Source organism: Eleutherodactylus coqui, chromosome 1, assembly GCF_035609145.1.
Source record: "Eleutherodactylus coqui strain aEleCoq1 chromosome 1, aEleCoq1.hap1, whole genome shotgun sequence".
NCBI classification, from domain to species: domain Eukaryota; kingdom Metazoa; phylum Chordata; class Amphibia; order Anura; family Eleutherodactylidae; genus Eleutherodactylus; species Eleutherodactylus coqui.
This window is the reverse complement of record NC_089837.1, coordinates 268,166,185-268,227,132: the sequence shown is the minus strand read 5'-3', so window position 1 is coordinate 268,227,132 and position 60,948 is coordinate 268,166,185. Positions and strand designations below refer to the sequence as shown.

The window sequence follows — 60,948 nt, the reverse complement described above, 5'->3', positions numbered from 1 at the left end:
GTGCTCTCTCTCTTTATCTCTCCAAATTATAGTGCTCCTCTCTGTGTTTCCCGCCCCCAAAATTCCAGCCAGCTACGGAAGCGTCTTTCAACTCAGTTCTGTTGCACAGCTCCATGATCTGTACAGTAAAGTGCTAGACAGCAGGAGCTACTAGGAATGGGCCATACACTGTAATTGGACTGCACGGAGCCAAGTTGTGGGACTTTGAGTTGAAAAACACTTTTGTTGCTGGACGGACTTTGGAAAGGGGGAAAACAAGTCAGAAACTAACCTTTAGCTTAAATCAAGTCTATGTTAATCATTTTTTTTTAAGAATTTTGAGTGTTTTGTTTTTTTTTAATTTCCACGTCATTATCTAAGTTAAAAAAAGAATTCTTGAAATCTTACAGTTTTCACCCTAGTCAGTGAGGCTTGTAATAGGCTAATAACTAGGCTGACAATAGATTCATTTGCAGTAGTTTTCTCATTATCACCTCAACTTATCAATAGCTCACCGCCTCCTCTCTCTACAATATGACCACTGTTTACAGCATTTCGCATTCAGCAGCACACTTCTCATGGTACAATGCTCCCATTGTTTTCAATGGGACCGCTCATACAGGCGCAGACAGCTGCTCGATTTTCGAGCGGTGCGTGTTCTATTTGTGGGCGTTCCAGCATTTTTAAACGCTGTGCATCACCCATTCAAATGAGTAGACAGAGTTTTCAGCACTGCTGTTTTTGACAGCGCAAAATGCTCTAGCTAAACTATGTGGAAAAAAAAAAGCAATACTCACGTAGCAGGCACAGTCCGAGTCCCTCCCGCTGCTCTCTGGTATTCCGACAGAGCATCTCTTGCTGGTACCGAGGTTGAAAACCCTGCCTGTCTGTGCTGTCAACTGCGTGGAAGCCTGCAGGGACACCAGAGAGCAGCAGGAGGTACTCAGGCAGTGCCTACTAAGTGAATATTGTTTTTTTTTTTTTAAAAAATGTATGCCAACGCTGCAGAAACCGCAGTAAGCACAGCGTTGAAAAATGCTGCGTTTTTGCAAGCGCCTGTGTGAGGGAGGCCTAAAAATGAACAAAGTACACGTGTGACTGGAGTCTAAGAAAAGCTATTACAATTGTATTCACAAGGCCCTGTTCTCATCTGTGTTAGAAGCTTCATTTGGATGGAGATTCATTACAAAATCCCAGACAAAATAATTGAGCAGTCTAATGTTTATTTCGTTTAATAAATTTTACATCATTGTACAAACTTAATGCAAACACAAATGGCAACATCACACTGAAACATTAATTATATAAATTATTGCATAATTATTATATTCCCTGTAGACATAAAAATGTGACGATTTTAGCAGAGATTTTGATCAAAGTGCGTGTGCCAGTCTGCCAATGACAAGGAAGCCTCTTATAGATGGGACCCTACACTAGACAAACTCACCTCTGTGTTTTACACAGGAGTGACAGTGAATGGAGGTGAAGTAGCCTAATTGAATGGAGGCAGATGGGTGAAACAAAGTAAACAGGAGTTGCTCAAAGATTGAGTGACTTCTGTTTATACGGCTCAACGGTCACTTAGTTTGTAGTTCTGCTAAAAACAAGTCACTCCGTCAGGTGAGTGATTTCTCACCCAGTGCCCTGTCGGTGGCTGCATGTACATGGGACAACTATTGCCCAGATTCACTGTTTTCATTAAAACTTCTGGCAATATCGTAAACTTTTAGAGCTTGAAGGTGTAGAGCCTAATAAATTCTTGTATGTGTTTCTTCTGAACTGTACCAAGCAACCTTTCACCAATCTTCCTTGTTTGTTCTGAGACTTATGACATTACATTGATTTCTTACTGTGAATACACTATAAAACATAATATATGAAATATCAAAAGTAAAAATGGTTTTCAACAACCTACTGAAGCTAATAGATCAGCTTAAGTAACTGGCACCGTAATAATGATGCTACAATATTATCCTTAAAAACAAGGCTGGTTTCTGACGAATATATGCACAGTGGACGCTTATCCACAAGGTTTTTGACATTCTGCTCCTAACTTCCGAAGGAGCCTTTTTCTTCCAGGCGCCAACCACTAGAGTTTTTTCCAAATTTATATACTAATCTGCGACCATCTACACGTTCAAGAATTTCTCGTTTGTAGTAATATCTGTGAAGAGAATAAAATATGTGCAAAGAATTTCTTTACTGAACTACTAGACTTCATAGTAATAGTATTTACAAGTTTAGCACCCTAAATGCTTTTAATAATTACAAAAGTAAAAACACAAAAGGAGTATATACCCATGCAACATCAACAATTACAATCAGGGATGTAATGAGAGCAGCAGTTGGTGTATGACTCCTGTCAAATATAAATCAAATTGACATATTATAGCAAAAAAGCCAACTGATGCACTATATACTAATATAAAGAAAAATAACAGCTCAGGGCTTAAACACATGGGAGGGACTTTGTCCCATTATGCGGCTGTGCCGATCACGGCTGCATAACGGGAGAAAACCATTGATTTCAATTGTTTTGTTTTCACGAGCAGTATTCTTGCAATTAATAGTACGGGCGAGAAAAAATAGGAATTGCCCTATCTTTTCCACACGTTGTTTATAATAGATCCATAGATAAATGATGACATTGATAAAGAAAAAAATCAATATCAATAATCGAAATGGCTTTGCAGTGACCAATTGCTTAGATGTAATCAACTTGAATACATATTCTTGAATTTATATATTGACTTTCTATTTCTTAATGTTTATGCCATGGCTGAAACTGGAATATTGTCGGTTAGAAGGTTTCCTGATAAGATGTGGGATGGTGCAGATAGCTAACACACTTAATATTTTCTTAGGAATCATTGTATGTTTATTGCCTGTTGAATTGTAGTCCTTGTGGCAAACTACTCCTTTGTGTGGGCACTGGTGCTTCTAGACCAGAAAATTCTCTTGAATATCCTGTATGGTGAGGCCTCAATTAGATCCTTGCTTTCTGTCTTCAGGGATCTACATGCTGGCCTGTACTTTCTATCTCTGATGTGCTTACCTTTAGGCCTCTTTCACACGAGCGTATATCGGCCGTCATTTTACATCCGGATGATATACGCTAAAATCTGATGCATAAATCGCCATGCCCATATGGAATGCACCCAATGGTACTAAGGGAACTAAGGGATGTGATAGCTAGGCCGCTATATCTAATATTTGTGGATACTATCAAGACTGGGGTTGTACCATTGGATTGGCGCATTGCCAACGTGGTTCCAATTTACAAAAAGGGGACCAAAAGTAAACCTGGTAACTACAGGCTGGTAAGTCTCTCTTCAGTAACGGGAAAAATATTTGAGGGGTTTCTGAGAGACGCCATTGAATAGTATCTCAAGGAGAACAACGGAATAACTCCTCACCAGCATGCGTTCATGAAGGGTCGATCATGTCAGACCAATCTGATCAGCTTCTATGATGAAGTAAGCTCTAGGCTGGACCTAGGAGAGTCTATTGATCTCATATATCTGGACTTCTCTAAAGCATTTGACACCTTGCCGCAAAATAGGCTGATATATAAAATGAGACAGCTCAGATTCGGTGAAAACGTGTGTATCTGGGTAAAGAATTGGCTCAGAGATAGAAAGCAGAGGGTGGTAATAAATGGTTCATACTCTGATTGGGCCACCGTCGCTAGCGGCATGCCACAGGGCTCAGTATTAGGCCCCTATTCGGTTCAATATATTTATCAATGACCTGATAGAGGGGCTGCACAGCAAAATATCAATATTTGCAGATGACACAAAATTATACAATATAACCAATGCAACGGAGGACAAGGTACGGACCTAGATAAGCTCGGGGCTTGGGCAGAAAAATAGCAAATGAAGTTCAATGTTGAAAAATGTAATGTTATACACATGGGCAGGAGAAACGGATGTCACCAATATACACTAAATGAGGAACTGCTAGGGAAAAGTGATATGGAAAAAGACCTGGGGGTACTAGTGGATTGTAGACTAAACTGGAGTAACCAATGCCAGTCAGCTGCTGCAAAAGCCAATAAAGTCTTGGGGTGCATTAAAAGAGGTATAGGGGCGAGGGACGAGAACATTATCCTCCCACTATATAAGGCACTTGTCAGGCCTCACATGGAATACTGTGCACAGTTCTGGTCACTGGTGCTCAGGAAAGATGTTACAGTGCTTGAGAGGGTTCAAAGAAGGGCAACTAAACTAATACATGGAATGAAGGGACTGGAATACCCAGAGAGGCTATCCAAACTGGGATTATATACTCTAGAAAAAAGACGGTTAAGGGGCGACCAAATAACTATGTATAAATACTAGAGATGAGCGAACGTACTCGTCCGAGCTTGATGCTCGTTCGAGTATTAGCGTGTTCGAGATGCTCATTACTCGAGACGAGTACCACGCGATGTTCGAGTTACTTTCACTTTCATCTGAGATATTAGCGTGCTTTTCTGTCCAATAGAAAGACAGGGAAGGCATTACAACTTCCTCCTGTGACGTTCCAGCCCTATACCACCCCCCTGCAGTGAGTGGCTGGGGAGATCAGGTGTCACCCGAGTATTTAAATCTGCCCCATCCGCGGCTCGCCACAGATGCATTCTGACAGAGATCAGGGACAGTGCTGCTGATGCTGCTGCTGCTATAGGGAGAGCGTTAGGAGGTTTTTTAGGCTTGAATAACCCCAACGGTCCTTCTTAGGGCCACATCTGACCGTGTGCAGTACTGTTAAGGCTGTTGTGAGCAGTGTTGCACTTTTTTTTTTTTTTTTTTATATCGGGCGTGCAGAGCATTGCGTCCTCAGTCTGCAGTCCTTGTACATAGTATAGAGCAAGTACTGGTGAGGCAGGGAAAGAGATATACTGTCTATATAGGCAGTGGGCTTTTTCAAACAAATTTGGGAAAAATACTATCTTTGGGCTGCCTGTGATCGTCTTGAGTGTACCGCGTCTCTGCTGGGGGTAGTAGTCCTAATTATTACGCAGCTAAGTGTTACAGCAGGCTTGCACAAAATTCTTTCCTGGCTCTGCATTGCCCGTTACATCACCGCCGTCATCCCGTCCAGAGGGAAACAGTATACATATATACGCTGCCTATAGTATCTGCCTGCTGTCTCAGCTCAGCCTTTAAAAAAATAGAAGCAAAATACTTAAGGCCTACTAGTGGCCTTTGGACATTTGACTGCTTCTGCGCTGTGAATTCCACTAGCTCAGTCATACGCACCTACGTCTCACTACAGGCTTGCGCAAAATTCTTTCCTGGCTCTGCTGTGTGTTCCGTAAGCGAAGTCAGCCTCCAACCACAGGCCAATAAGCGGCACATTTAATTACAGCATTCTGTTTCTGCACTACTGGTAATACACCATGCTGAGGGGTAGGGGTAGGCCTAGAGGACGTGGACGCGGGCGAGGACGCAGAGGCCCAAGTCAGGGTGTGGGCGCAGGCCGAGCTCCTGGTCCAGGTGTATCACAGCCGACTGCTGCGGGTTTAGGAGAGGGGCACGTTTCTGGCGTCCCCAGATTAATCTCACAATTAAAGGGTCCACGAGGTAGACCTTTATTAGAAAATGAGCAGTGTGAGCAGGTCCTGTCGTGGATGGCAGAAAGTGCATCCAGCAATCTATCGACCACCCAGAGTTCTACGCCGTCCACTGCTGCAACTCTGAATCCTCTGGCTGCTGCTCCTCCTTCCTCCCAGCCTCCTCACTCCATTACAATGACACATTCTGAGGAGCAGACAGACTCCCAGGAACTGTTCTCGGGCCCCTGCCCAGAATGGGCAGCAATGGTTCCTCTCCCACCGGAGGAGTTTGTCGTGACCGATGCCCAACCTTTGGAAAGTTCCCGGGGTCCGGGGGATGACGCTGGGGACTTACAGCAACTGTCTCAAGAGCTTTCAGTGGGTGAGGAGGACGACGACGATGAGACACAGTTGTCTATCACTCAGGTAGTAGTAATTGCAGTAAGTCTGAGGGAGGAGCGCACAGAGGATTCGGAGGAAGAGCAGCTGGACGATGAGGTGACTGACCCCCACCTGCTTTGCTAAGCCTACTGAGGACAGGTCTTCAGAGGGGGAGGCAAGTGCAGCAGCAGGGCAGGTTGGAAGAAGCAGTGCGGTGGCCAGGGGTAGAGGCAGGGCCAGACCGAATAATCCACCAACTGTTTCCCAAAGCGCCCCCTCGCGCCATGCCACCCTGCAGAGGCCGAGGTGCTCAAAGGTCTGGCAGTTTTTCACTGAGAGTGCAGACGACCGATGAACTGTGGTGTGCAAGGTTTGTCGCGCCAAGATCAACCGTGGAGCCACCACCACCAGGATGCGCAGGCATATGATGGCTAAGCACCCCACAAGGTGGGACGAAGGCCGTTCACCGCCTCCAGTTTGCACCACTGCCTCTCCCCCTGTGCCCCAACCTGCCACTGAGATCCAACCCCCCTCTCAGGACACAGGTACGACCGTCTCCCGGCCTGCACCCACACCCTCACCTCCGCTGTCCTCGGCCCCATCCACCAATGTCTCTCAGCGCACCGTCCAGCCGTCGCTAGCGCAACTGTTTGAGCGCAAGCGCAAGTATGCAGCCACGCGCCCGCACGCTCAAGCGTTAAACGTGCACATTGCCAAATTGATCAGCCTGGAGATGCTGCCATATAGGCTTGTGGAAATGCAGGCTTTCAAAAACATGATGGCGGCGGCGGCGGCCCCATGCTACTCGGTTCCCAGTCGCCACTACTTTTCCCGATGTGCCGTCCCAGCCCTGCACGACCACGTCTCCCGCAACATTGTACGCGCCCTCACCAACGCGGTTACTGTCAAGGTTCACTTAACAGCGGACACGTAGACAAGCACAGGCGGGCAGGGCCACTATATCTCCCTGACGGCACATTGGGTGAATTTAGTGGAGCCTGGGACCGCTCACGTCCTACCCACCCCCAGAATTGCGGGCCCCAGCTCGGTGGTGGTATCTGCGGCGGTGTATGCTTCCTCCACTAAACCACCCTCCTCCTCCTACGCAACCTCTGTCTCGCAATCAAGATGTGTCAGCAGCAGCACGTCGCCAGCAGTCGGTGTCGCGCGGCGTGGCAGCACAGCGGTGGCCAAGCGTCAGCACGCCGTGCTGAAACTACTCAGCTTAGGAGAGAAGAGGCACACGGCCCACAAACTGCTGCAGGGTCTGACAGAGCAGACCGACCGCTGGCTTGCGCCGCTGAGCCTCCAACCGAGCATGGTCGTGTGTGACAACGGTCGTAACCTGGTGGCGGCTCTGCAGCTCGGCAGCCTCACGCACATGCCATGCCTGGCCCACGTCTTTAATTTGGTGGTTCAGCGCTTTCTGAAAAGCAACCCACGCTTGTCAGACCTGCTCGGAAAGGTGCGCCGGCTCTGCGCACATTTCCGCAAGTCCAAGACGGACGCTGCCACCCTGCAACATCGGTTTAATCTGCCAGTGCACTGACTGCTGTGTGACTTGCCCACACGGTGGAACTCTACGCTCTACATGTTGGCCAGGCTCTATGAGCAGCGTAGAGCTGTAGTGGAATACCAACTCCAACATGGGCGGCGCAGTGGGAGTCAGCCTCCTCAATTCTTTACAGAAGAGTGGGCCTGGTTGGCAGCCATCTGCCAGGTCCTTGGAAACTTTGAGGAGTCTACCCAGATGGTGAGCGGCGATGCTGCAATCATTAGCGTCACCATTCCTCTGCTATGCCTCTTGAGAAGTTCCCTGCAAAGCATAAAGGCAGACGCTTTGCGCTCGGAAACAGAGCCGGGAGAAGACAGTATGTCGCTCGATAGTCAGAGCACTCTCATGTCTATATCTCAGCGCGTTGAGGAGGAGGAGGAGGAGGGGGAGGAGCATGAGGAGGAGGGGGAAGAGACAGCTTGGCCCACTGCTGAGGGTACCCATGCTGCTTGCCTGTCATCCTTTCAGCGTGTATGGCCTGAGGAGGAGGAGGAGGATCCTGAAAGTGATCTTCCGAGTGAGGACAGCCATGTGTTGCGTACAGGTACCCTGGCACACATGGCTGACTTCATGTTAGGATGCCTTTCTCGTGACCCTCGCGTTACACGCATTCTGGCCACTACGGATTACTGGGTGTACACACTGCTCGACCCATGGTATAAGGAGAACCTTTCCACTCTCATACCCGAAGAGGAAAGGGGTTCGAGAGTGATGCTATACCACAGGACCCTGAAGCACAAACTGATGGTAAAATTCCCATCCGACAGCGCTAGTGGCAGAAGGCGCAGTTCCGAGGGCCAGGTACCAGGGGAGGCGCGGAGATCAGGCAGAATGTACAGCACAGGCAGGGGAACACTGTCCAAGGCCTTTGACAGCTTTATGGCTCCCCAGCAAGACTGTGTCACCGCTCCCCAGTCAAGGCTAAGTCGGCGGGAGCACTGTAAACGGATGGTGAGGGAGCACGTAGCCGATCACACGACCGTCCTCCGTGACGCCTCTGCCCCCTATAACTACTGGGTGTCGAAGCTGGACACGTGGCCTGAATTCGCGCTGTATGCCCTGGAGGTGCTTGCTTGTCCTGCGGCTAGCATCTTGTCAGAGAGGGTGTTTAGTGCGGCTGGGGGAATCATCATGGATAAGCGTACCCGCCTGTCAACCGACAGTGCCGACAGGCTTACAATCATAAAGATGAACAAAGCCTGGATTTCCCCAGAGTTCTCTTCTCCACCAGCGGACAGCAGCGATACATAGGCTGCACCCTAAACAATACATAGGCTGCACCCGCGGATGGAAGCATCGTTCTCTATCACCATCAAAAACGGGGACCTTTTAGCTTCATCAATGTGTGTATTATATTCATCCTCCTGCTCCTGCTCCTCCTCCTGAAACCTCACGTAATCACGCCGAACTGGCAATTTTTCTTAGGCCCACAAGGCTCAGTCATATAACTTTTGTCAACAATGTTTATACATTTCAATTCTCAATTCAATAAAGCGTTGAAACTTGCACCTGAACCAATTTTTATTTTAACTGGGCTGCCTACAGGCCTAGTTACAAATTAAGCCACATTAACCAAAGCGATTAATGGGATTCACCCGCCCTCTTGGTTTGGCATGGGCAATTTTTCTGAAGTACATTTGTACTGTTGGTACACCAATTTTTTGGGCCCTCGCCTACAGTGTAATCCTACTAATTTTTAGCCCACCTGCATTAAAGCTGACGTTACCTCAGCTGTGCTGGGCACTGCAATGGGATATATTTATGTACCACCGGTGGGTTCCAGGGAGCCACCCATGCTGTGGGTCCACAGGGACTTCACATTAGGGATTTGTACCTGCCAGTGTCTATGTATTAAAAACCCCGGTCAAACTGGGGCATGCAGTGTGGGCCGAAGCCCACCTGCATTAAACCTGACGTTACCTCAGCTGTGATGGGCACTGCAATGGGATATATTTATGTACCGCCGGTGGCTTCCTGGGACCCACCTATGCTGTCGGTCCACACGGAGTTGTAACTCCATGTGTCCACTTCTAAAGAACCCCAGTCTGACTGGGGCATGCAGTGTGGGCCGAAGCCCACCTGCATTAAACCTGATGTTACCTCAGCTGTGATGGGCAATGCAATGGGATTTATTTATGTACCGCCGGGGGGTTCCAGGGAGCCACCCATGCTGTGTGTCCACAGGGACTTCACATTAGGGATTTGCACCTGCCAGTGTCTATGTATTAAAAACCCCGGTCAGACTGGGGCATGCAGTGTGGGCCGAAGACCACCTGCATTTAATCAGACGTTAGCTCTGCTGTCCAGGGCACTGCAATGGGATACATTTATGTACAGCCGGTGGGTTCCAGGGAGCCACCCATGCTGTGGGTGCACACGGAATTCCCATTGCGGAGTTGTACCTGCCTGTGACTATTTATAAAAAACCCCGGTCTGACTGGGGCATGCAGACACCTTGACAGAATGAATAGTGTGTGGCACATGGGTTCCCCATTGCTATGCCCACGTGTGCAGCTCCTGATGGAGGTGGCACAGGATTGGATTTCTCATTGCTTCTGTACAGCATTATGGGCTATCGCCCCGCCCCTTTTAAAGAGGGTCGCTGCCTGGCCATGCCAACCCTCTGCAGTGTGTGCCTGCAGTTCCTTCTCATGGCAGACACACTTATAACTAGACATGAGGGTGGTGTGGCTATGAGGCCAGCGTGTGGCATGAGGGCAGCTGAAGGCTGCGCAGGGACACTTTGGTGTGCGCTGTGGACACTGGGTCGTGCGGGGGGGTTGAGCAGCATGTAACCCAGGAGAAGTGGCAGCGGAGTGTCATGCAGGCAGTGATTGTGCTTTGTTGGAGGTAGTGTGGTGTTTAGCTAAGGTATGCCTTGCTAATGAGGGTTTTTCAGAAGTAAAAATTGTTGGGAGGGGGGGGGGGCAATCTTGCCGCTATTGTGGCTTAATAGTGGGACCTGGGAACTTGAGATGCAGCCCAACATGTAGCCCCTCGCCTGCCCTATCCGTTGCTGTGTCGTTCCCATCACTTTCTTGAATTGCCCAGATTTTCACAAATGAAAACCTTAGTGAGCATCGGCGATATACAAAAATGCTCGAGTCGCCCATTGACTTCAATGGGGTTCGTTACTCGAAACGAACCCTCGAGCATCGCGAAAAGTTCGTCTCGAGTAACGAGCACCCGAGCATTTTGGTGCTCGCTCATCTCTAATAAATACATGAGGGGACAATACAAGGATCTCTCCCATGATCTGTTTATACCCAGGACTGCAAAGGTAATGCAAGGGCATCCACTGCGTCTAGAGGAAAGCAGGTTTCATCACCAACAGAGAAAGGGGTTCTTTACTGTAAGAGCAGTTAGACTGTGGAACTCTCTGCCTGAGGGTGTGGTGATGGCAAAATCCATAGAGGAGTTTAAAAGGGGACTTGATATCTTTCTGGATCGGAAGGATATTACAGGATATAAATCTTAGGTTAATTGTTAATCCGGGTATACAGCAGGTAGGAACTATTAGGGGTTGATCCAGGGATTAGTTTGATTGCCATTATGGAGTCAAGAATGAATTTTTCCCCCAAAAGGGCTAATTGGCTCCTGCTCTTGGTTTTTTTTGCCTTCCTCTGGATCAACAACACAGGAGGATAAACAGGGTGGACTAAATGGACATTGTCTTCATTCGGCCTTACATACTATGTTACTATGGATTCCATTGCATCAGATCACATGGCCGTATTCCCGCGGCTTGAAAGCGACTGGCCGGGCCAATATAGCATCTAGCTCTTTCAAACCGGCCTGCAAAGATAGTCCTGGAACTATCTTTCGGGCCGGAATACGTCGGCCGCTGCATGGGCTCCTATGGGAGCCAATGACAGTGGCCGGAGAAGGTAGGGAGTTTAGCAGCGTGACTGCTAGACTCCCTCCCTCTTCTCTCCTCCTCTCTCCTCCCCTCCGGCTGTTTGCAATGAAAGAGGACAGGAGAAGAGAGGAAGTGAGCTGGCAAGGAGGACGGAGGGGAGGCCCCATGGCATTGCGGGCTCGGCTAGTGTGTGCTCGGCCCGTGCCATCTGAACGGATGCACAAACGTTAGATTTGTGCACTGGTTCACGCTTTTTTACGGCACCGGCGGGTGCACGTACAGATGCCTACAGCTGTGTGAAAGAGCCCTTACTCAGTAACTTTATTTTAAGTAAACTTTAATTCTATAATCTTATACCGTGAGACCAGATTATTGGACACTGAATTATTGGTCTTACATATCAAGATATACAGCAAAAAGCCAGCTGACATATCATACATCTACCAGTGTAAAGAGAAATAGCAGGTTAATTGAATGTAGGTACTGACACTATAGGTATTAGCCCTTAATTGGCATAAAGATAACCTAATTTGTCCATTAGGGAAAGAATACCCGACATATGGAAGTTTCGCAAACTACCTGAAGCAACTAAAGATCCAAAGGAATGTAATTATGTTTAGAGAGTACAGCTGTCCTTTTGCAGTAAATGTCCACTTTCATTGATTATCAGCTAAAAATTATTGAAAATGTTATATATAAAATCATTTGGAGAAACTACAAAGTAGACGATGTAGATAAATTCCTTCACCAACCTCATAGCTCTGCTAAGTTTCTCATATGTCATACTGGAATTTTTTTTTTTCTGTCCCCAAAGTTGGGCAACTGCCTCTGATCGAAGAAATTTGAAAACTCCTCTAGATTGGTCCTCCCACTTTAAGAGACCTTCATTTAAATCAGGGTGTAGTAATATATCTCGAATAAACTCCCAAAGGTGTGTGCCACGTACAGCTGAAATAACAGTAATGAGTAGATAGCAGATATTAATAGATCTGGGTAAGACAATGAAAGCAAAGCATCAAATAATTTAAAGATATAAATAAATTCAAAAGTAATTACATTTTTTTGTGTCAATAGAAGGTAAGACATTATTATACACTTACAGTGCTTGCTTTTCTTAGTCTCTAAGAGATCTGTGCCATGAGAATTCAATTTCCGGGGTCTGCCCCTCCTCCTCTTATTGAGAGCTCCATTGCTTTTGTTATAATTTGATACACTGTCTGAGAGATGCAGAAACAAAATGGGATAATTAATGAGCATTATTTATCATTTGTAAACTTCATGTGAGTATTGTTTGAACTTAAGTATAAACTTACCTCTTCCCAAAGATGCCTTGACTTCCATATCAAGGTCACTTCCTGCAGAATCTCCAGCTTGTGGACTATATGATCCTGTCAGCACAAAACAAGACAGTTGAGCAACATGAAAAGTTTTTCAAGCACCTAACTGTACTGAATAATCTTATATAAATGTTTGCCTCACATTATTACTTACTAGATCCACATGACCCAAAGCTGGCAGGAGAAACTGTATCAGAGTAATAACCTGGATCTGTTGTTTTCTCTCTGCCCAATTCATAGGCTATTAAAAAGTATGTAGAATTTGGAATTTATATAACTGACCATTTTATCAAATATCATTTTTGTGTTGCTAACACCCAAATACTTTCAATATTCATCCTTCACTAATGATCCATAGTGACACAAAAACACTATTTGTTGTGTCACTTTAGAAACGTATTCCACGTAAATCTTGGCAATGAATTCTGTATTGACTTTCTGACTACAGACAGTAGGGCATATTCACTTACAAAAACATTTAAAACAAGTTTTAAAATCAAAATAATTTCTAGACTACAAATACAATGACAGTGCTAAATCTAATGCAATAGCGCTGCCATCTTGAGGTACTTAAATTGCAGTGTGACTAAAAATTAGTGTAGCTCTGGATGTGAGGTGTTTATTTAGTCTCAGAGAGTTCTATAAATATGCAGTGAATAAAAAGCATCTAGTGAACATTTGAGAAAATTCTGGTGTGAAGAAGTATGTGAAGAAGTACAAAAAAAATTCTTTCACAAAATGTCATGATGTGTAGTTAATAAATGGCTTCAAAATTATCGAAAACACATTCGAGAGGGTATATTGGCTTGTGAGAATTACAAAAAATCTAAAAATCACTAATGCGGACATCAAAAGGCTTATCAGGAGTGTCTCAAAGTTAAGGTGGCCAAGTGTCATGAGGTGAGTTCCACACTACTGGAGCCCCAGCTGAGCACATCCAGTGGTGTGGCTAGACAATACCTATCACTGGTATAGGACAATACCTATCACTGGACATATTCTATGCCTCTAAATACTTGCAGCCATGACCCCGACACAGCCCTGTATCTTTTTTTAAGAATGCTAACCACTCAGCCAAATTCATTGAGAACACACAAACCCTTCTCTCTAATTTTTTTTTCTTTACTTGTAAAATGATTTTCTGGTGATTTTTGCTAAAAATTGGGTGGGTCAAGATGGCCTGATCTGATTTAGCAAAAATTGTACCAATTTTCCCGGTCAGCTGTTCACGATAAGCTACACTAGTTACCTCACTCTAGACAGTCAATTTAATTTTATGTTTACTTATCTGTCCTTGCTTACTGTCGCCACTCAGAGCTGCAAAATGGCAGTGGTAAGTTGGCTAGGCAACAAGCATTCAAAAAAACATGGCTGCCTGGTCAATTCCAAAGTCCCAACCACTTAGCCAAGTCTGGCTGATCAGCTTAGTGTAACCAGTTTGAGGACTCTCTATTGAATGAGCTCTGCACTATAAGACCTACCAGTTACTGTGTTCTACAACCTGTGTACTCATGATTGTGATTTATCTATGTTTCTCTATCCCAGCTTTGTTTCACTATTATTCTAGATTAATCCATTCTTTTCTAACTTTGGATCTGACCTACAATTGCTTGACTTTCTATTTGCCTGCCACTCTGGTTTCTGTAGTCCTCCTGGTATTTGATACTGGTTTATTCTTGAATCCTACATACTCTCTGACTTCCTGGTATGCCTTGGCTTGTTTCCACCAATGAGTGGTTACTTTGGTGACGCATCCTAGGGATTTATAGTAGCAAAGACCTTAAGCAGAACTCAGGGGTTAAAGGATGAAGGATGGGTCCTGCTAACTAAAGTAGCCATTGTAAAGTCCGACTGTGGACATGCTGTTGCTGGACAGACTATTCTTCTCTTAACAGTTATGTTACAACCAGCAAAGAAATATTGTAAAAATAAGAAACCAATCTTTGTCAAACTGTGAAAAAAGTCACACTGCCAGGTATACTGTGAGTATCATTACAATACCTATTTCTTTCTTGACTTCAAGTGGCAAATTGTCTGTATTTTCAATATAATCATATATCAGGTCCCATTCAGAAGAGGCTTCTGAAATATATTAATAATTATGTACTCTAGGTAATAACAGCGTAAAGATGCACAAATGGGAATCCAGCATAAAACTTACCGTCTGAAAAGTGGAGTTTTAATTCATAATCACTAGAATCACATGAATTTGATGATGGAGTAGTTTGCGCTGCAAGGAAATATTAAAGAATTAATAAAAGCAGTATATTTTTCATACATAGGCAAATAATAGCTCAGGGAATAAAAGTTTGACCAAACAAATACAGGATAAAAACTAGCTTGTGGCAAGCTAACAGTTTGACTTTTAAACATGAATTATAACTTATAGTAAATATGGACTGTAGTAATATGAAGTAAAAGCATGGCTTCTTAACTTAAAATGCATACAACAGGGGCGTTGCTAGCACTAGAGATTCGGTGCGTATGCCCTGTAGCTATAGCCCAGTGTTCCGGATCCCCTAGTTTGCTCCCAGCATCTACAACTCTTTCAGTAAAAATATAATTTCCTGACGTTGCATTTGATTTTTCCCCCAACTAATCTCAGATTGTGCCCCCTTGTTTTAGTCTTTAGCTTCCTAATAAAAATGCTGCCTTCCTGAACCTTATTTATACCTTTAACATATATAAAAGTTTTGATCATGTTCCCCTCTCCCTTCTCTCCTCCAGGCTATAAGTTCTTTAAATAATATCACCATAAAATTACCTTTTCCGTAAAGACTTAGTGTACAGTGTTTTTTATACAGTAACAGTATGGAAGTAATAGTTAGTATGTTGTGGGCATGGTGTGGTGGTATTTGAGCATTGTATATTATTGGTAATATTTGCCTTTCTATAGTGATTTTTATTCAGTAACAGTATGGCAATGTAGGTATGTTAGTCACTATGGATTAGTAATAGTCATGGTGTGACAGTATTAATTGGGTCTTGTATATGTATTTTGTTTAGTAATAGTATGAATATAACATTTAGTGAATGGTGATAATATTCTCTTCTGGCATAGCTGCACCAATGTTATATAACTATATACAGTGTATATTTTTTGGGGGAGAGGGGTGGCACAATAGATGCCTTAGTGCTTGTGCCACTGATCTTTTAAGATCCTAGCATCGCTCCTGGCATACAATTTTATTCTCCGTAAGGCCGCCTGCACACGGGCGGAAATCCCGCAGCGCGATTTCCCGCAGGATTTCCGCCACTAAAAGCCTGCATAGGAGTGCATTACAATACGCACTCCTATGCAGACGGCCATGGTTTGGCCGCGCAAAATGTTGCGCGGCAAACAAATCGCGGCATGTCCTATTTCTGTGCGGGGCTCGCAGAGCCTCGCACAGACGTCACTCACCAGGCTGCCAGCTCCGGTCTGCGCATGCGCCGGCTGCCCGGCAGCCGGCACATGAAAGAGCCGGGGCCGCCGGGCGCGGGTGAGTACGCGCTGCTCCCTGCAGGCGCTGGGGTTGGGTCCAACCAGCCCGTCTGCAGGCGGCCTAAGAAGTGTCTGATTGCTTGAAAGTGTCTGAAAGTTTTGCAACTGCTTACATTTCAGGGTTATGTTCCAGAAACACAAATAGGAACTTATCCCTGCAATGCAAAGAGCTGCAAAACCTGTTTATACAGTATATAATCCAACAGTACCATAGAATAAATTGCACAGACTTAGAGGGATAGTAGAAATGTCCAGCAGCACTCATCTTCATGCAAGGCCACATCAGGCCAAGCAGTTCTTCTAAAAAAAGAGAATGCTCCGCCCCCAACAGGATCAGATCTTGATCCAAATTCAGTCCAAATGTAAAGCAGAAAAGGCAGCATCCATGACAGGCTTGAGAAAGATCCCTGTTGGGATCAAAATGTCACTGCTTGTTCTGTATATGGACCTTGTAGAATAAAGCGTTTTGTAACTATTATCAAGTGTCGTGGCTGCTGCCTTTTCTGATTTGCATTTAAACTTAGAGCAAAAGAAGGTGCTTTATTTGATCAAACTCCTGAAGCCAGCAATATAACAACGGTTTGTACAAAAGCCCTTTATCAAGACATACCACAGTATGTAAAACATTTATCCAGATGGTATGGATGGCAAGAGGAGGAGTTCATGGTGATACAACCAAAAACAGTGGAGCATGTGGAAAATGTGTGGTTTGGGACAGAAGGTCGCCTCTTCTGTATGGAAACTTCCGTTTCCCTGTGCATGCCTTTTCCACATGCTCCACTGTGTTTGGTTGTAAAATCATTAATGCCTTCACTTGCCATCCATACCACCTGGATAAATCTGTACAATTAAATTGCACTATGCCATGCTTTACTCTCATCGCTGCGGCCAACGCTGGCCTCTATCACTCCTCATCATTGATGAGGAGCACTAAACGCCCAAAAATAAAATAAACACCACTAGAAAATCGCGGCACTGAAAAGCGCCACGACTGAGTGGCTGTCTGAGGCTATGTGAGAGGCTCCATTGAAAAAAAATGGGAGCCCCTGACAGCAGTTAGCGCTGCGCTTTCAGCGCAGTGCTAAGTGCTCAAAAAATGTCTCTGTGAGGGAGGCCTTACTTTGTTTTTTGTTTTTTTTTAATGTCAATTTATTACACTATATCTCTGCTCTTATTGTTTTTTTAAAGACTTTGTTATACCATGCCTGATGAAGAGACCTAAGTACTGCAGTCTCAAGAGCTTGCTGTTTAACATTTTTTTTGTTAGCCATGAAAAGGAATTATATCTACAAGATTATTTTGTTATTTTCACTGAGAGTAATAACAATTTTTCGGACTAGCATGGTATTAACATGGTACCAAACTTTCTTTTTACTGCTTTTTAGCTGACTTTCAATAAAATGCATTTTAATAGACACCACTGATAATTTATCAGACCACTGGCAAACACTGAAGCAATATTGACTACTAATGAAATATATTAATAAATAACCAGGTCATAGTACTCACAATCTTTCAGTTGACACAAATGATCATAGAGTTTATCTCCAAGACCACCAAATATTGTCCTCATATCTTCTCTGCTCAGTTGACACAAGCGCTGTCCATCCATTTCACATTGGGTAAAATCTATAGTGCTGGCATCCCACTTGTTCCTCTCTATATTATGGTCTATCCAGTCCAAAACATGCTCCTGTGTCCACATGTGTGGCAAATCATGTGCCCAGTTACACACCTCTGTTATAGAACATAAGGTATACTTTATCACTTTAGCTTTTTTTTAAAACACATACAGACTACAATAGAAATATTCACTACAAATATATTATCATACTCATTGGCTAAGTTAGAATACACATCTGTCCTATTTACCTGTTAAATTACTAGTGGTTCCTTGAGTAGTAAATGTAAGCAACTGGTCATTGTCTTGATTTGTCAAACCCCCAACTGAAGCAGTATGAGTCTGAACAGGTGAATATAAAGTTGCAATATAACTGTTAAGGATATTGCTGATATCACAGCGACTTCCTGCCATCTCAGACCCTAGATGAAGAAGAAAATTCAACAATAAAATGGTAGAAGATATCCTATTAAATGATTCTCCACGAAAAAAGACATTTCAAATTGAAGTAAAGGGAATTGGACACCACATTGTTCCCATCTGCTACAACGTTCCACTAAAATTGAAAGCACTATATCTATAAAGATGTGATATACATGTAAGCTAAAGGAACAGCGTTTAGGAAACACCATGACCTTGTTACACTACCTGTGCAGGATTTCAGAAAGTTGAGTAATCCAACTATTCAGGAGATGCATCTAAGAGAACGTGACAAAACCTCTGCTTATATACCCAACCCTTGCAACCTGACCCAACCTGATCTATTTACAGACTAAAGAAAGGGACTTTCCACAGGTATGTGGTGTGACTTCACATGCCAGAAGAAAATTTGCATAATGAATCCAGCCCTTTGCTGGGGAAAGAAGGGGACAGATGGTTTAATCATTGTTAGAAATGACAGGTGTATAAGCACACTGTTTGTCAGCTCACATCCAATGTTTAAAGTCGTTAATACATTGTAGTTTTTACTTTGTATTGAAATAAAAATGTTTGCATTTTGTTCTGCCAACAAACTGTTTCTGTTATTAAAGAATTTATCAGTATTGTATGACAAAATAAAAAAATCTTTGTGCAAATTAAGATCTTGTTCACACAGGAAAACAGTTAGGCTTCATTCACATGGTGGCTTTCTATGGGCCCATACCATAACTTCTATTGCAGCGTCCTGTAGAGTGACCCCGGACACATGGTATGCACTGAGGAGTGGGGAGGACAAGAAGCTGGCTTGCCACGGTGGCAATTACCACGCTCCCTCCCGGAGACACACTCGCAGCCAAGGCCAGGGCAGCGCTGGGCCTCCTCTGGACATCCCCGGCAGGTGAAGGGAATGCCATGGGTGATGCCACCATTCCGGCACGCACTGGCATGAACATCAGCAAGGAAATAATTGAGCCACAGACAATGTAATAGTATCTCAGGACCCTCGGAATGGTCAGGGCCTGGAATAACTTTATTTGACAACTTCAGCAATACAAGGCAAAAATAGACAGTCTTCCAAGTGCAGGCAGAATTAAGAATATATGCAGACAATCTGGATGATCAGTACCTCCACACAGCGATCCTAGACTTCAGGACGCTTGGGTATGAACAATGGAGAGAACGAGTACTTCTGCACTGGGCCTTGTGTAAAAAAACGTTTTGCAATGTCATCTTCTTGCAGTGCTAATTCATACCAATTGTTGATATCAACAAAGGGTACGCTGTCCCAATTTTTCTGTAAAGATCCGATCGGCTGTCTACTTGTTTCCCATGTATAACATGCTCATATAAACTCCTATTTTAAATACCAGTTGTTGATGTCCAAAGCCCATCTAAAACTCCTACTCACAAGGTGACCTGGACATAGATCTCAAGAAACTAGGTGCTACTTAGCCTAATGTCATCCTGATCACACAATAAGGATCGAAAGACAAAGTCTTGGATGGAGACAGCGACAACAAGAGTAGCCCAGCATTCGAAGAACTTCCCATTTATAAACATTTTCAAATAAGATTTAGCTAATGCTATAGCTCCATCCCTAGCTCTGGCTGACATTAAACAAGAAATCCACAATATTGGAAAAAGAGTAGAAACTCTAGAAACCACGCAATCCTCTCTACTGGAATATAACTTAGCTGCCTCTCATAGCTTTAGCACCTGTCAACAACACTTAAACTCCATTTAACAATCTCAGATTTTTTGGATAAAATCAGTTGCCCCAGAGGCTTTTCCAGCTACCGTTAAGAAAATATGCCAGTCACTATAAGGTGCAGAACAGACGTCTCCTAGTAATGATCAATAGTGACCATAAGGCTTTGTGCTCGTGTCCTAAAGCAATGGAACCTCTCAGAGACATTGTCACTTTCTTACTTTCAAAGATAAAGAGCTAATACGCTGAAAGGCATGGGAGTCTGACAACCTCTCAATACAAGGACGCAGATGTTTATCAGTTCCTCTCAATGGTAACCTTATAAAAATGGAAGAAATAAACGCAAACCTCTTACAGATTACCCCAATTTAAAAAAAGCCATTGACAAACTGGAACAAGTTCAGGGAAGAGTTACCAGGTTGGTGTTATGTCCTATGCTGAACAGTTAAAGGATATTGGAATGCTTAGCTTGCAAAAAAGAAGGCTAAGAGGAGGTTTAATATGAGCTGTCTACTCGTAGTTGTATACAAATATCCGACGGGCTGTAACAGTATAGAGGGATCAGCCTTATTCTCATTTGTATGAGGAAAAACTAGAAGTAATGGGAAGAAACTGAAAGGGAGGAGACACAGATTAGATATTAGAAAAAGATTTCCGACAGTAAGGGGGATCAACGATTGGAACAAGTTGCCAGCATAGGTGATGAGTTCCGCTTCAATTGAAGTCTTCAAAACGAGGCTGGACAGACATATGCCTGGTATGATATAATTAATCCTGCATTGACCAGGGGGTTGGACCCAATGATCCTGCAGGTCCCCTTCACAACTCTACACTTCTGGGATTCTATGATTTTTTTACAGTAATGCTTCAAAAGAAAATAGCACTGTGCTCACTGGATTAGCAATGCACAGATGGTTCCAGAGACCAATGAAGTTGGCTTTCGATCCTTTTAACACCTTAGATGCTGCAGTCTTTGATACTGTGGCATCTAAGGAATATGACAGAGGGTGGAGACTTCCTCTGTCAGCTCATTGGCCATGCCCACACAATTTAAGGGGGGCCAATGCTGAACTGTGGCAGCTGGGTGCCTAAGACCCCCAGGTCTGCCATATGCATTTCCATAGACATGCTATCATTTGCCACACTAATGCTGTGAAATACTATGCATTTCGCAGCATTAATTTTTTTTTATATAACTTTACTTTAAAAAAGCTTCCTGGGGGCGTGGTATGATGCAGGTGGAGGCAGACGTGTAAAGCCGGGCTCCGTCTTGTTGACCCTTAAAAAAGCAACTAAAAGCTATCCCAGTGCAGCCAAACCGGAGAGAGAAGTGCCCTACAGCTGGGGGAACACCATACCGAAGAGAAGAGGAGCAAAGACGCCGGTACATAAAGTATCGGACTTCTTCACATCCCGCGGCCCGGCAAAGACACAGCTTGCTGAACAAGATGGCGCCGTCCAGCGCACGAGCATCGGAGCAAGCGGAGGAGAACAGCGATCCCGGGCATCGTCTCCTAAAGAAGCTGCCAGTCCAGACAAACGGAGCAGAGGAACAGCAAGGGATTCCTACCGTAAAGGGGTGAGTGAAGGAGCTGAAGGGCTTCAAAATGCAACGGCTGAATCACCTAAGATGGTGCCGGTCGGCTCACAAACCCCATCCCTATCCCTATCCTCCTCTCCATCCATAAGCCCAGAGAAACAGAGACCCCGTCTCTCAGCTTCTCCTAACTCCTGTAACCAACGACTTCCCTTTGGAGAAGACTTAATAAAAAATGTCCCTTCCTCCAATCTTCCAGCATCAGAGGATTTTATAAAAAATATGATGCTTGCCCTACATGGATCCCTGCAGAAAGACATTCAAGCTTTGTCATCTACAGTAAATAGCTCCATACATGAGCTAGAGGCCCGCACTGACCACGTAGAGACTAAAATGGGAGAAATCACAGCATCCCATAACAAACTGATAGATGCTCATTATGCATTAGAGGAAGAAGTGGAATCTATCAAAAATAAGCTAACTGATTTGGAAGATAGGAGCAGGAGGAACAATATTAAGCTTAGAGGTGTTCCAGAAAATATATCCCAACCAGAGTTAAAACAATACCTCACTAAACTGATAAAAATGTCCTCCCTAACTCCAATGATCAAGAGTGCACAATCAACAGGATCCATAGACTTGCTAAGCCAAGCTTTTTACCAGACGCCATACCACGTGATGTAATTGCTAGACTGCATTTTTATCACATAAAAGAAGAATTGATGGCAACGGTGAGACGTGTTCATTCTCTGCCGCCTCCATACGCGAACATTAGCTTATATACAGACCTGTCACAATCCACAATAAGGGCCAGGAAGGCCTTTTCACAAGTGACTGCAACCTTACGATCTGCCAAAATCCCATATAAATGGGGGTTTCTGACGAAAATTATAATTCACAAGAACAATGTCATGCACGTTATTTCTTCACCAGAAGCAGGAGGAAAAATTTTGGAAAAATGGAACATCCCGCTGCAAGCAACTGAACATACAAAACCGAAGAATGGGGCCAACAGACGTACACTACCTTCTACCCCACCAAGAGAAAAACATCCCAATACGGAATAAACCATGATCGTTGGACTGACTGGGTCTACAGAATAAGTGAGTAAAAAAGGGTCTCACCCTGCAAGGCGAACTTTTACCCCCAAAATACACCAGGTTAACCCTGAGACTTTATACAAGTTCGACTGTTTTATGTTACAGGTCTTACAACTACTTCATAACGTTCATTCAGGCAAGCGGATGCTTAAAGAAAGACCTATAGTTGTTACAATATGTAAAATTTACAATGTTTTGTTCGCAACTTATGCTGCCAGACTAAATCTTAACAGAATGCTTTGTACCAAAATTTACCATGTCCACTAAAATATATTCACAAAATGTAAAGGGATTGAATACTCCCTTTAAAAGATCTATGATCTGGAAAGATGCAAAGACAAACAGGGTAACATTGGCTCTTTCATAGTAACATAGTAACATAGTATGTAAGGCCGAATGAAGACATTGTCCATCTAGTCCAGCCTGTCTATCCTACTGTGTTGATCCAGAGGAAGGCAAAAAACCCCAAGGCCAGAAGTCAATTAGCCCTTTTGGGGAAAAAATTCCTTCCCGACTCCCTAATGGCAATCAGACTGTTCCCTGGATCAACCCCTAATAGTTCCTACCTGCCTATATACCAGGATTGACACTTAACCTAATATTTATATCCTGTAATATCCTTCTTCTCCAGAAAGACATCAAGTCCCCTTTTAAACTCCTCTATGGATTTTGCCATAGACATACTATGTTTACAAGAAACGCACTTCACAGATCTAGCTGCTACCAAATTCACAAACAAGAATTACCCTCAGATCTTCTCAGCCAGCGCCCAAAACAAAAAGCATGCAGGAGTGGTAATTGCATTCAAAGAGAACATACAATTTTCAGTAGAAAAACAAATAATTGACCTGAAGGGGAGATATATTGTTTTACAGGGTACTCTTAACAAAACACCAATCACTTTAGCCAATATTTATGCTCCTAATAGCTCTCAAATATCCTTCTTGAATAAAATAATAAAAAAAATTAGGAAGCTCCAAAAAGGCAAACTAATTATCTGTGGCGACTTTAACATTATACCCAACAAAGAAATAGACTCTACAGCAAAGGATAGAACCGCAGCAGTCTTGCAACCCTGGCTACATAAAGAGGGTTTGTACGACACCTTTAGGTGTCTTAATTCCACCTCAAAGGAGTTCACTTTTTTTTCCCCAAGGCACAAGACATTTTCACGCATTGATCTATTTATAGTGGATAGGTGGACCCTTACTTCTATATCAGAATCCATGATAGGAACGACCACATGGTCTGATCATTCACCTATATATATAAATATTAAAATGGGCGCTCCTTTCAATCCAACTAAAATATGACGTAATGACATAAATTTGTTTAAAACCCCTAAAGCTCAAGAACAAATCAAACAAGCTTTGCTAGAATATTTTACACTAAATGAAAATCAAGACACAGGTAATTTTACCCTATGGAATGCCCACAAGGCAGTAATCAGGGGGGTTATGATAAAACTAAAAATACAAGAAAGAAAGAGCAAACAAGCGAAAATAAACGCCTTGCTAGAAAAAATTCAAAAACAAGAAAAAATAGAACAAGAAAACCCCCAAAATAAATCCCTGTCAGATCTGATGCTTCTGAGAAAAGAACTAAGGAAAGAACTATTGGACAACTATAATAAAAATATGACCTACTCAAATGCCAATTACTACTCTAATATTGATAAACCTTCAAAATTGATGGCCAAAATGGCCAAAACAAGGCTAATAAAGGCAAAAATCCCCTACATAAACTGTGGTAAAACCCCCACAGTACAGATCTCTCACCCGCAACATATTGCGGAACAATTTAAGAAATTCTATGCTAACTTATATAACTTGGGGAGTTGTGTTGCAACACCTCAACCTACACCTGAAATTATAGACAATTTCTTAAAAGGCATTTCTCTCCCCTCGATAGGAAGTCAAAAAGAGGCCCTAAACAAACCAATATCTATAAACGAGATAAACAAAGCAATAAGCATATCAAAAAATCACAAATCTCCTGGCCCGGACGGTTTGTCCAATGAATATTATAAAATTTTCGCGCCTATCTTATCCCCACGCCTAGCTACTATATTTAATGAATCCATGATAAACGGTACGATGCCAGATGAAATGCTTCAAGCCATGATAATAGCACTCCCTAAACCGGGGAAGGACCCCATTTCCCCAGCAAACTTTAGACCTATTTCGCTTTTAAATTCAGATACAAAAATCTACTCAAAAATATTAGCTCTGAGACTGCTAGAGGTTCTACCAGAAATAATACATAGCGATCAAGTGGGGTTTACAAAGGGTAGAAACGCATCGGATGGAGCACGCAGAACTCAAAATCTGATAGAAATAGTGGGCTCGAGTCGGACGCCTTCTCTCTTCCTTTCCCTGGATGCAGAGAAGGCGTTCGATAGGGTCCATTGGGGATTTGCATTTGCGGTCCTTCAAAAATTCGGAGTGGGCGGTAACTATCTGAATGCGGTTCAAGCTCTTTATACGAAGCCCTCTGCAAGGGTGTTAGTAGATGGCGCACTATCTTCCCCTTTTCATATAACAAATGGAACCCGACAGGGATGCCCCCTCTCCCCCTTACTGTTTGTAATGTTTATCGAGCTGTTGGCAGAATCAATTAGATCAGCTACAAAAATTAGAGGAATACCAACTAACCTAAGACAACATAAAATCGGACTTTTTGCCGATGATGTCCTTCTATCTTTGACCGATCCTCTAAACTCCCTAAGAAATGTCCAACAATGCTTATCTCAATTTAGCGACGCATCTTACTACAAGCTAAACTCGGATAAATCGCAAATTCTCGGAATTAACGTAGAAAAGAAATTAAAACTGGACATTCAGAGGGAATTCCCTTTTCAATGGCACACAGAAATACCATATTTGGGAATCAAAATATGCCAATCTAAAACAAAAAATATATCTTCCAACTTAGACCCGCTCCTAAATACACTCAAAAAAGAACTAGATGATTTAAAAAAAAAAGAATTCTCATGGATCGGCAGAATAATTTTGTATAAAATGTTGATTCTGCCGAAAATTCTTTATATCTTCCGTACACTATCTTATCCTATTCCCAAAAACATAATCGCAAATTTCCAAAAACAACTATTAACGTTTGTCTGGAATGGGAAGAGACCCAGGATAGCAGCATCAATTTTGTATCTACGCATAGGACAAGGAGGGCTGGGAGTCCCGAATTTATTAACATATTATCAGGCAATTATCATAAATCAATCTAGCGCATGGCTGAGAGAATCTCAAATCCCTCCTTGGGGATACATAGAGAAATATAAAAATCACAACAGACCTTTAGGGCCACTTATCAAGGCCTCTATTATGGAAACTCTATATCCCAAAACGATCTCACCATTGGAAATACAAGGTCTCTCTCCCATGATGAAACTGACTATACAATGTTGGAAGGACCTAGCATACAAATTCAAAACCGCACCCCGCATTACATCTTGGCATATCCCTATAGAAATTCTCTCGTATTTCATTCAAGATGTAAACATAAAAGAGTGGAGAAAAATGGGAATTGAATCCGTAACAGATTTGCTAGATAAAAACAAACCCCTCACGTTCAAGTCAATTCAAGAAAAATTTAATATACCAAACTCAGAGCTATATTCTTATATGAGAATAGCCTCTTTCCTAAATAACTCCCACCTAGAGAGATGCTCTCTCCCTATTCAACTGGAAACTCTGTTCCAAAAATGTGGCTCCCTTCAAGGCTCATTAACCAGAATAATATATGATAGTATATCTGGAAATATGAACAACGTTAAAAAAAATGCACCTAATCAATTGGGAGCGAGATTTGAAGAAAAACTTCTCTTCATCACAATGGTTAAACTCTTTTACATGGGCAAACAAAGCCACCCTCTCAGCTAACCTAATTCAAACCCACCAAAAAGTGGTTTCAAGATGGTATTATACACCATTGAAGCTAGCAAAATGCTTTGAAAACGTAAAAAACGAATGCTGGAGGAGATGTGGGGGAAGGGATCTCTCCTTCATCTATTTTGGGCATGCCCTAAGGTTCAAGTATACTGGAGAGAGGTATTTAACAACATACAAACTATTACGAAGGAGAAACTGATATACTCCCCACAATTAGCCCTCTTACTCCTAAACTGCGAATCTATTCCCCAAGAGAAGAGGAAATGGATTTGCCACTTTCTCCTGGCAGCAAAAAATATAATCGCAAGAAAATGGAGATTGGAGTCCTCTCCAACAATTAAAGATTTGATGGATATGATGACAGATCATTGCTGTTATGAAAAAATGCATGCAAGAAATAATAATTGCTTACATAAATTTAATTATGTTTGGAAGTACTGGCAGGAGCGTAAGTTGTAAATTGTTATAAGTTTCTTTTAAAGTAAAAAATTAGAACATTTCACCAGGTTAAACAACAATTACATTTAATAATTTCTCACTTTTGAAACTCAACTAGTAATTTGTACTATGCACATAACAATATACCTGGATGACAATACATGCTCGGTAAAACACAACTGAGTAATGCAACGTTAAACTCATTTTACCATACGAATACATAAAACTGTTATCCAAAGTAATTATTCACTGTTGTTCAAAGGTTAAATAAGCATATTATAATGAGATGAAAATATTTGATGTATAATTCATATATACATAACACTTGTGAGAATACAACAATGTGTACTTTACGAAAATGTTCAATAAAAATATTTTGAAAAAAAAAAAAAAAAAAAAGCTTCCTGTAAAAAGACGTATTTGACACTGTTGGAATTCTAACAACCCATAGAATAAAGGTGAATTGTTACTTTTACCACAAAATAAACAGTAAAAGAAAAACTGCATAAACGATGATGATGCCACCTCTAAAAGTACCCACATACAATTGTCACAGCAAAATTTCCCACATAACATAATGCGCCTAAAGTGCTATATATAAAGGATATCCCACTATCAGACTGCTGACCATTCCATCCCCCTTTCACGCATTGATTTCGTGCTCCCTTCAAACAGTCCAAGGTAAGAAAACAAACATACAGAGGTGTTCATACCTTAGCTTTGCTGACTTCCAGCTTTGATTCCCTTACTCTCCTGCTGCTATTCATTCAGACTCTATAGACTGTTAATGAAAATATTGCAGTAACATCATCATCTGCCTGCACCCCAGCTCCCTTTAATGAGAGCTCTTGATGAGAGGGAGTGCTACGTAGAGAGAATGATAAGCCCTCCTTAGTTTGCCACCATGAACTCCAGCCTTCCCCCTAAAAGATGACACGTATAACCACAAGTCATGCAGCTGTTGTAATTATATATATACTAGCTGATATACCCGGCTTCGCCCGAGTTAATTTGGTACTGGTGTTTATCTGGTGTTCACATACAAATCTTATGAAGTCGTGGTTACTTTAGAGATACCGGAAAAACATATGTTCACCATTTTGCATAGTTCTCTGTGTTACCCAGAAAACACCACGGGAGGTAACCATGCGACATTTCCTTTATATAAAATGACATCAGGAAGTGAGAGAATTAGATTCCGTACGTAAGATGTGGACGCTAATTCTTTTGCGCTTAGAATTGAACAATCGAGGTGGGACCCATTAGCTTTTCCTATTTATGACATAATCAATGCTCGTGCCAAATTTCATGTTTCTATGACACCAGAAAGTGAGAAAATTACATTCCGTACGTAAAATTTGGACGCTAATTCTTTTGCGCATAGAATTAAATAATCGAGTTGGGACGCATTAACTTTTCCTATTTATGACATAATCAATGCCCGTGCCAAATTTTAAGTTTCTATGTGAGAAAATTACATTCCGTACGTAAAATTTGGACGCTAATTCTTTTGCGCATAGAATTGAATAATGGAGTTGGGACCCATTAGCTTTTTCTATTTATGACATAATCAATGCTCGTGCCAAATTTCATGTTTCTATGACACCAGAAAGTGAGAAAATTACATTCCGTACGTAAAATGTTGACGCTAATTCTTTTGCGCATAGAATTAAATAATCGAGTTGGGACACATTAACTTTTCCTATTTATGACATAATCAATGCCCGTGCCAAATTTTAAGTTTCTATGTGAGAAAATTACATTCCGTACGTAAAATTTGGACGCTAATTCTTTTGCGCATAGAATTGAATAATGGAGTTGGGACCCATTAGCTCTTTCTATTTATGTCATAATCAATGCTCGTGCCAAATTTCATGTTTCTATGACACCAGAAAGTGAGAAAATTACATTCCGTACGTAAAATTTTGACGCTAATTCTTTTGCGCATAGAATTAAATAATCGAGTTGGGACGCATTAACTTTTCCTATTTATGACATAATCAATGCCCGTGCCAAATTTTAAGTTTCTATGCGAGAAAATTACATTCCGTACGTAAGATGTGGACGCTAATTCTTTTGCGCTTAGAATTGAACAATCGAGGTGGGACCCATTAGCTTTTCCTATTTATGACATAATCAATGCTCGTGCCAAATTTCATGTTTCTATGACACCAGAAAGTGAGAAAATTACATTCCGTACGTAAAATTTTGACGCTAATTCTTTTGCGCATAGAATTAAATAATCGAGTTGGGACGCATTAACTTTTCCTATTTATGACATAATCAATGCCCGTGCCAAATTTTAAGTTTCTATGTGAGAAAATTACATTCCGTACGTAAAATTTGGACGCTAATTCTTTTGCGCATAGAATTGAATAATGGAGTTGGGACCCATTAGCTTTTTCTATTTATGACATAATCAATGCTCGTGCCAAATTTCACGTTTCTATGACACCAGAAAGTGAGAAAATTACATTCCGTACGTAAAATGTTGACGCTAATTCTTTTGCGCATAGAATTAAATAATCGAGTTGGGACGCATTAACTTTTCCTATTTATGACATAATCAATGCCCGTGCCAAATTTTAAGTTTCTATGTGAGAAAATTACATTCCGTACGTAAAATTTGGACGCTAATTCTTTTGCGCATAGAATTGAATAATGGAGTTGGGACCCATTAGCTTTTTCTATTTATGACATAATCAATGCTCGTGCCAAATTTCATGTTTCTATGACACCAGAAAGTGAGAAAATTACATTCCGTACGTAAAATTTTGACGCTAATTCTTTTGCGCATAGAATTAAATAATCGAGTTGGGACGCATTAACTTTTCCTATTTATGACATAATCAATGCCCGTGCCAAATTTTAAGTTTCTATGTGAGAAAATTACATTCCGTACGTAAAATTTGGACGCTAATTCTTTTGCGCATAGAATTGAATAATGGAGTTGGGACCCATTAGCTTTTTCTATTTATGACATAATCAATGCTCGTGCCAAATTTCATGTTTCTATGACACCAGAAAGTGAGAAAATTACATTCCGTACGTAAAATTTTGACGCTAATTCTTTTGCGCATAGAATTAAATAATCGAGTTGGGACGCATTAACTTTTCCTATTTATGACATAATCAATGCCCGTGCCAAATTTTAAGTTTCTATGTGAGAAAATTACATTCCGTACGTAAAATTTGGACGCTAATTCTTTTGCGCATAGAATTGAATAATGGAGTTGGGACCCATTAGCTTTTTCTATTTATGACATAATCAATGCTCGTGCCAAATTTCACATTTCTATGACACCAGAAAGTGAGAAAATTACATTCCGTACGTAAAATTTTGACGCTAATTCTTTTGCGCATAAAATTAAATAATCGAGTTGGGACGCATAAACTTTTCCAATTTATGACATAATCAATGCCCGTGCCAAATTTTAAGTTTCTATGTGAGAAAATTACATTCCGTACGTAAAATTTGGACGCTAATTCTTTTGCGCATAGAATTGAATAATCGAGTTGGGGCCCAAAAGCTTTTCCTATTTGTGACATAATCAATGCTCGTGCCAAATTTCACGTTTCTATGACACCAGAAAGTGAAAGAATTAGATTCCGTACGTAAAATTTGGACGCTAATTCTTTTGCGCATAGAATTGAATAATCAAGTTGGGACCTATTACCATTTCCTATTTATGACATATCCAATGCCCGTGCCAAGTTTTAAGTTTCTATGACATTGGGAAGTGAGAGATTTAGATTATGTACGTTAAATTTCGACGCCAATTCTTTTGCGCTAGAATTGAATAATCGAGTTGGGACCCAATTACTTTTCCTATTTTGGAGATAATCTATGCTCGTGCCGAAATTCATGTTTCTACGATATCGGGAAGTTGGAGAACTTTTGGCGAGTCAGTGAGTCAGTCAGTCAGTGAGTCAGTCAGTGAGTCAGTGAGGGCTTTCAGCTTTATATATATATATATATATAGACTAGCTGATATACCCGGCTTTGCCCGAGTTAATTTGGTACTGGTGTTTATCTGGTGTTCACATGGAAAATCTTATGAAGTCGTGGTTACTTTAGAGATACTGAGGAAAAACATATGTTCACCATTTTGCATAGTTCTCTGCGTTACCCAGAAAACGCCACGTGGAGGTAACCATGCGACGCTTCCTTTATATAAAATGACATCAGGAAGTGAGAGAATTAGATTACATACATAAAATTTGGACACTAATTCTTTTGCCTTTAGAATTGAATAATCGAGTTGGGACCCATTAGCTTTTCCTATTTATGACATAATCAATGCTCGTGCCAAATTTCCCGTTTCTATGACACCGGAAAGTGAAGAAATTACATTTCGCGCGTAAAATTTGGACGCTAATTCTTTTGCGCATAGAATTGAATAATCGAGTTGGGACCCATTAGCTTTTCCTATTTATGACATAATCATAAAATCTTATGAAGTCGTGGTTACTTTAGAGATACTGAGGAAAAACATATGTTCATCATTTTGCATAGTTCTCTGCGTTACCCAGGAAACCATGGAGGAATGTGAGAAAATTAGATTTCGTACGTAAAATTTGGACGCTAATTCTTTTGCGCATAGAATTGAATAATCGAGTTGGGACCTATGAACTTTTCCTATTTATGACATAATCAATGCTCGTGCCAAATTTCCTGTTTCTATGACACCGGAAAGTGAGAAAATTAGAATCCGTACGTAAAATTTAGACGCTAATTCTTTTGCGCATAGAATTGAATAATCGAGTTGGGACCCATTAGCTTTTCCTATTTATGTCATAATCAATGCCCGTGCCAAATTTTAAGTTTCTAAGGCATTTGGAAGTGACAGATTTAGATTATGTATGTTAAATTTCGACGCCAATTCTTTTGCGCTAGAATTGAATAACCGAGTTGGGACCCAATTACTTTTCCTATTTTGGAGATAATCTATGCTCGTGCCAAAATTCATGTTTCTACGATATCGGGAAGTCGGAGAACTTTTGGCGAGTCAGTCAGTGAGTCAGTGAGCCAGTCAGTGAGTCAGTGAGGGCTTTCAGCTTTATATATATATATATATATATATATATATATATATATATTACAACAGCTGCATGACTTGTGGTTTTTTTGGGGGGAAGGCTGGAGTTCATGGTGGCAAACTAAGGAGGGCTTATCATTCTCTCTACGTAGCACTCCCTCTCATCCCTCTATTTTTTATTAAGGGGCAATTATTATTATTAATTATAATTAGGGCGCCCACCCAGTGGCGTTTGCGATTTTCCGTGGCGTTTTCACGGCTTTTCCGCGGCTTTTTCGTGCCTTTTCTGTTAATTTCCATTGACATTCATGGGTGCATTAAGAGAAAAATAAGGACACATATGCAACTGACAGTTCCTATGTTAAAAATTGCAGCGGACCGAAAAAAAAAACGCCAGTGGACAGGAACACATTCAATACTAATTGCTCTTGAGAAAAAACACAAAACGCAAAGGAAAAAAAATCGCCAGTGGGTGGGCGCCCTAATAATAATAATAAGTGCCCCTTAAAGGGGTTGTCCCGAGGCAGCAAGTGGGTCTATACACTTCTGCATGGCCATAATAATGCACTTTGTAATGTATATTGTGCATTAATTATGAGCCATACAGAAGTTATAAAAAGTTTTATACTTACCTGCTCCGTTGCTGGCGTCCTCGTCTCCATGGTGCCGACTAATTTTCGCCCTCCGATGGCCAAATTAGCCGCGCTTGCGCAGTCCGGGTCTTCTCCTCTTCTCTATGGGGCTCCGTGTAGCTCCGTGTAGCTCCGCCCCGTCACGTGCCGATTCCAGCCAATCAGGAGGCTGGAATCGGCAATGGACCGCACAGAAGCCCTGCGGTCCATGAAGACAGAGGATCCCGGCGGCCATCTTCAGCAGGTGAGTATGAAGACGCCGGACCGCCGGGATTCAGGTAAGCGCTGTGCGGGTGGTTTTTTTAACCCCTGCATCGGGGTTGTCTCGCGCCGAACGGGGGGGGGGTTTAAAAAAAAAAAAACCCGTTTCGGCGCGGGACATCTCCTTTAATAAAAAAAATAGTGCCCCCAAAATAGTAGTAGTGCTCTCAAGTAGTCCCAAAATAGTAATAGTGCTCAAAGTGTCATAATAATAATAATAATAATAATAATACTACTACTACTACTAATAATAATAATAATAATAATAATAATAATATTATGGGGACACTTTGAGCACTATTACTATTCTGGGGCCTCTTGAGAGCAATATTATTATTCTGCGGTCACTTGGGGGCACTATTAGGCCTTAGTCAGACGGGCGTTTTTTTGCGCGATTTGCGCATGCGTCCGGCGATTTTTTAAAACCATTGCTTAGCAATGGTATCGGACACATGAGCGCTTTTTATGCACTCGTCCGATAAATTATAGAACAGAAATCGCAGATCGCACCTATCTGCGATCTGCGATTCCTGTTCTCTTCTCTATATGCGCTCCATGGGGCCGGCGGCAGCAGCGCCGACCCCATTGAGAACATATAGAAGACAAATCATTCTTCTCTTCCACAGCTGTAACAGCTGTGGCAGAGAAGAACGATGTTTGCCCATTGAATTCAATGGAGCCGGCAATACAGCCGCCTCCATTGAAAGCAATGGGCTGCCGGCGTGCGCGGGATGAATTGTCGGGAAGGGCTTAAATATATAAGCCCTTCCCTGCAATTCATCCAGAAAAGTGAAAAGTCATAGAAACGAAATTTGGTTGAGCATTGATTATGTCATACATAGAAAATGTTAAGGGGTCCCAACTCGATTATTCAATTCTAAGCGCAAAAGAATTAGCGTCCAAATTTTACGTACGTAATCTAATTCTCTCACTTTCCAATGTCATAGAAACATGAAATTTGGCACGAGCATTGATTATGTCATAAATAGAAAAAGTTAATAGGTCCCAACTTGATTATTCAATTCTAAGCGGCAAAGAATTAGCGTCCACACTTTACGTAGTACGGAATCTAATTCTCTCATGTCCCGATGTAATTTGGCATGGTCATTGATTATGTCATACATAGGAAAAGCTAATGGGTCCCAACTCGATTATTCAATTCTAAGCGCAAAAGAATTAGCGTCCAAATTTTACGTACGGAATCTAATTCTCTCAGTTCCTGATGTCATCTACAGTATATATATATATATATATAAAATTGAATGTATGTCTGTCTGTTTGTCCTTTATGTGCTACTACACCATTCACCCGATCGCCATGAAACTTTGGGAAGTTGTTGAGTACATTCCTGGGAAGATTATAGGCATAGTACATTTATGCTATGATAAATGGTGCGCGTGCGAGCGTCGTCGATAGTTACGCCCCCCCCCCCACATAGATCATTTGATTTCCATCATTGCCACTAATTCTCTCACTTCCCGATGTCCTAGAAACATGACATTTGGCACAGGCATTGATTATGTCATAAATAGGAAAAGCTAATAGGTCCCAACTCGATTACTCAATTCTAAGTGCAAAAGAATTAGTATCCAAATTTTACGTACGGAATCTATCTAATTCTCTCACTTCCCAATGTAATAGACACTTGAAAATCGGCACGAGCATTGAATATGTCATAAATAGGAAAAGTTAATGGGTCCCAACTCGATTATTCAATTCTAAGCGCAAAAGAATTAGCGTCCAAATTTTACGTACGGAATCTAATTCTCTCACTTTCCAATGTCATAGAAACTTGAAATTTGGTATGAGCATTGATTATGTCAGAAATAGGAAAAGTTAATGGGTCCCAACTCGATTATTCAATTCTAAGCGCAAAAGAATTAGCGTCCAAATTTTACGTACGGAATCTAATTCTCTCACTTTCCAATGTAATAGAAACATGAAATTTGGCACGGGCATTGATTATGTCATAAATAGGAAAAGTTAAGGGGTCCCAACTTGATTATTCAATTCTAAGCACCAAAGAATTAGCGTCCAAACTTTACGTAGTACGGAATCTAATTCTCTCACGTCCCGATGTAATTTGGCATGGGTATTGATTATGTCATACATAGGAAAAATGAATGTGTCCCAACTCGATTATTCAATTCTAAGCGCAAAAGAATTAGCGTCCAAATTTTACGTACGGAATCTAATTCTCTCACTTCCTGATGTCATCTATATATATAAAAAGGAATATATATCTGTCTGTCTGTCCTTTTTGCGCTACTACACCATTCATCTAATTGCCATGAAACTTTGGGAAGTTGTTGAGTACACTCCTGGGAAGATTACTGGCATAGTACATCTATCCTACGATAGGTGGCGCGCGTGCGAGCATCGTCGACATTTATGCCCCCCAGACAAAGATCGTTTGATTTCCATCTCAAGCACAAAAGCAAAAGGCATTACGAGCAACGGGATGCGTGTTCAACTACAAAATGATGCATCCGCCGTACGTTTCACAAGACGATTGCTTGATATTGAGAATACTGAGGTAAAATGAAAGCTGTGCTGTGATTGGTTGCTATTTCTTATACTGCTGAGGTAACATGAAAGCTGTGCTGTGATTGGTTGCTATATATTTTACTGCTGAGGCAACATGAAACCTGTGCTGTGATTGGTTGCTATATATTATACTGCTGAGGTAACATGAAAGCTGCTGTGCTGTGATTGGTTGTTATATATTATACCGCTGAGGTAACTTGAAAGCTGCGCTGTGATTGGTTGTTATCTAGATACATAAAATGGTTGTTATCTAGATACATAAAAATGAATGTATGTATGTATGTCTGTCTTCGCAGCAACGCGCGACGGGTAAGCTAGTCTATCTATATATATAAAATTGAATGTATGTCTGTATGCGTGCATGCGTGCGTGTCTGTTTGTCCTTTATGCGCTACTACACCATTCATCCGATCGCCATGAAACTTTGGGAAGTTGTTGAGTACACTCCTGGGAAGATTATAGGCATAGTACAACTATCCTACGATAAATGGCGCGCGCGCGAGCGTCATCGAGAGTTACCACCCCCCCACGTAGATCGAATAAGTAAGCCACCTGCTATTCTGATGTCATCACTGCCATTGTGATGTCATCAGCATCGGACGCCCTTGAACATGCCCCAACATATTTTATAAAGCTGCATTGTGATGTCATTAAGGCTCTATTATGACACGTACAGCTTGGAACCATAAATACTAGAGCACGCCAGCCATTTACAGTCAGTCTCCATTGGAGTAGGAAGTGGGCAAACAAGTCGTCGGAAGTTACGCCCCCCCCCCCCACGTAGATCGTTTGATTTCCATCACTGGATGTCTGACAGTTAAAGCTGCATTGTGATGTCATTAAGGCTCTATTATGACATGTACAGAGCCACGTAGATCGTTCGATTTCCATCATTGCCACTAATTCTCTCACTTCCCGATGTCGTAGAAACATGAAATTTGGCACGAGCATTGACTATGTCATAAATAGGAAAAGCTAATGGGTCCCAACTCGATTATTCAATTCTATGCGCAAAAGAATTAGCGTCCAAATTTTACATACGGAATCTAATTTTCTCGCTTCCCAATGTCATAAAAACTCGAAATTTGCCGTGAGCATTGATTATGTCATAAATAGTAAAAGCTAATGGGTCCCAACTCCATTATTCAATTCTATGCGCCAAAGAATTGGCGTCCAAAATTTTACGTACAGAATCTAATTCTCTCACTTCCTGATGTTCTATTTATATAAAAAGGAATGTATGTCTGTCTGTCCTTTTTGCGCTACTACACCATTCATCTAATCGCCATGAAACTTCGGGAAGTTGTTGAGTACACTCCTGGGAAGATTACTGGCATAGTACAACTATCCTTCGAGCATCGTCGACAGTTATGCCCCCCAGACAAAGATCTTTGATTTCCATCTCAAGCACAAAAGCAAAAGGCATTACGAGCAACGGGATGAGTGTTCAACTACAAAATGATGCATCTGCCGAACGTTTCGCAAGACAATTGCTGGATATTGAGAATGCTGAGGTAAAATGAAAGCTGTGCTGTGATTGGTTGCAATTTCTTATACTGCTGAGGTAACATGAAAGCTGTGCTGTGATTGGTTGCTATATATTATCCCGCTGGGGTAACATGAAAGCTGTGCTGTGATTGGTTGTTATATATTATACCGCTGAGGTAACTTGAAAGCTGCGCTGTGATTGGTTGTTATCCAGATATATAAAAACGAATGTATGTATGTATGTCTGTCTTTGTGGCAACGCGCGACGGGTACGCTAGTATATATATAAAACTGAATGTATGTCTGCGTGTCTATCTGTTTGTCCTTTATGCGCTACTAGATCATTCATCCGATCGCCATGAAACTTTGGGAAGTTGTTGAGTACACTCCTGAGAAGATTATAGGCACAGTACATTTATGCTATCATAAATGGCGCGCGTGCGAGCGTCGTCGACAGTTATGCCCCCCACGTAGATCGTTTGATTTCCATCATTGCCACTCATTCTCTCACTTCCCGATGCCGTAGAAACTTGAAATTTGGCACGAGCATTGATTATGTCATAAATAGGAAACATTAATGGGTCCCAACTCGATTATTCAATTATAAGCGCAAAAGAATTAGCGTCCAAATTTTACAGACGGAATCTAATTCTCTCACTTTCCAATGTCATAGAAACTTGAAATTTGGCACGAGCATTGATTGTCAGAAATAGGAAAAGTTAATAGATCCCAACTCGATTATTTAATTCTAAGCGCAAAAAAATTAGCGTCTCACTTCCTGATGTCATCTAATTATATATATATATATATATATATATATATATATATATATATACATATATATATATATATATATATATATATATATATATATATAAATAAATAAATAAATGTCTATCTGTCCTTTATGCATTACTACACCATTCATCCAATCGCCATGAAACTTTGGGAAGTTGTTGCGTACACTCCTGGGCAGATTACTGGCATAGTACAACTATCCTACGATAGGTGGCGCTCGTCCGATCATCATCGACATTTAAGCCCCCCAGACAAAGATCGTTTGATTTCCATCTCAAGCATGAAAGCAAAAGGCATAACGAGCATGCGTGTTCAACTACAAAATGATGCATCCGCCGAACATTTCGCAAGACAATTGCTGGATATTGAGAATGCTGAGGTAAAATGAAAGCTGTGCTGTGATTGGTTGCTATTTCTTATACTGCTAAGGTAACATGAAAGCTGTGCTGTAATTGGTTGTTATATATTATACCACTGAGGTAACGTGAAAGCTGCGCTGTGATTGGTTGTTATCTAGATATATAAAAACAAATGTATGTCTGTCTGTCTTCGCAGCAACGCGCGACGGGTAAGCTAGTCTATATATATATAAAATTGACTGTATGTCTGTCTGTCTGTGTGTCTGTGTGTCCTTTATGCGCTACTACACCATTCATCTGATCGCCATGAAACTTTGGGAAGTTGTTGAGTACACTCCTGGGAAGATTCTAAGCATAGCACATTTATGCTATGATAAATGGCGCGCGTGCGAGCGTCGTCGACAGTTACGCCCCCCCCCCACATAGATCGTTTGATTTCCATCATTGCCACTTATTCTCTCACTTACCGATGTCGTAGAAACATGAAAAATTGGAGAAGCATTGATTATGTCATAAATAGTAAAAGCTAATAGGTCCCAACTCGATTATTCAATTCTAAGCGCCAAACAATTAGCGTCCAAATTTTACGTACGGAATCTAATTTTCTCGCTTTCCAATGTCATAGAAACATCAAATTTGGCATGAGCATTGATTATGTCATAAATAGGAAAAGTTAGTGGGTCCCAACTTGATTATTCAATTCTAAGCGCTAAACAATTAGCATCCAAATTTTACGTACGGAATCTAATTCTCTCACTTCCTGATGTAATTTGGCACGGGCATTGATTATGTCATAAATAGGAAAAGCTAATGGGTCCCAACTCGATTATTCAATTCTAAACGCAAAAGAATTAGCGTCCAAATTTTACGTATGGAATCTAATTCTCTCACTTCCTGATGTCATCTATATATATAAATGTTATGTCTGTCTGTCTGTCTGTTCTTTATGCATTACTACACCATTCATCCAATCACCATGAAGCTTTGGGAAGTTGTTGAGTACACTCCTGGGAAGATTACTGGCATAGTACATCTATCCTACTATAGGTGGCGCGCGTGCGAGCATCGTCGACAGTTATGCCCCCCAGACAAAGATCGTTTGATTTCCATCTCAAGCACGAAAGCAAAAGGCATTATGAGCAAGCGTGTTCAACTACAAAATGATGCATCCGGTACTGGCAGCAATAGCTCTGCCTGTATGTTATCTATGCTTGGTGCTTTATTTTTGGCTAGTTGTTTTATTGCCATAACCACTTTTGACTCCATAATGGAGGTTCCAAGTCCATAGGCTCCTCCTCATGTAATGGTCCCAGTAGGTGGTTGCAGGCATATAGTTCCTCTGAGTATTCCCTCCACCTATCCTTGATACTCTGTTGGTCATTCAGTTCCTTACCATTTTTGCCTTTGATTGTGCCATGAAAGGTTTTCAGGCCATCTTGACCTGTGAGAATAGGCCTCGGATATGGCCTTTCATATCTGTTTGTTACCTCAATAGTGTATTATTGGGAGATTTTAGAGGTGTTGAATTTTCTCAATGGAGCACCTTTCTTAATGCTACAGAATTTGGTAACAAAGCTATTGAAAGAACGGGATATTTTCAGCAAAAGTCAGCAAATGTTGGAAAGGTTCTGTGCAAACTGTCTACCAGATCATCAAATTGGAATAATCTTATAGAACAGAAGTATGTGGGACCCTGCCCGGAGGTTTTCATCCACCTCGATAGCATACCTTTTTTTAGTGCTACTGGATACAGGGTCTCAGGTGACCACCATATGCAGAGCCATATTTCATAAATATTGGTCCTTAGAAGAATTAACACAACCTGCTGAACAGGTTCCCATAGTAGTCTACTGGGAGGCTACAGTGATGACTGGGAATACTGAACTGCCCCATCAAGGAATCTTAGTCATAGATGTAGCAGAGAGAAATGCTCCAGCTGTCATTTTGGGCATGAACTTTCTTAGAAATTGCTATGGAGAAATGCTGGTAGCCTTACGAAACTCCATTCCTTCTGCTTCACAAGCTCAGCAACGAGTCTTACATCAGACTGTAAAAGTCTTGTGCACCCATCAGAAATTCACCAATGATAAAGGTCAAGTAGGATGTGCAAGAATAAAAGATGTGAGACCTATAACTTTAAAACCCAGGTATGAAACTATTATCTGGTGTCAAACTCAACCAGGTCTCCAAGGAAGGGATTACCAAGCCCTGGTAGAGCCACTTTAATTGGAAAAATATTCAGGTATTATGGCAGCACGGAATATTGTGAACATCTCAAGAGGAAGAGTGCCTGTCCACCTACTTAATAAAGGAGAGTCTGCGGTACATTTGAAGAAATATTACCCACTGGCACAAATCTCAATCTACATGCAGATGATATACTTACCTTCTCCGGAGCAGAGGTTCAACAGAATACACAAAGTCTCAACCACAGAAATAGCCAACCTGAGACTCCATGGTGGGCTGAATTACAAATTGGAAATGCTGACACTCCTGCTACCTAGAAAGAAGAGTAGTCAGAGTGGCTCAGAAATTTCATCAAGCCTTTAGTAAAAACCTGTTGGACATTGGCCGACTTGAATGTGTCTGTCACTATATCCCAAAAGGATCCCATCTACCTATTAGAGAAAGATACTGAACCATACCATCAGCCATGTATAAATCTGTAATGAAACTAATGAAAGACACTAAGGTGATGCAGGAGAGCCATAGCCCGTGGGGAGCCCCACTGGTACTGGTGAAGAAAAAAGATGGAGGTATTTGATTTTTGTGTGGATTATAGAAAACAATATCACGCATAAAGATACCTATTCTTTCCCCCGACTCGAAGAATCCCTCATGCTGAAACACAACGATGAGCGATTTTTTTTTAATGAAAACTACACGATGTCAGTGCAGTTAGACACACTGATTATCGCTTGAAAGATGGCTTTGAGCGATTTTTAAGTGATAATCGGTGTATAAATGGGCCTTTAGACCTCATCCAGAGAAGAATACAGCAATATAAGAATGGCCAATATCCAAAACTATTAAACATTAGGATTTGCAGGATACTACTGAAGATTTATTCCCAGTTTCACAAGAATTGCTGAACCATTGCACAAACTGATCCGGGGAACGTCAAAACAAAACTGCAGAAAAACCATTTACATCACGTGGAAGAACGAACAACAAGAACCTTTTGAAATCCTGAAAAATAAGTGAATATCCCCTTCTGTACTGGGATATCAGAATTACAACAAACCCTTTTGAGTATACACTAATTTGAGTAAGCGAGGATTGGGTGCGGTATTAAAGGGGTTGTCTCGCACCGAAACAGGTTTCTTTTTTTTTCCATAGGCCCCCCGTTCGGCGCAGGACAACCCCAAAGGATGTGTTAAAAAAGAAAAATGTTATTACTTACCCGAATCCCTGCTCTGCGACGTCTTCCTTCTTCTTCCTTCACCAAGATGGCCGCCGGGATCTTCACCCACGATGCACCGCGGGTCTTCTCCCATGGTGCACCGTGGCCTCTGTGCGGTCCATTGCCGATTCTAGCCTCCTGATTGGCTGGAATCGGCACACGTGACGGGGCGGAGCTACGAGGACCAGCTCTCCGGACGAGCGGCCCCATTCACCAGGATCCATGGCGACAGGGATGCTAGCAACGGAGCAGGTAAGTGAATAACTTCTGTATGGCTCATATTTAATGCACGATGTATATTACAAAGTGCATTAATATGGCCATACAGAAGTGTATAACCCCACTTGCTTTCGTGAGACAACCCCTTTAAGTCAAGTCCAGGGAGATAAAGAGAGAGTGATATCATTTGCAAGCTGTTCTTTGAAAGGAGCAAAAAGAAACGATCAGAGCTACAGCTCATTTAAATTGGAACTCTTAGCTCTTGTGACGGAAAAGTTCAAAGACTACTTTATCACATCCACATATATTGCTTACACAGATAACAACCCTCTTGCACACTTAAAGTCAGCAAAATTGTGAGCTCTAGAACAGAGATGGGCTTCACGGCTAGCCAACTTCAACTTTATCATCAAATATAGAGCCGGAAAGACTTATGCAAATGCTGATACACTATCTAGACAACCAAAATCAATAGATTACTCCATGGAAGAAGATCAATGGGAGGAGATAAAGATGCCTGACTTTGGTTGCTACAATGTATAACAGAACATCATCCAAACCGCCTGTACTAATGAAGACAAACCTGTGGAAGAAAAACAGTAGATTGATCTTTAAACTGAAAGTCGCACCTTAGGAGAACTCAGTCTGTTCTTGACCCATGGTACTGTACCTGTCAGAGTATGAAACGGGAAAACATTTCTAGAGTTTCACCGGTTGTGGTGGCAAAGAAAAAGACTCTTTGTAAAGAGAGATCTATTGTACAGAGAAACTATAAATCCTATAACCTATTCGAAGATACGCCAAATCATCATTCCATGAAGAGATGCACATCTTGTACTAACAGTGTACCATGACCAATCTAGGCACTTTGCAGTGCACAAAACATAGAATACCATCCAGAGAAAAAAATTCTACTGGGTAGGAATGAGAAGAGATATAGAGACATGGTGTTCAGTGTGTCAAACATGTGCTAAAAGGAGAAACCACAAAGCTGACCAAAAAGCTCCTTTTACACCCAATAGTGACAAAAAAAAACACATTAAAACTGCTTACCCTTGACCACTTGAAGATTGAGCTGAGTAGGAGTGGCTATACTTACTTGCTTACCAGATCACTATACCAAGTTCACAGTAGCAATTCCTGTAAGAGACGTATCTGCCAAAACACTTTGGAAACACTTCTTATTGCCTTATGGAACACCAGAAAAGATACACACCAATCAAGGTACAGCATTTGAGTCTCAACTATTTCAAGAACTATGTAAACTGTACTAATACAACAAGATCAGAACAGCATATTATCCTCAGGGAAATGGAGTTTGCCGGAAAATGAACCAGATGATACTAAATCCATTACGCACCATACCAACCTCCAAGAGAAGTGATTAGCCAGGTTTACTACTCGAATGAATTTATGTATACAACACCATCCATTTTTCAATGGGATACACACCTTATTATCTAATGTTTGGTCGACAAGGGGAATTGCCTGCTAATCTGTCAATGGGAATACAAGTGTCTGAAGACCCAAATCATTTACCCACCACAGAATGGATTCACGATATACAAAGATGTCTGAAAACAGCACAAGAAATAGTAGACATTCATATGGAGCAAGTTTATAAAAAACAAGACCATGATTTTAACTTGCAAGCCAAGGCTGAACCACTGACAAAAATGTGGCTAAAGAAGGAACACCGAACAGGAAAGCTAGACAACAGATGGGAAACTATGCTTTACACTGTAATAGGATTATCCTTTACAGAAAAAGACCTGTATCGAATTGCTCAAGACGGAAGAGTCCCAAAAATGGTTCACCGAAACAGGATAAAACTTTGTTTACTAGATCCTACTTCAGAACACACATCAGAAAAAGACAAAACTACACCAAACCCAATGAAGAGAACAGAAAGTACTAGACACATTGGTGAATTTGACATCTAACATGGTATCTAAGTCCTGCGATCACTTTGGTTGGACCAAGCCCAATATATTACATCCCTGCAGTATCTCCCAATGTGAATGAAACTTCAGTACCAGCAATGTGTAGGTTTCCAGATATACAAAGTTCTAGAGAAGACTCCAAAAATTAGACTGTCAACATCCGCAGACATTCACAAAGGAGTAATTTTGGAAAGCCTCGAATTTGTTTTGAAAATGAGGACTTCTAAAAAAAAAAAGCAGAAGCCATATGAGACTTCTACCTTCATTATTAGTTAGTTAATTTGCTCAAGTGTTTAAAACTCAAGAGCATAATCAATAAAGTTAATAGTAATGTTCAAGTTTTAGTACCCTGAAGAAATATTCAGAGATTTGTTGACACCATTTTATAGTTCCTGTTTTTCCAACGACTATCTTCCACATCCGGTTTCTCATGACTTGTTACAACCAGCCCAAGTGATATGTTATGGACTGTGCATCCCAAGTTGTACCTAGGGACTATACCCTTAGCTAGTGGTAGCGAGGCTGTCTACCAGGGTTCTTAGAGGGACTGCCTGAACCCTAGTAAGGTTTGTTGTTCCAACTACAACTAAGAAGAACAAAGGCTTTAAAGAAGCTGAAACAAAAATAAAAATTGTAATGTTTGATTTGCATGGCTGCATAACCCCAATTATTTGCTCCAACCAGGTAGATAGTACCAGGAATGTCTAAGTATTCCAAATGTTATTATGCATAATGTTGTTGTATATGAAACTTCAGGAATGCACTATTTGTTGACTGTGGGGAGAATATGTGTGGACGTGTAAGCGCCCCATAGCTCTTTTGAAGTGGGTGGTTTTGACCCTCTTCAAAGCCCTTGATAAATAATAAGTCAACTTTATTTTCCAAGACAATCTGTCATTTTCTTTAGCCATCCACCTGCTCCGTACTTGAAGAAAAAAAAATACTGAGGACGACTGTTCTCAAACAGGGGGGAGATGTAGCGGCCTGGAAAAAGGCACTACATGGCGCAGTTTAGCTATGGGGACTGGTAATATAACCTGCCCTAGGGGGTTAATCTGAGTCATTTTACACAGGTGACGCAGGTTACCTAGCAATGAGTTAGTTATTTTTATCCAGCTGCACAAGATAGAAAAAAAGCATAGAGACTCAGATGATGCATTTGCCTAGCAACCAAATAGGTTGTAATTGTCTGCAGACAAACTGATCAGGTGACAGAGGTGATAAATAGAGGTACTACTGTCATAAGAGGCAGTTAAGTGAGGAGATTAGAAAATGGTAAGATGAGATGAGAGATCAGCCAGATAAGGGAGAAGAAGTGTCAGAGTGAAATGGACAACAGAGAGGAGAGAGAGGCCAGTGATAAAGAAGTGACAGAGAGACCAGAACAAGCAGGAGCAAGAGAAGGAGAGAAGCAAGAGAAGAAAGAGAGAAAGAGAAACAAGAGAAAAATCAGAAAAAACTGTGAACAGAGAAGGAGATTCAGCTTTGACAGTGAGTAGAGGAACAATAAAAGAGATGTAATTATGAAGAGAGGGAGATAAAATAAAGAGATGTAAATATGAAGAGTAATGGAGAAAAGAAATTCAGAGTAAGCTTCCAGGATATAAATGTGTTAGATACAAGTATCTTTAAGGGTGGGTTCACACGAGCGTGTTTTGGTGCGTACTTAGGAGCGTACATACATCCGCACCTAGGTACGAGCAAAAATACGCGTGAACACAGCTGCGTGCTTGTTGTCAATGGAGCCGTGGCTGCTGCCGGCGGCTCCATTGAAAACAATGCTCTGCCAGCCCCCTGCATTCCTTTTCAGGGAAGGGCTTTACCTATAAGCCCTTCCATAAAAAAGAAACATTTTAGTCCAAAACAAAATTTTTTTTTTTAAAAACTTACCCCTCTGCCATTGCTGTGACCCCTGCGGGCATGAAGAACACATCTGCCGCATGCAGCAGATGTCTCCTTCACCCCCACTAGTTAAAAGAATTCCCTGCTGCTACATCTGCCACATCTGTGGCAGATGCAGCAAAAGGAATACTCAATTCTCCACCGCAGCTTTCACAAATGACAGCTGCGATAGAGGATCCTGCTGCCTGCATCCCGTCTATGGCTTTTCAGGGAAGGGCTTCATAAGCCCTTCCCTAAAAAGCCATTTAAAATAGTGCAAAAAACCCCAAAAACAATACTAATCTCCCTTCAGCTGCTGGGGCTCAGCCACGACTTTTGGCGATGTCCCCAGCTCTGTAGTTCTAAGCTATCAGCAGTCAAGGATTTAAAATCCCCGCCTGCTGGTAGCTCTGATTGTGGTTGGCTGAAGTGCTTCAGCCAACCACAATCAGAGCTACCAGCAGGCGGGGATTTTTAAATCCCCAGCTGCTGATAGCTCAGCAGCGCTTCAGAGCCGGGACAGCGGCAGAAGTCCTGTTCAGCCCTGGCAGCTGTCAGTGGCTTTGCAGGGAAGGGCTTCATAAGCCCTTCCCTGAAAAGCCTTTTAAAATAGTAAAAAAAAATAAAAAATACTCACCTGCTGGGGCTCAGCGTTGACTTCTGCCGCTGTCCTCAGCTCTGTAGCTCTCAGCTATCAGCAGCCGGGGATTAAAAATCCCCACCTGCTGATAGCTCTAATTGTGATTAGCTGAAGTGCTTCAGCCAATCACAATCAGAGCTACCAGCAGGCGGGGATTTTTAAATGGCTTTTCAGGGAAGGGCTTCATAAGCTCTCATCTGTCATTCATTCGGGGAGAGCTGCCTGTGATTGGCTGAACACCTCAGCCAATCACATTCAGCTCTTTCAGCAGGCGGGGATTTTAAATTCCCGGCTGCTGAAAGATCAGCACTAGAGATGAGCGAGCACCAAAATGCTTGGGTGCTCGTTGCTCGAGTCGAACTTTCCGTGATGCTCGAGGGTTCGTTTCGAATAACAAACCCCATTGAAGTCAATGGGCGACTGGAGCATTTTTGTATATCACCCATGCTCCGCTAAGGTTTTCATTTGTGAAAATCTGCAAAACCCAAGAAAGTGATGGAAACGACACAGAAACGGATAGGGCAGGCGAGGGGCAACATGCTGGGCTGCATTTCAGGTTCCCAGGTCCCACTATTAAGCCACAATAGCGGCAAGAGTTGGCCCCCCACCTAACAATTTTTACTTCAGACAAACCCTCATTAGCAAGGCACACCTTAGCTAAGCACCACACTACCTCCAACTAAGCACAAGCACTGCCTGCGGGACACACCGCTGCCTCTTTTCCTGGGTTACATGCTGCCCAACCCCCCGGCACGACCCAGCGCCCACAGCGCACACCAAAGTGTCCCTGCGCAGCCTTCAGCTGCCCTCATGCCACACGCTGGCTGCATAGCCACACCACCCTCATGTCTATTTATAAGTGTGTCTGCGATCAGGAGGAACCGGAGGCACACACTGCAGAGGGTTGGCAGGGCCAGGCAGCGACCCTCTTTAAAAGGGGCGGGGCGATAGCCCACAATGCTGTACAGAAGCAATGAGAAATCCAATCCTGTGCCACCTCCGTCAGGAGCTGCAAACGTGGGCATAGCAATGGGGAATCCATGTGCCACACAGTATTCATTCTGTCAAGGTGTCACATAGCTCAATCGACACTGCAAGGGGAAAGCCATCTGCGCTCTGCCCCCTACCCAAGTCAGTCAGTGTCTTTGTGCCAGACAGGTCAAACACCGCGATGGGAACTAAGTTTGCACCAACAGCATAAGTGGGTCCTAGGAAACCCAAGACATGAACAAAAAATAGATTTGAACGGCCAAACATGGCAGACTTGCACCGCGCCCACGACATAGGCCTCTGCACAAACCCTCAGCAATCGCGGGCCTACAGCGGACTCAATTGCTAACGTAGCTGTGCACATCTCATTGGCGCTGTATTGCTCCTGTAGTTTGTCCCAATGCAGTGCCCCGGATAGTAGAGCGAACGTCAGATTAAATACAGGTGGGCTTCAGCCCACACTGCATGCCCCAGTCAGACTGGGTTTTTTTTTTTATAACTAGTCACAGGCAGGTACAACTCCGCAATGGGAATTCCGTGTACACCCACAGCAGGGGTGGCTCCCTGGAACCCACCGGCGGTACATAACTATATCCCATTGCAGTGCCCTGGACAGCAGAGCTAACGTCAGATTACATACAGGTGGGCTTCGGCCCACACTGCATGCCCTAGTCAGACTGGGTAATTTTTTTTAAGCCATGTACGTGGAACACCGCGATTGGAACACTTAGTGCACCCATAGTATGCACCGACCCCTGTAATACTCCTGTAGCTAAGGTATACACACACCCCACTAACAGTTATGTTGCAGAAGTCTAGGGAGACCCTATTAACACTTCTGTAGCTACAGTATAGACGGACCCCAGTAACATTTCAGTAGCTGCAGTATAGGCAGAGCACAGTATCAGTTACATTTCAGTAGTAACGATATCGACAGACCCGTGTAACATTTCCGTAACAGCAGGATAGGCATAGCCCAGTATTAGTGGGATTTCAGTAGTAACAGTATAGACAGATTGACAACACCTATGTGGAAAAGCTAGTATTTTCTAAGACAAAAGAGGGGCATTTGATTGCAATGAAAAGGATACTCAAGGTACTGAAAGTCTGCACTCCTTCTCATCTCAAGCTGGAAAAATGAAAAGGCTTCATTCCTATGGTTCCGTTGTCCATTTAAAAGTGTTAGCAAATAGCAATCCAAGTTTCTGGCTACTACCACGCAAGCATCTTTCTTAGGAATTACCAAAGATCACAAGTAAAGGCCTCATCATCGGTCAGTCCAAAATCATTCAGGGAGTATGTGGTTCTCAGCTGGCCTGCTTCCATTTAGGGTCGCTACCTGCTGCCACTCAGTCACTTGCCCTGCAGGGATGGTGTGTTTTATAGTCACCTGTATTTCGACCTCAGCTGTACGCTAATCTTTGGACTTAGCAGTACCAACAAGTTTTAAGCCACCAATGCTCTACCAGTCGGCTGAAAGCTTCAGCTAGGGATAACGGAATACTACCGCAGTTGTATTTAGTTGGTTTTCAGGATGTGGCCAGGATTAAGTGGGCCATGGCGGGGGGCTTTCTTATTGGGTCGTTTAAGGTGAAATTCTTGGACTGCCGTCAGACGGACCACTGCGAAAGCATTTGCCAAGAATGTTTTCATTGTTGGAGGAGGAGGAGGGGATGTCTTTGAGGCAGCACGTGTCCTGTCCCTGTGTCCATAGTTATATGCACCTTACCAGTAACTGCGTTGGTGGGAAAGTGGTCGTGACTGTGGACCTATTAGCGTGGTTTTATTTAGTTGGTTTTCGGAATGTGGCCAGGATGAAATGTGGAGTGTGGATATAGTAGCGTGGTTTTATTTAGTTGGTTTTCGGAATGTGGCCAGGATTAAGTGGGCCGTGGTGGGGGGGCTCTCTTACTGTTTCATTTAAGGTGAAATTCTTGGACTGCCGCCAGAAGGACCACTGCGAAAGCATTTGCCAAGAATGTTTTCATTGTTGGAGGACGAGGAGGGGGATGTCTTTAAGGCAGTACGTGTCCTGTCCCTGTGTCCGTGGTTATATGCACCTTACCAGTAACCGCGTTGCTGAAAAATTGTCGTACCTGGGGACCTAATAGCGCGGCCTCACCACCATCATGTCTTTTGCAAGCCTCTGTTTCCACAACTCTGTAACATAGCAGTAGCAGCAGTATAGGCAGAGCCGAGAATTAGCAACATTTCAATGGTAAGAGTATGGACAGACCCCAGTAACATTTCATTGGCAGCAGTAGGGACAGACCCCACTAACATTTCATTTGCAGCAGTATAGACAGACACCAGTAACATTTCAGTAGTATAAGTCTAGACAGACCCCAAAAACATTTTAGTTCCAGCAGTGTAGACAACCCCAGTAATATTTCCGTAGTATCTGTTCTGACATGCCCCAGTAACACTTCAGTTCCAACAGTGCAGACAGACCCCAGTAACATTTCAGTTCCAGCAGTGCAGACAGACCCCAGTAACATTTCAGTAGTATCATTAGGGACAGGCCCCAGTAACATTTCAGTAGCAACAGTATAGACAAACCCCAGTAACATTTCATTTACAGCAGTATTGACAGACCCAAGTAACATTTCAGTAGTATCATTAGGGTCAGGCCCCAGTAACATTTCAGTTCCAGCAGTGCGGACAGACCCCAGTAACATTTCAGTAGTAGTAACAGTATAGACACACCCCTTTAACATTTCTGTTGCAGCAGTGTAGGCTGAGCCCAGTAACATTTCATTTGCAGCAGTACTGACAGAGTTCAGTATCTTTTCAGTTGTAGTAACAGTATAGACAGACCCCAGTAACATTTATGTTAAAGCAGTATGGGCAAAGCTGCAGATTCACAATTCCCTAGCAGCAGTGTAGGTAGAGCATATTTTTTTTAACATTTCAGTAGTAGCAGTATAGTCAGACCCCAGTAACATTAACGTAGAAGCAGTATGGACAAAGCAACAGATTCACAATTCCCTTGCAGCAGTGTAAGGAAAGTACAGCATTTGTAACATTTCAGTAGTAGCAGTATAGTCAGACCCCAGTAACATTTACGTACAAGCAGTATGGACAAAGCAGCAGAATCACATTTCCCTTGCAGCAGTGTAGGGAGAGCACAGCATTTGTAACATTTCAGTAGTAGCAGTATAGACAGGCCCCAGTAACATTTACGTACAAGCAGTATGGACAAAGCAGCAGAATCACATTTCCCTGGCAGCAGTGTAGGGAGAGCATAGTATTTGTAACATTTCAGTAGTAGCAGTATAGACAGGCCCCAGTAACATTTACGTAGAAGCAGTATGGGCAAAGCAGCAGAAAAACATTTCCCTGGCAGCAGTGTAGGGAGAGCATAGTATTTGTAACATTTCAGTAGTAGCAGTATAGACAGACCCCAGTAACATTTACGTAGAAGCAGTATGGACAAAGCAGCAGATTCACAATTCCCTTGCAGCAGTGTAGGGAAAGTACAGCATTTGTAACATTTCAGTAGTAGCAGTATAGTCAGACCCCAGTAACATTTACGTACAAGCAGTATGGACAAAACAGCAGAAAAACATTTCCCTGGCAGCAGTGTAGGGAGAGTACAGCATTTGTAACAGTTCAGTAGTAGCAGTATAGAGAGGCCCCAGTAACATTTACGTAGAAGTTGTATGGGCAAAGCAGCAGAAAAACATTTCCCTGGCAGCAGTGTAGGGAGAGCATAGTATTTGTAACATTTCAGTAGTAGCAGTATAGACAGGCCCTAGTAACATTTACGTAGAAGCAGTATGGGCAAAGCAGCAGAAAAACATTTCCCTGGCAGCAGTGTAGGGAGAGTCCAGCATTTGTAACATTTCAGTAGTAGCAGTATAGACAGGCCCCAGTAACATTTACGTAGAAGCAGTATGGTCAAAGCAGCAGAAAAACATTTCCCTGGCAGCAGTGTAGGGAGAGTACAGCATTTGTAACATTTCAGTAGTAGCAGTATAGACAGGCCCCAGTAACATTTACGTAGAAGCAGTATGGTCAAAGCAGCAGAAAAACATTTCCCTGGCAGCAGTGTAGGGAGAGGATAGTATTTGTAACATTTCAGTAGTAGCAGTATAGACAGGCCCCAGTAACATTTATGTAGAAGCAGTATGGGCAGAGCCCACTATTAGTTACATTTCTGTTATAGCAGTATAGACATGCCCCAGTAACATTTCCGTTGAAGCAGTATGGGCAGAGCCCAGTATTAGTAAGATTACAGTAGTAACAATATACACCAACCAAGGTAACATTTCAGGAGCAGAACTATCGGCAGACCGAAGTTACATTTCTGTTGCTGAAGTATGGTTAGACCCCTGTAGCATTACTGTGGAAGAAGTATAGGTTACATTTCTGTAGCAAAAGTGTAGGCCAACCCCAGACACAGTGGTGTAGCATGAGTGCAGGCGAAGCCCATAAAAATTACTTGGATTACATTGTAGGCGAGGGCCCGAAAAATTGGTGTACCGACAGTACAAATGTACCCCAGAAAAATTGCCCATGCCCAACCCAGAGGGCAGGTGAAACCCATTAATCGCTTAGCATACTGTGGCTTAATTTTTAACTAGGCCTGGAGGCTGCCCAGTCAAAATAAAATTGGTTTAGGTGGAAGTTTCAATGCTTTAATGAGAATTGAAACAGATAAATATTATTTAGAAAAGTTATATAAGCCTTTTGGCCCACAGAAAAATTGCCCGTTCGCGGTGATTACGTGAGGTATCAGGAGGAGGAGCCGGAGGAGGAGAAGGAATATCATACACAGATTGACAAAGGTCTTTAGGTAGCGCTGCTGTCTGCTGGTGGAGAAGAGAAGTCTGGGGAAATCCAGGCTTTGTTCATCTTTATGAGTGTAAGCCTGTCAGCACTGTCAGTTGACAGGCGGGTATGCTTGTCCGTGATGATTCCCCCAGCTGCACTAAACACCCTCTCTGACAAGATGCTAGCCGCAGGGCAAGCCAACACCTCCAGGGCATACAGCGCAAGTTCGGGCCACGTGTCCAGCTTAGACACCCAGTAGTTGTACGGAGCAGAGGCGTCACGGAGGACGGTGGTACGATCGCCAAGTACTCCCTCATTATCTTCTTACAGTGCTCCCGCCGACTCAGACTGGACTGGGGAGGTGTGACACAGTCTTTCTGGGGAGCCATAAAGCTGGCAAAGGCCTTGGAGAGTGTTCCCCTGCCTGCGCTGAACATGTTGCCTGATCTCCGCGCCTCCCCTTCTACTTGGCCCTCGGAACTGCGCCTTCTGCCACTAGCGCTGTCAGATAGGACGTTTACCATCAGTTTGTCCACCAGGGCCCTGTGCTATTGCATCACTCTCAAACCCCTTTCCTCTTCGGGAATGAGAGTGGAAAGGTTCTCCTTATACCGTGAGTCAAGCAGTGTGTACACCCAGTAATCTGTAGTGGCCAGAATGTGTCTAACACGAGGGTCACGAGAAAGGCATGCTAACATAAAGTCAGCCATGTGTGCCAGGGTACCTGTACGCAACATATGGCTGTCCTCCCTAGGAAGATCACTTTCAGGATCCTCCTCCTTCTCAGGCCATACACGCTGAATGGATGAGAGGCAAGCAGCATGGGTACCCTCTGCAGTGGGCCAAGCTGTCTTTTCCTCCTCAGGCTCCTCCCCATCCTCCTCCTCAACGCGCTGAGATATAGACAGGAGGGTGCTCTGACTATCCAGCAACATACTGTTTTCCCCCGCTCCGCTTCCGACCGCAAAGTGTCAGCCTTTATGCTTTTCAGGGAACTTCTCAACAGGCATAGCCGGGGAATGGTGATGCTAATGATTGCAGCATCGCCGCTCACTATCAGGGTAGACTCCTCAAAGTTTCCAAGGACCTGGCAGATATCTGCCATCCAGGCCCACTCCTCTAAAGAGTTGAGGAGGCTGACTCCCACTTCGCCGCCCATGTTGGAGTTGGTATTCCACTATAGCTCTACGCTGCTTATACAGCCGGGACAAGATATGGAGCGTAGAGTTCCACCATGTGGGCACGTCGCAAAGCAGTCGGCGCACTGGCAGATTAAACTGATGTTGCAGGGTCTGCAGGGTGGCAGCGTCTGTGTTGGACTTGCGGAAATGTGCGCAGAGCCGGCGCACCTTGCCGAGGAGGTCTGACAAGTGCAGGTAGCCTTTCAGAAACCGCTGAACCACCAAATTAAAGACGTGGGCCAGGCATGGCACGTGTGTGAGGCTTTCAAGCTGCAGAGCCGCCACCAGGTTACGGCCGTTATCACACACGACCATGCCCGGTTGCAGGCTCAGTGGCGAAAGCCAGCGGTCGGTTTGCTTTGTCAGACCGTGCAACAGTTCGTGGGCCATGTGCCTCTTCTCTCCTAAGCTGAGTAGTTTCAGCACGGCCTGCTGACGCTTGCCCACCGCTGTGCTGCCGTGCAACACCGACTGCTGGCGGCGTGCTGCTGCTGACAAGTCTTGATTGCGAGGTAGAGGTTGCGTTGGAGGAGGAGCAGGAAGGTTTAGTGGAGGTGGAATACACCGCCGCAGAAACCAGCACCGATCTGGGGCCCGCAATTCTGGGGGTGGGTAGGACATGAGCCGTCCCAGGCTCTGACTCGGTCCTAGCATCCACTAAATTCTCCCAATGTGCCGTCAGGGAGATATAGTGGCCCTGCCTGCCTGTGCTTGTCCACGTGTCCGTTGTTAAGTGGACCTTGCCAGTAACCGAGTTTGTGAGGGCACGTACAATGTTGCGTGAGACGTGGTCGTGCAGGGCTGGGACGGCACACCGTGAAAAATAGTGGCGACTGGGGACAGTAGCGCGGGGCCGCCGCCATCATGTTTTTGAAAGCCTCAGTTTCCACAAGCCTGTAGGGAGCATCTCCAGGCTGATCAATTTGGCTATGTGGACATTTAAAGCTTGAGCGTGCGGGTGCTTGACGGCGTATTTGCGCTTTCGCTCCAACGATTCTCTTAGCGACAGCTGGACGCTGCGCTGAGAGACATTGCTGGATGGGGCCGAGGAGAGCGGAGGTGAGGGTATGGGTCCAAGCCAGGAGACGCTCTAGCCTGTGTCGTGAGAGATGGGTTGGATCTCAGTGGCAGCTTGGGGCCCAGGTGGAGAAGCAGTGGCGCAAGCTGGAGGCGGTGAATGGCCTTCGTCCCACCTTGTGGGGTGCTTGGCCATCATATGCCTGCGCATGCTGGTGGTGGTGAGGCTGGTGGTGGTGGCTCCCCAGCTGATCTTGGCGCGACAAAGGTTGCACACTACTGTTCGACGGTCATCCGCGGTCTCAGTGAAAAACTGCCACACCTTAGAGCTCCTTGGCCTCTGCACGGTGGCTTGGCGCGAGGGGGTGCTTTGGGAAACAGTTGGTGGACTATTCGCTCTGGCCCTGCCTCTACCCCTGGCCACCGCACTGCCTCTTCCAACCTGCCCTACTGCTGCACTTGCCTCCCCCTCTGAAGACCTGTCCTCAGTAGGCTTAGCAAACCAGGTGGGGTCAGTCCCCTCATTGTCCTACTGCTCTTCCTCCAAATCCTCTGTGCGCTCCTCCCTCGGACTTACTGCCCTTACTACTACCTGACTTATAGACAACTGTGTCTCATCATCATCGTCCTCCTCACCCACTGAAAGCTCGAGACAGTTGCCGGAAGTCTCCAGCCTCATCCCCCGGACCCCGGGAACTTTCCAAAGGTTGGGCATCGATCACGACAAACTCCTCTGGTGGGAGAGGAACCATTGCTGCCCAATCTGGGCAGGGGCCTGAAAACAGTTCCTGGGAGTCTGCCTGCTCCTCAGAATGTGTCATTTTCATGGAGTGAGGAGGCTGGGAGGAAGGAGGAGCAGCAGCCAGAGGATTCAGAGTTGCAGCAGTGGACGGCGTAGAAGACTGGGTGGTTGATAGATTGCTGGATGCACTTTCTGCCATTCCTGACAGGACCTGCTCACACTGCTCGGTTTTTAATAAAGGTCTACGACGTGGACCCAAAAATTGTGATATGAAGCTGGGGACCCCAGAAACTGTCCTCTCTCCTACTCCCGCAGCAGCCGGCTGTGATTGGCCTGGACCAGGCATTTGGCCTATACCCACACCCTCACTTGGAACTCCGCGTCCTCGCCCGCGTCCACGTCCTCTACCCCTACCCCTACCCCTACCCCTACCCTTCAGCATGGTAGAATAAGAATCGAGCAGACACTGAGCGGTGTGAAAATTTTTTTGAATTATTGCCGCGCAGTTGGTGCCTGCCAACGGTTATACAACGCAAAAAGAAGCCTGAGCTAAATTATAAGGAAGGATGCAAGCAGGACTAGCTGTGCACTATGCAGTTGAGAATCACCTCAAGTCCCATAGGCCACGCAGTAATGTGCACTGGGTTACAAGCAGACGTAAATAGGATTCCTTTTTTAAAATTAGTTTCTCTCCAATGCAATGCAGGCAATGGAGCATCTATTGGACTCTCCCTCTATGGCTATCTGGCACCGTACACTGCGTCGGCAGCTGACTGGTAACACAGAGCGGAGAAAAATGTTTGTGCTTTTTAAACGTGCAGTTGGAGGCAGAGAGCGCTTACGTTACACTAACTGCCCCCAGCAAAAAGTGACACTGAATGTTGAGGTACTACAACTCCCAACAACCACGGAGTTAAATGCACAGGTAGACAGGATTCCACACTACCACTGTCCCTGCCTCACCAATACTTTTAAACTGCTCCCAGCACCCACAACAGTAGTGCACTAGGTGAGCTGTGGCCCTAAGAAGGACCGTTGGGGTTCTTGTAGCTAACACTCTCCCTATAGCAACAGCAGCACTGCCCCTAATCTCTGCCAGCGTGTGTCTGAGGCGAGCAGCGGGTTGGGCTGCCTTATATACTGGGCGGTCACTTGATCTCGCCAGCCACTCACTGCAGGGGGGTGGGATAGGACTGGAACATCACAGGAGGAAGTTGTAATGCCTTCCCTGCGCTTCTATTGGCCAGAAAATGGTGCTAACGTTTCAGGGAAGTAAATGTTATTGACTCGAGTGCAGGGGACAGCAGGAGAAGACACGGCTGTGCCCCAGCAGCTGAAAGGAGGGGAGTATCTTTTTTTTTTTTTTAAACCACTTTAACTTGATTTTCAGGGAAGGGCTTATATTCAAAGCCCTTCCCTGAAATCAATTGCCGGCAGCAGAATCCTCTACCACAGCTGACATGTGTGACAGCTGCGGTAGAGGGGGACACAGCAGCGGCAGACAGGTAAGTAATTTTTTTTTTTTACACTACTTTTAATTGCTTTTCAGGGAAGGGCTTATGAAGCATTGACAGCTGCTGGGGCTCAGCGTTGACTTCTGCCGCTGTCCCCGACTCTGTAGCACTGCTGAGCTATCAACAGCTGGGGATTTAAAAATCCCCGCCTGCTGGTAGCTCTAATTGTGATTGGCTGAAGCACTTCAGCTAATCACAATTAGAGCTATCAGCAGGTGGGGATTTTTAATCCCCAGCTGGTGAGAGCTACAGAGCCAGGGGCAGCGGCAGAAGTCAACGCTGAGCCCCAGCAGGTGAGTAATTATTTTAAAAGGCTTTTCAGGGAAGGGCTTATGAAGCCCTTCCCTGCAAAGCCACTGACAGCTGCCGGGGCTCAGCGGGACTTCTGCCGCTGTCCCCGCCTCTGTAGCGCTGCTGAACTATCAGCATCTGGGGATTTAAAACTCCCTGCCTGCTGGTAGCTCTGATTGTGATTGGCTGAAGCACTTCAGCCAACCACAATCAGAGCTACCAACAGGCGGGGATTTTAAATTCCTGGCTGCTGATAGCTCAGAACTACAGAGTCGGGGACAGTGCCAGAGGTTGCGGCTGAGCCCCAGCAGCTGAAGGGAGGTGAGTATTGTTTTTTTTTATTTTTTGCACTATTTTAAATGGCTTTTCAGGGAAGGGCTTATGAAGCCCTTCCCTGAAAAGCCATAGACGGGATGCCGGAAGCAGGATTGTCTATCGCAGCTGTCATGTGTGACAGCTGCGGTGGAGAATTGAAGAATTCCCTTTGCTGCATCTGCCACAGATGTGGCAGATGTAGCAGCAGGGAATTCTTTTAACTAGCGGGGGTGAAGAAGACATCTGCTGCATGCAGAAATGTGTTCTTCATGCCCACGGGGGTCACAGCAGTGGTGGAGGGGTAAGTTTTAAAAAAAAATTTTTGTTTTGCCCTAAAAGGTTTCTTTTTCAGGGAAGGGCTTATATGTAAAGCCCTCCCCAGAAAAAGAATGCAGGGGGCCCGCAGAGCATTGTTTTCAATGGAGCCGCCGGCAGCAGCCACGGCTCCATTGACAACAAGCGCAGCTGTGTTCACGCGTGTTTTTGCTCGTACCTAGGTGCGGATGTATGTACGCACCAAAACACGCTCGTGTGAACCCACCCTAATGTTGCAAATTGTAAATAATTTATTAAAGAAAATACCCTCACCCTACCAAGGCCTTGGCCCACAATTCTGGCCTAGTCAGTCACTGAATTATTTGTGCCAGATAGATAAAACACCGCAATGGAAAGACTTACTGCACCCATGGATTAGACAGACCTCTGTAACATTCCTGTAGCAAAGGTATAAACAGACCCCAGTAACATTTCTGTAGTACAAGTATAGGCAGACCCTGGGGGGCGTGGCTAGAGACCAACATGGAGAGTCGCAAGTGAGGAGAGCTCCCCAGGGGAACAGCCAAAATCTGAACAAAATCCTGGCCTTAATGGACCTCTGATGTCCAGAACACCGCCTATGGACCCATAGACCTTGCAAGAAGCCCCGGACCTCAGCTGGAAGCAATCATAGCCCCCTGACATCTTTAACAAGACCGCGGGCCGAGACGGAAGAGGAGCCGCGTCAACGCCCTGTTGCCTTTCCCGCTCTCCGCCCGATGTCGGCCTCACTGATCCCCGGCCTGCAAGCTACATCGGGGCTCGAACACTGCGTCCTCCCTCACCCAGAAGCATCCAACCGACAGAACCTCTCCGGGACCCGTGGCCTGCTCGAATAATCCACCTGAGCGGGACCCTAACCCCCCCCCCCCCCCCCCCCCACCGCCGGCCGATAGCGACCCGAACGGGGAGAAAACCCCCGAGCAGGACCTCAACCCGTGGGACAAAACAACTTGTCTCCTTACATCAGGAGCTGTACAACCGCAATACAATCCAAGAGGAGGTCGCGGCGCGCCGGCCGTCTCGCCGTTCCAGACCCGCTGCCGCCGCCTGCCTGCGGGGACCCACACTTACCGACAGGTCGAGTCGGACTCACTCCCCTTCCGCCGAGAAGCTCGCCCTCCTACCTCCAACGAGGAGCATCAGCCGCGGGATCCTGACCGGAGCCGCGGTCTGTTCGGCCGCCGGTCTCCTGCTCGTCCGGAGTCCTCCTGCAACTGACAGTCAGTCAACTTCCTCCGGGACAGGGGGTGCAGCTGCCCTCCGAGCCTCCGGACCTCATCCTCCATCGTAATAGCTATGCGGGCGCTGCAGCCCACCCGGCCGTCCTGCCGCTCCGCAACACCCGGCCACCAGCACTGACCGCGGACTCAGGAGACAACTCGGCTGCGGGCTGAAGTCCTAAGGGCCCTGCCATCCTCTCTCACTGCGGACAACTATCCACAGAACTCAGCTGGAGCCACAGTCGGTCCGACTGTACTATCTACCTTACAACAGCCCGACTGCGGCACTCGGCACCCCTAAAGAATCTGAACTATCTGAAGACTCTGTCCTCCGGACCCGGCCCTGCGGAGCCGGCGGCAAAACCGTGAGTAATTTGTGGGGCTTGGGGGACAACACATTTACCCAAAGTCATCGTCCCCTGGAACTGTAAACCGGGCAAATAGCCCAAAACACCACAATCCTCCTTACCCCTCATTGCCCACGCCATTATATAACGGCGCCCTGGAGAGAGAGAAGAATAAACTGCCCTAACATCTAACATCCTACACGGACCGTGATTCATCTGGCCAACAAAGGTGCTCCCTGCATCCTAAATTGCGCCCTTGGAGCGCCAGGGCGGAACCGTGTCACCCTCAATAGACAGTGTCGCCAAGTGAGGTCGGCGTTATCCCCTACCTTTCCAACAATATAAGATCTGGATAAATCCTGTATGATTGCTAGAAAATAAAGGTTCCACAATCTGGGTTGCAAACATTGTAACTGCATAACTTACAAGGACTCTATAGTCAACATCATCTAAAGTTCTGAAAGCCGCACCAAATCGCCAGAACCGTTGTCTGGCCTTTATCACAAGCAATAGTCTTGATACCTTTTATATTACACTGCATCAGACAGGAGAGGACAAAGACCCCTACTCCCTAACAGCTACTGCAACTGTGTAATTACATGGACCCTACAACCAACATCATCTAAACCCTATAAGAAACGCATCAACTCGCCAGAACCGTTAACTGGCCTAACTCACACACAAAAGTTCCTGAAACTGTTTATATCATACTGTAGCAGGCGGGGAAAAGACAAAGACCCTCACCCTCTAACATCTATTGTAACCGCATAGCTACAAGGACTTTATAGTCAACAACATCTAAAAAATAACTGAGAGCCGCTTTAAATTGCTGGAAACGTTATTGGGCCTTGTCACAAGCAATAGTCTTGATACCTTTTGTACTAAACTGTGCCAGGCGGGAAAGGACTAAGACCATTACTTTCTAACAACTACTGCAACTGCATAATTACAGGGCACCTATAGCCAACAACATCTAAATCCCATAAGAGACGCATCAATTCGCCTAAACCGATATCTGGCTCACCTCACAAGCAACAGTTCTCAATACTGTTTGTATCATACTGTAGCAGGCCTGGAAAAAAAGACAAAGACCTTTATCCTCTAACAGATACGGTAACCGCATAACTACAAGCACCCTACATCATGAGCACACGTGCTAAAAGCAGATCGGCAGCGGAAAAGTTAAGAGTTCGCCCGCACCGAAACCCCTGACCATACCCCCCGAGCGACGCGACCCGCCCAGATGAGAGAACCCGAAGATGAAACGGGACACCCCCCAGAACCGACCATGCGACAACTCTTAGATGCAATTAACACCTGCAAAACCTCTCTGACCAACAAAATAGAAGAGATAAAGTCTGATGTCTCTCTGCTAAGGCAAGACCTACAGAACATGCGAGGTAGAATGCAGGAGATGAAAGACCGCATATCTAACGCAGAAGACACCTTACGCCCGCTTTCCATGGCGGTCAAAAAAGCCATACGAGTAACAGAATTTTGCCAGTCCAAAATGGACGACTTAGAAAACCGGTCGCGCCGCAATAATCTGCGCATAATAGGCCTACCCGAAAGATCGGAAGGCTCCCATCCAAAAACATTTACTGAAACCTGGCTGAAATCTCTATTGGGCGACGACACCTTTTCCACTCACTTTACAGTGGAAAGAGCCCACCGGGTCCCAGCAAAACCGCCACAACCGGGAGCCCCCCCACGCCCATTCCTAGCAAGGATCTTGAATTGCAGAGACAGAGATGCCGCATTACGTCAAACTAGGCTAAAGGGTCCACTAAAACATAACAATGCAACAATTTCCATATTCCCGGACTTCTCCGCTGAACTACAAAAACAAAGAGCCACCTTCATAGAAGCAAAAAGGAAATTTAAAGAAAGAAACATCCCATACTCAATGGCATATCCAGCTCGCCTGCGCATTGTAGCCCAAGGAAAAGCGATCTTCCTTCAATGCGACTGATACCCCTCTGACTTACAGACGGTGAAACGCAAGGTCACGGCACCTTTAAATCGCCTTTGGGACCTGGCGGATACATATAACTCTCTATAGGCCACCGGGATACCTTTTTCCCCCCTCCCCCCCAACAGTATAACACCTGCTACTTCTAGATAGATTGTAGCTAAATTGTTTTTTTAATTTTCTATCTGT

At 43.8% G+C, this 60,948-nt stretch overlaps 1 protein-coding gene across 3 annotated transcripts; it reads right to left on the bottom strand.

Moving 5' to 3' along the window:
- Positions 1-1,185: 1,185 nt before the first annotated feature.
- On the bottom strand, positions 1,186-18,520 carry ELF3 (E74 like ETS transcription factor 3). 3 transcript variants are annotated; one of them, XM_066608683.1, is made up of 10 exons: positions 18,407-18,520; positions 18,010-18,180; positions 17,647-17,874; positions 14,815-14,883; positions 14,655-14,735; positions 12,808-12,894; positions 12,630-12,704; positions 12,417-12,533; positions 12,069-12,264; positions 1,186-2,143 (listed from the first exon to the last, which is right to left on the bottom strand). In XM_066608683.1, exons 2-10 carry the CDS (start codon positions 18,170-18,172, stop codon positions 2,029-2,031), a joined length of 1,131 nt encoding a protein of 376 aa, XP_066464780.1. In that variant the 5' UTR covers positions 18,173-18,180; positions 18,407-18,520; the 3' UTR covers positions 1,186-2,028. The 3 variants fall into 3 exon arrangements, with proteins under 3 accessions (XP_066464780.1, XP_066464765.1, XP_066464772.1); XM_066608668.1 differs by lacking the exon at positions 12,808-12,894; XM_066608675.1 differs by lacking the exons at positions 12,808-12,894; positions 14,655-14,735.
- Between the last annotated feature and the right edge of the window lie 42,428 nt (positions 18,521-60,948).

Excerpts from the sequence above, each read along its gene's own strand:
- ELF3 (XM_066608683.1), bottom strand. The coding sequence starts at position 18,172 with ATGGCAGGAAGTCGCTGTGATATCAGCAATATCCTTAACAGTTATATT. Across the intron at positions 12,534-12,629 it reads CAAGGCATCTTTGGGAAGAG|ACAGTGTATCAAATTATAAC; the intron begins GTAAGTTTATAC and ends TGCATCTCTCAG. Across the intron at positions 2,144-12,068 it reads AAACTTAGCAGAGCTATGAG|ATATTACTACAAACGAGAAA; the intron begins GTTGGTGAAGGA and ends TTCTCTTCACAG.